Source organism: Physella acuta, unplaced genomic scaffold (assembly GCF_028476545.2).
Source record: "Physella acuta isolate Inbredline_101_S28 unplaced genomic scaffold, ASM2847654v3 ptg000117l, whole genome shotgun sequence".
NCBI classification, from domain to species: Eukaryota; Metazoa; Mollusca; class Gastropoda; family Physidae; genus Physella; species Physella acuta.
This window is the reverse complement of record NW_026731637.1, coordinates 80,452-152,540: the sequence shown is the minus strand read 5'-3', so window position 1 is coordinate 152,540 and position 72,089 is coordinate 80,452. Positions and strand designations below refer to the sequence as shown.

The 72,089-nt window shown below is 38.9% G+C and overlaps 2 protein-coding genes and 1 non-coding gene across 3 annotated transcripts; all 3 read left to right on the top strand.

Moving 5' to 3' along the window:
* The first annotated feature begins 19 nt into the window (after positions 1-19).
* Positions 20-91, top strand: Trnap-ugg (transfer RNA proline (anticodon UGG)). The gene has a single exon. It is a non-coding gene; the product is annotated as a tRNA-Pro (tRNA).
* A 16,730-nt stretch (positions 92-16,821) lies between these two features.
* LOC131934753 (uncharacterized) lies at positions 16,822-21,421 on the top strand. Its single transcript, XM_059290868.1, has 5 exons — positions 16,822-16,949; positions 17,001-17,870; positions 18,250-18,515; positions 19,780-19,877; positions 20,624-21,421. Exons 2-5 carry the CDS (start codon positions 17,440-17,442, stop codon positions 21,419-21,421), a joined length of 1,593 nt encoding a protein of 530 aa, XP_059146851.1. The 5' UTR covers positions 16,822-16,949; positions 17,001-17,439.
* A 19,934-nt stretch (positions 21,422-41,355) lies between these two features.
* LOC131934752 (uncharacterized) lies at positions 41,356-47,106 on the top strand. The gene is made up of 4 exons (XM_059290867.1): positions 41,356-41,531; positions 42,674-42,945; positions 44,867-44,964; positions 46,399-47,106. Exons 1-4 carry the CDS (start codon positions 41,356-41,358, stop codon positions 47,104-47,106), a joined length of 1,254 nt encoding a protein of 417 aa, XP_059146850.1.
* The last annotated feature ends 24,983 nt before the right edge of the window (positions 47,107-72,089 follow it).

Genomic DNA, 72,089 nt, shown 5'->3' with positions numbered 1-72,089 from the left:
GAATTTGAGATATCCTAACGGCTCGTTGGTCTAGGGGTATGATTCTCGCTTTGGGTGCGAGAGGTCCCGGGTTCAAATCCCGGACGGGCCCGTTATTTTTATATTACATACAACTTTTAACTACATAATTCAGATGTCTATATAATCGCACCCCCTCCCGCCTCACAACGCCTCTGTGTGTATGTATGTTGCGTATGTCATGTATGTGTGTGATGTATAACGTGTATGCAGTATGCGTGTGTGGTGTGTGTTGTATGTTGCGTGTTATGTGCCGTGTGTACGGTGCGTCACCTCTGCTTGTGTTGCTTATGTCGTTAGTCTGGTGTCGTTTTGTCAAATTTTGTGGAAACATGTTTTATTATGCTACATTTCATTATGTTACATTTTTAAAATGTAAATTTAAAAAAAATGACACTCACAAGTATATATTAAAGGGGAGTTAAGTCATTGACACAGTGAATTTAAACGTGGTCGCCTCCCTTTCCATTGCCTTAGTTCATTGAATGCATGCGTTTTATTATTTTCATAGAGAGAGGGTGAGTAGACACAATAGAGCTGGTAAGTAGGTCAATAAACAGCTTTAAGGCTCATGCAGGTTTTATTGAGCCGTAGAACTGTTAATTGACCTACTTACCAGCCCTATTGGGAGATCGCAAGAGCTGTGCGAGAGGGGGACGGGTGAGGAGGGGGTGGGGGTGGAATCAGTGGCTAGGGTATAAGAGGTAAATGATTTCAAGGTCACAGCGGTAGGTAGCCATTGCAGATGACAATAGACGTATAAATGTCAGGTGACGCAGATGACATTAGACGTATAACTGTCAAATGACACAGATGACATTAGACGTACAACTGTCAAATGACACAGATGACATTAGACGTACAGCAGTCAGATGACACAGATGACATTAGACGTACAACTGTCAAATGACACAGATGACAATAGACATAAAACTGTCAAATGACACAGATGACATTAGACGTAAAACTGTCAAATGACACAGATGACAATAGACATAAAACTGTCAAATGACACAGATGACATTAGACGTAAAACTGTCAAATGACACAGATGACAATAGACGTATAACTGTCAAATGACACAGATGACATTAGACGTAAAACTGTCAAATGACACAGATGACATTAGACGTAAAACTGTCAAATGACACAGATGACAATAGATGTACAACTGTCAGATGACACAGATGACATTAGACGTACAACTGTCAGTTGACGCAGATGACATTAGACGTAAAACTGTCAAATGACACAGATGACAATAGACGTAAAACTGTCAGATGACACAGATGACATTAGACGTACAACTGTCAGGTGACGCAGATGACATTAGACGTAAAACTGTCAAATGACACAGATGACAATAGACGTAAAACTGTCAAATGACACAGATGACATTAGACGTACAACTGTCAGGTGACGCAGATGACATTAGACGTAAAACTGTCAAATGACACAGATGACAATAGACGTAAAACTGTCAGATGACACAGATGACAACAGACGTAAAACTGTCAGATGACACAGATGACAACATACTACAACTATCAGATGACATAACATCCACCAAATGTCCATGCTATTAGCGGAGTTCTCCACGTTAGTTGGCGAAATCTGTATCACATTTTTGTTGTGGCAACAAACAAAACAAGGCGTACATTGATCAGGCAAATGTTTTTTCTACATGGTGAATGTAGCCGTAAGTCTGACGAACGTTATTTTCTGAATTGTATTTGAACTCTGACCGCCATCTCATGGTTTCATTGAGAAATCAGTTCAACCAGCCGCGCCAGGCAAGATGAGGTTTAAATTTGTGGCCACTATCAGAACACTATCTGATGTACTTTATCATTTGAAGAATGTATACTATTTTAGGCGTGAAGTTGGAGTTAAAATTGGGCATTAGAAATACGTGTGTTAAATAAAGCTTCATGGCTTTTAGATTTGGGGGTGGTCTATGTTTTCATCTTTTAAGAATTCAAAACTCATAATCAAATATTAAATTTAAAAAAGAGTTAAAAAACCCAATATAAGTTGTATACATTGTGTCCAATATTTAATTCTTCTTTTGGCTCTTAATGACTTCATCCTGCTTTTCTTGCTTTATTTGCTGCCATAGTCTGTATCTACATATGACACTGTGCAAGGTTTAGGAGTTTACTATCAATGATGGGTGGCTGTCTCAGGCAAACGAGCCTCTGACAGACTCACGCAGTCCAAGTATATTTAAGGGGGAAGGCTCCGGTAAAAAAAACTTTTTTAATACTCGTTAGAAAACAGTTATTTCTTTACAGCTTTATTAAGATACATCCGCATATGCTTTTCCACTAAAAAAAAATGTTGAAAAAATCTTGGTAACTATGACAACGGCGGCCATCTTGAAAAATTAACCCCTTCGTAGGTTTTCCACCATTCACAAAATATTACATTTTAAGCCCAATAAACAATCAATTCATAATCTTCTTCCATATTTTGGGGTAATCAGCTAAAAATTTTAAGTGTATATCTTCAAACTAATTTTTTATGAATTTTTAAAATTTGTGTCCGTTCAAAACACTAGTTTTAATGCCCCAAAATTCCCCAAAGTTAAGTGTTTTGAACGGACACAAATTTTGAAAATTCATAAAAAATTAGTTTGAAGATATGCACTTAAAATTTTTAGCTGATTACCCCAAAATATGGAAGAATATTATGAATTGATTGTTTATTGGGCTTAAAGTGTAATATTTTATGAATGGTGGAAAACCTACGAAGGGGTTAATTTTTCAAGATGGCCGCCATTGTCATAGTTACCAAGATTTTTCCACCAATTTTTTTTAGTGGAAATGCATAAGCGGATGTATCTTAATAAAGCTGTAAAGAAATAACTGTTTTCTAATGAGTATTAAAAAAGTTTTTTTTTACCGGAGCCTTCCCCCTTAACAAGTCATGAATTTTAATGTAACCATAAATACTAGGTACGCAGTTGTTTTTTTTTTTTTTATAAATGTTAGGCCTATTTTAGAAAAATGATTACCTTTAAATCATCGAAAATTTCAAGGGAGTTAGCAGTGATAAATTTATGTGCATGTAATAAATGTGTGATTGCTTCCCTTGTTATTCACTGCAAGCATTTTACTTGGACAAGCCCTAGCCGTCGCTTCTCTGTTGAGTAGACCTACATGTCTGTTTTTTTTTTTTAAATTCTTCAGTAATTGAATTCGTATGATTTAATTTTTAAGTTTAGACCAGCGATATCATTCAGTTTCGATTTTGAGTTAAAATTAATTCAAATTGACTGTTGCTAATTGTTTCGTTGTATGTTTTCTTGTTATGTTGCCAATTAATTCCAGTTAATTAAACGATAAGCTAAAAGAGATTAGTTTTTTGGATAATCCTATTGTTTATGTGTTGTGTTTCTGTAACGCTTGGCATACATTTGTTTTGTTCTTTGTTTTACTAAATTAAGCATTTGTTCTATATATCTTAGTGGATACCAAGAACAAACAAAAACCCACCTGGTGAAATACCACCTTTAAAAAACAATCTTTACAACGAAAAACAAAAAGCAGCCGTAATTAAAGTCACCTGCCTACGTCACTGCACGCCGTCTCAACACTAAAGCAGGTTGAAAGTGCAGCCCCTCCCTGTAGCCCCTCCCTGAAGCCCCTCCCCGGGCAGGTGTGTATGAGCCGGTGATGATTTAAGAACCAGTGGACACACTCACCTGTACACACTCACCTGTACACACTCACCTGGACACACACCTGACGTCGCGTGTACATCGACTTGTTCTCTAGGACGTCCGGTCCAAACTTTTGTCCCCGTCACGTCTCTACACACTGTCCAACACAGCTTGGCGCAGTACACACAGCTAAATGATTGAGTCTAACACACCTCTAGTACACACAGCTAAATGTTTGAGTCTAACACACAGCTAAATGTTTGAGTCTAACACACAGCTAAATGCTTGTGTCTAACACACAGCTAAATGTTTGAGTCTAACACACAGCTAAATGCTTGTGTCTAACACACAGCTAAATGCTTGTGTCTAACACACAGCTAAATGTTTGAGTCTAACACACAGCTAAATTGTTGTGTCTAACACAGCTAAATAGTTTTGTCAATTACACAGCGAAATGCTTGTGTCTATCAAGGCTGTTTGTGTCCAACACAGCTAAATGCCTGTGTCTACAACATCTTCCCCTAAGCACATCCTCCACTATTTGTTGGCATTTGTATCTTGTTTTGTGTAAACATTTCAAACCTCGCGACTAAAGCAAGCAGGCGGGACGAGTGGGATACTGACGGAATTATCTTGACAACAAAGTAAAGCAATGTAAGTAAAGAAACAATTTTTATTTTTATTGATAAATAGTTGTCAAAAATACTGATCCTAAGCTGACCAGGGGTAACACACACCGCTCATTTTACTTGTCAAATACGAGAGAGAACGAAGACTTAGGTTAGACGCAAATCTGTTCTAAACAAATTTTATTTGGAGACCGCTACATGAGCTAAACACGATCCTTTCATGTAGGAAAAATTCAAAAGAAAAAACCAATAACTGTTGCTGTAATATCTCGCAGTCACGGGTAACTGGTGATATTTTTAGCTTCCTTCTAATTTTGTTTTATTCCTTTACTGACTATTGCACTATTTCCACCAAAGCTATTTTATATGCTCAAGCAACTTGAATTTTCTTCTGTGGCTATTTCGTCCCGTTAGCCACTGGTCAAACCCAGCTACTCAATTCTAGCCCAGCTTTAGCCACTGGTCAAACCCAGCTACTCAATTCTAGCCCAGCTTTAGCCACTGGTCCAGCTACTCAATTCTAGCCCAGCTTTAGCCACTGGTCAAACCCAGCTACTCAATTCTAGCTCAGCTTTAGCCACTGGTCCAGCTACTCAATTCTAGCCCAGCTTTAGCCACTGGTCAAACCCAGCTACTCAAATCTAGCCCAGCTTTAGCCACTGGTCCAGCAACTCAATTCTAGCCCAGCTTTAGCCACTGGTCAAACCCAGCTACTCAATTCTAGCCCAACTTTAGCCACTGGTCAAACCCAGCTACTCAATTCTAGCTCAGCTTTAGCCACTGGTCCAGCTACTCAATTCTAGCCCAGCTTTAGCCACTGGTCAAACCCAGCTACTCAATTCTAGCTCAGCTTTAGCCACTGGTCCAGCTACTCAATTCTAGCCCAGCTTTAGCCACTGGTCAAACCCAGCTACTCAAATCTAGCCCAGCTTTAGACACTGGTCCAGCTACTCAATTCTAGCCCAGCTTTAGCCACTGGTCCAGCTACTCAATTCTAGCACAGCTTTAGCCACTGGTCAAACCCAGCTACTCAATTCTAGCTCAGCTTTAGCCACTGGTCCAGCTACTCAATTCTAGCCCAGCTTTAGCCACTGGTCAAACCCAGCTACTCAAATCTAGCCCAGCTTTAGCCACTGGTCCAGCTACTCAATTCTAGCCCAGCTTTAGCCACTGGTCAAACCCAGCTACTCAATTCTAGCCCAACTTTAGCCACTGGTCAAACCCAGCTACTCAATTCTAGCCCAGCTTTAGCCACTGGTCCAGCTACTCAATTCTAGCTCAGCTTTAGCCACTGGTCCAGCTACTCAATTCTAGCCCAGCTTTAGCCACTGGTCCAGCTACTCAATTCTAGCCCAGCTTTAGCCACTGGTGAAACCCAGCTACTCAATTCTAGCCCAGCTTTAGCCACTGGTCCAGCTACTCAATTCTAGCCCAGCTTTAGCCACTGGTCAAACCCAGCTACTCAATTCTAGCCCAGCTTTAGCCACTGTTCCAGCTACTCAATTCTAGCCCAGCTTTAGCCACTGGTCCAGCTACTTAATTCTAGCCCAGCTTTAGCCACTGGTCAAACCCAGCTACTCAATTCTAGCCCAGTTTTAGCCAATGGTCCAGCTACTCAATTCTAGCCCAGCTTTAGCCACTGGTAAAGCTTTAGCCACTGGTTAAGCTTTAGCCACTGTTCAAACACAGCTAACCAATTCTAGCCCAGCTTTAGCCACTGGTCCAGCTACTCAATTCTAGCCCAGCTTTAGCCACTGGTCAAACCCAGCTACTCAATTCTAGCCCAGCTTTAGCCACTGTTCCAGCTACTCAATTCTAGCCCAGCTTTAGCCACTGGTCAAACCCAGCTACTCAATTCTAGCCCAGCTTTAGCCACTGGTCAAACCCAGCTACTCAATTCTAGCCCAGTTTTAGCCACTGGTCCAGCTACTCAATTCTAGCCCAGCTTTAGCCACTGGTCAAGCTTTAGCCACTGGTTAAGCTTTAGCCACTGTTCAAACACAGCTAACCAATTCGAGCCCAGCTTTAGCCACTGGTCCAGCTACTCAATTCTAGCCCAGCTTTAGCCACTGGTCAAACCCAGCTACTCAATTCTAGCCCAGCTTTAGCCACTGGTCCAGCTACTCAATTCTAGCCCAGCTTTAGCCACTGGTCCAGCTACTCAATTCTAGCCCAGCTTTAGCCACTGGTCAAACCCAGCTACTCAATTCTAGCCCAGCTTTAGCCACTGGTCCAGCTACTCAATTCTAGCCCAGCTTTAGCCACTGGTCCAGCTACTCAATTCTAGCCCAGCTTTAGCCACTGGTCCAGCTAACCAATTCTAGCCCAGCTTTAGCCACTGGTCCAGCTAACCAATTCTAGCCCAGCTTTAGCCACTGGTCAAACACAGCTACTCAATTCTAGCCCAGCTTTAGCCACTGGTCCAGCTAACCAATTCTAGCCCAGCTTTAGCCACTGGTCCAGCTAACCAATTCTAGCCCAGCTTTAGCCACTGGTCAAACACAGCTACTCAATTCTAGCCCAGCTTTAGCCACTGGTCAAGACGAGACACGGCTACATAGAACACTTACCCAGCCATCATTCACCCTACCGTGTTCACCCAACCATGAGCAAGCAAATGACAGCCGAACGTGATTGATTGAAGAGCCTAAAGCGGTGCTTACAAAATCCTCCCTCCCCAAGTTTGTCATCTATCGATCCAGGTATAATAAATGTATAAAAAATATCCAGGAAAAAATCTTTCATTTATTTAAACTCACACAAAACGCTTCGTCAAATCAGTTGAGGGAATCTGTGTTTGTGTTGCACCTGTCTTTGTAAGACTTGCCTTTGTACAATTTGCCTTTGTACAACTTGCCTTTGTATAACTTGCCTTTGTACAACTCGTCTTTCTACAAAACTGGACATTAAAGAAACCTCACGCCTTTTTTGAGCGCTATTCTTATTGCTCCACCGTGTTGCAATTTGACAACATTGGACAAACAACGCGTCGGTTTTACGTAGGATTCTGTGGTTATGACAGGGATCGACCAAGATGATTTATTAGACAGGCTTGTGTACGTGTAAGTCTGTAACTTGTTTACTTTTTTTACGGCTTGCCAAGAGAAAGTCTGAAATTATCAACGGGAAGTGACGTGTGCAGGTGAGGACGCGTAATATGACAGGTGTGGTGATATTGATTCAGGTAAGAAAAAATTTTCATTAGACTTTTGTAGTGGGTGATGTCAGTGGCGTAGAGAGGATCTTCTTATTGTGCGAGAGGGTGAGGGGAAACGATTGTACACAGATTGTTAGAAGTTTGGGATGTCTAAATGTGTAGTATATCTGTGTAATTTATACACAGGTTGGAGGTGAGACGATGTCACATGTTTCTGCGTACGTCCAAATGTGTGGTTGTATATCTCTAGATTTGTATAGAGCTTAGTGTCAAATACAACAGGCTGTATTAGATTGTATCAGATTGTAGATGGTATGTTCAGATGAGATGAGTGACAGATATAGCTAACATTTCTCATAGCCCTAGGGAATTCATTGAAGTCGTTAATGCTTGTAATGCTCGGTCCGTCTGAAGAATACGTAAACTTTAACATTAGCTTTAACATTAACTTTAACATTAGCTTTAACATTAGCCTTAACATTAGCTTTAACATTAGCTTTAACATCAACATCGACATCAACTTCAACTTCAACTTTAAATTTAACATTAAAATTAACAGAAAATAAAACATGTATTCTTTCAAGCATACCATTTATAAACCTACACATACAGACACTCACACACACACACACATGCACATAAACAATGTACACATACACACAGACACACATACACACACTCATGCTATCTTGTTTATAATTCATTTTGACCATGTCTAATGTGTATGTATTGATAGTGTCTAATTTGTATGTATTGACAGTGTCTAATTTGTATGTAATGATACTGTCTAATTTGTATGTATTGACAGTGTCTAATTTGTATGTATTGACAGAGTCTAATCTGAACGTGTAGTGTAAAGAGCCTCTAGATTATATTGACACATCCAACTAGTATGTGCTGATCGTGTCTAGTTTGTATGTGTTAGTTCTGTCTAGTTTGTATGTGTTTAAATATTGACCATGTCTAGAATTTTAATCGACCGACTTATGAATCGACACAATCCCACAATCATGTACAATCATCGATTGCTTTAGACCCTGTTAGTACTTCTGTATCAAGATGAGTTACATGGACATTTTAAAAAATATTTTACTTCTTATAAAAATCTTGAAATCGTATACCGCAAGAAAAAGAGACAAAAGATTTGTTTCCCCATCGACATCAGTTGTATAATTTCTCCGATCACCTATTTTCGATCTGATTTATCGATTTTTTTAAAAAAAGCAGTTGATTCAACTATTTGATAAGCTGAGTTTTTAAAAAAGAAGTGATTCGTCGATCACGTTTCAAATATTAACCAAGTAAAAAAGCGGCGATTGCGTAAGGAAGTGGGGTGGGTCTTTTTTAACCCAGGCAAAAGAAGGTTATTGTAATAAAGATTCGGCAGGTACTTGTGATTGATAATTTTAGTCGCCGATTTATGTTCTACCTCATGATTAACGTACACTCAAGCAATTTATACAACACCCTCCTCCCCCCCCCGCCCCAGGGTTGTGGGCGTTAGTATGAACAAACCCGCGCCATGACAACCAGTATGACCCCCCCCCCCCTAACCCCCCCCCCCCCCCCCCCTGCCTACGCCACTGATGACAACTAAGATCCCAGAAATATTACACCGCTATTGTTTACATTTGAATATCGCAGTGTGAGGAAATCAGATCACACGTCTTGAAACACACAATTGGTAAGGATTGGATAATACATGATACATGTTTCGTTAGCCTGGTGTGTAGGGCTATATCGAAGTCACGTGTGACGGTTCGGCTAGGGGCCCCCCATTGCTAGGGGCCCCCATTGCCAAGGTCGTTAATGTCACAAGTCCTCGGCAGTCTATAATTTAATGAAGTAGGCATGTCGTATGTCATGAGCTGTCAATTGTTTCATTTTGGTTAGTTTTATTAGGCATGTGATTTAGACAGGTAGGTTTGTTATCATATTAGACAGGTAGGTTTGTTATCGTATTAGACAGGTAGGTTTGTTATCATATTAGACAGGTAGGTTTGTTATCATATTAGACAGGTAGATTTGTTATCATATTAGACAGGTAGGTTTGTTATCGTATTAGACAGGTAGGTTTGTTATCATATTAGACAGGTAGGTTTGTTATCATATTAGACAGGTAGGTTTGTTACCATATTAGACAGGTAGGTTTGTTATCATATTAGACAGTTAGGTTTGTTAACATATTAGGCAGGTAGGTTTGTTAACATATTAGGCAGGTAGGTTTGTTATCATATTAGACAGGTAGGTTTGTTATCATATTAGACAGGTAGGTTTGTTATCATATTAGACAGGTAGGTTTGTTATTGTATTAGACAGGTAGATTTGTTATCAGACAGGTAGGTTTGTTATCATATTAGACAGTTAGGTTTGTTATCATATTAGACAGGTAGGTTTGTTATCGTATTAGACAGGTAGGTTTGTTATCATATTAGACAGGTAGGTTTGTTATCATATTAGACAGGTAGGTTTGTTACCATATTAGACAGGTAGGTTTGTTAACATATTAGACAGTTAGGTTTGTTAACATATTAGGCAGGTAGGTTTGTTATCATATTAGACAGGTAGGTTTGTTAACATATTAGGCAGGTAGGTTTGTTAACATATTAGACAGTTAGGTTTGTTATCATATTAGACAGGTAGGTTTGTTATCATATTAGACAGGTAGGTTTGTTATCATATTAGACAGGTAGGTTTGTTAACATATTAGGCAGGTAGGTTTGTTATCATATTAGACAGGTAGGTTTGTTATCATATTAGACAGGTAGGTTTGTTATCATATTAGACAGGTAGGTTTGTTATTGTATTAGACAGGTAGATTTGTTATCAGACAGGTAGGTTTGTTATCATATTAGACAGGTAGGTTTGTTATCATATTAGACAGGTAGGTTTGTTATCATATTAGACAGGTAGGTTTGTTATCGTATTAGACAGGTAGGTTTGTTATCATATTAGACAGTTAGGTTTGTTATTGTATTAGACAGATTTGTTATCGTATTAGACAGGTAGGTTTGTTATCATATTAGACAGTTAGGTTTGTTATTGTATTAGACAGATAGGTTTGTTATCATAATAGACAGGTAGGTTTGTTATCGTATTAGACAGGTAGGTTTGTTATCATATTAGACAGTTAGGTTTGTTATTGTATAAGACAGATAGGTTTGTTATCATATTAGACAGGTAGGTTTGTTATCATATTAGACAGGTAGGTATGTTATCATAAGAACAATAAAATGTAATATATATCATCATATAACAATTATAACATAACTTTATAAGTTCCCATGCATATTATTGTGCACCTTCTAACATACCACATTTTACGATTGCGTCTATTTTTAGCTCCCCATTCCCAGGACGGGGAACTTTTCTTGACTGACATAACTGACCTGTCATCTTTGTCATAAATGACACGAGGCTCGTGTGTCAGCCTCACACAGCTAAAATGCTGACATCGTGTTTTCTTCTCACAAATGTTGACATCGTGTTTTCTTGTCAAATGGTGACATGTTATTTTCTTGTCAAATGTTGAAATGGTGTTTTCTTCTCACAAATGTTGACATGATGTTTTTTTCTCACAAATGTTGACATGGTATTTTCTTGTCAAATGTTGACATGGTGTTTTCTTCTCACAGATGTTGACATGGTATTTTCTTGCCAAATGTTGACGTGTAAATTTTCTTGTCGATTGTTGGCATGGTGTTGTCTTACCAAATGTTGACATCGTGTTTTCTTGTCACAAATATTGACATGGTATTTTCTTGTCACATGTTGACAGCGTGTTTTCTTGTCACAAATGTTGACATGGTATTTTCTTCTCCCATATGTCGACATGGTGTTTTCTTCTCCCAAATGTCGACATGATATTTTCTAACCAAATAGTGACATCGTGTTGTGTTCTCCCAAATGTTGACATGATATTTTCTTGCTAAATGTTGACATTGTGTTATCTTCTCCCATCTGGTCCAATATTTTCTCATCCAATTAAATACATTTCCGGACTCGTTACGGTTCATTAACTTCATCAAACTGTGCTAATTAAATCGTCAATAGGTTGTCTTTAAACCCTATTTTTTGTTCATCACTTTACAAAGTCCCAGCCTCTACCCCTGATGCTCTAACCCCTATCCGTACTCACCATCTATTGTATCTACTGCATTAAACACCCCCCCCCCGTAATTAGCCTCATTTTAAGAATTTTTATTAAACGATAGCTACCTTTTCCCCATCCCCATCTCTAACCCTTTCCCCCACCCCTCCGTATAGCCAATCAGCTGTGACCAATAATTCGCCGCCGTCGGCTAGAGTACTACATAATCGTGTGATCTCTCATTTGCTGTTAAATTTAGCCATCTTTAATTACATTTTAATGAATAGCTTAATACGTGATTTGATTTAAAGTTAGACATTCTTGCGTTGTCTTTCGGAGACATTGGAAAAGACTAAACGGAATCGCTGAATTAGAAGTGGTTCAAAGCAGCGTTACAAGGTGTGCCACAAATCACAAACTAACAAACAAACAGATATTGAACTAAATAAAAACGTTAAAAAAAAACCCAGGTCCACCAACTTTAATTTAAATTTTCATTGAACATTTTTTTTATCAAAGCCTGAGGACGGCCGAGACTACCAAAATCACGAGTCACTTTACACATTTTATAAAATAAGTTACAAAAAAAAATACGTACAATTCACTAATTCATGTTATAAACCAAAATATTATAGCCTACTGTACTAACTAGCCTACTTGGTAAGTTGGGCTTAATACGGACACATGGTCTACGATTATGTCAATATTTAGTTCACCTAAAACACAAGTTGACATACACATAAAAACGTCAATCTGTGTCAATAATGAACTCTTCACAATCGATTCTAGGTGTATCTTGACTTAGAGAATGATCTTTCTCAAGTTACTTGTGTAGACAATAGTTAAAACAAGTTTATGTATAGTAATCAGCTGTGTGGGACTTCAAAGAAGTTGTAATCTTGCTAGACAGAGGAGATCTAAACAGGACATTTTTTTTTTGCAAAATGTATATGTTTCTCACTCGCATCCACTACTGAGACTTCGAAGACCTCATGTGGTTGATTGCCACTAATTCTCAATACAGCTTTGCATGGCTGTTGGGAACTGGTCGGCCGAAGTAGCATGTACACTAAAAATTTCGGGCATTGGCCACACGTCTCGGCCAATGTGCGAAATGACCGGCCAATTTGAATTCTGGCTGAACATCGGGTTTCGGCCATAATATTGTTTCTAAATTGTATGCTGCATAGGTCAATTCAGATAAGGCTGTAGATATTTACACCTAGATTTGAGACAGGAGTATTCAGTTTTTCACTATCCAAATTGTTATCAAACTTTCCTAAATCTATTCAAACTAACGATTTTTTAAATTAATTGTGTTGGATGGTAAGGGTGAGGGCAATGACGGTGTTTTGACAGCTCCCCTATTGATTTCTTTATATTCATAATACTTCAATTTAGAACATTTACAGCCCACCACCCCAACAACCCTCCATCCTCCGTACCCCTCCTTAAACCTACCCATTTACATCTTAACCCAATGGGTACCCAATCGCTCTGACGCCCTCCACTTGCCCCCCCCCCCCTCCATCACACACACCAAATGCCCCCTCCCCCACCATTATATCTACATTTTCCGCCCATTCACACTACTTTCCTGATAACCTCCCCCTCCCCGTTATCCACAACATGTCTTAGCTAAATCAGTCCCCTTCCCTCACCATACCAACTCCAGTCCCTACCCTTCCCGACCCCATTCCCTCCCCACCCATACTACAATCCCTCCCCACCCATACTACCATCCCTCCCTATCCATACTACAATCCTTCCCCATCCTTTCCCCACCCCTCCCTATCATTCCCCATACACACTACCATCTCTTCCCATCTCTCCCCATCCACACCCATCCCCACCCACACTAAAATCCCTCCCAATCCGATCCCATCCGCACTACCATCCGTCCCCATTCCTCCCCATTCACACTACCATCCTTCCCCATCTACACTACCATCCCTCCCCACCCCTCCCCATCTACACTACCATCCCTCCCCACCCCTCCCCATCTACACTACCATCCCTCCCCACCCCTCCCCATCTACACTACCATCCCTCCCCACCCCTCCCCATCTACACTACCATCCCTCACCATCCCTCCCCATCCACACCACCATCCATTCACTCACCGTCCAAATCTCTGCTTTAACGTCCCTCAACATGACGTCACATGACATACCTGCGACCTATAAATAGCCAACACCTGGGACAGTCAACGTGAAGTCAGGTAAACCACAGCTAAAAGACACTGCAACCAGACGGGATAGTTGGGGTGGAGTGATCGTTCCTTGAACCAAGGGGAATCCCCTATCCCGTGTTAAGAAAGCCTATCCTGGTCTAACAATCTAAACAAAGTACTGTAGCATAACAGGGAGATAATCGGTGCTTTATTGGTAAGTTTGACATTTTTTATATTTCTTTCGCTATTTAAACATCAGGATCAGGTGTAGTATAAATTAAATAAAAACAATAAAATACATTTTTATGTTATAAAGATGCCTTAATACCATCCACAAACTTAATATATGTAAATTTGTTAAAATTTGTTCTGGAAAAACTTTGCAAAAAATTTATTTTTGTTTTTGTAAATTTTAAATTTGACTCTTATTCATTACTAAAAATGTAAGCTAATTAACTTATTTGCTTGATTTTCATGACCAATTACATCTACCATTTCCAGCTAACTATTAAGGGGGCCCTCTACGGTCTCAATTAAAACATTGGACCCCTCGTAAAGCCGCGGGGGACTTGTGGTTTTGACCAGAGGTCGGCAATCTGCGGCTCGCGAGCCGCATGCGGATCTTTGGATGTCAAAATGCGGCTCTCCAGCTCCTTGCATAAACATAGTTATATTATTTCATATTCAAAACAAATGTTACACTATAAAGAAACACAACTTTAAACAGGATAAAAACACTAATTAGAGAACATTGAGAATAGGTGCAGTAGAAAGTATACGGACAGCCGCTTGGGCACCAGACCCAGCCCCACAGCCGTGCTGTAGCCAGCCCCGTGGCAATAATTCCATGCTTGCCACTGCCCAAGTGCTGACTTTTTTGAATATCGTTGAATGGGGGAATGTTATTTAATTCAAATTGCATTTCCCTATCTGTCAGTAATCAATAAGTTGACCTGAGTGACGTAGTTTTTTAGTAATTAGCTTCCTACGGTCGAGCTGGGTACAGGACGGTGGGGTACGAGTTTACCCTGGGCTCTGTGGGGTGGAAGATAAACCTGGTGAAAACCAAAGAACAGAAGCTACCGATACACGGTAATCAAACCGATACCCAAGGACAGTTAGTAGGCGTTTGCCGTGTTGAGGCCTATCTGGCTAATGGGAGACACCTCCAGAGCCGGTAGTGTCAGTAAAGACAGAAGAAAGTTAACAGCTTGGGATCAGAGGCGTAGCGAGGGGGAGGGGGGGGACGGACATATGTCCCCGGGCGCCGACCTTAGGGGGGGGGGGCGCCAAATTGAAAGTTTGAGGGGCGGGGATGCAAATGAAAAGTTCGAGGGGGGGGGTGCAAATCGAAAGTTTGTCCCCGGGCGCCGGGAAGGGTCGCTACGCCTCTGCTTGAGATAGTCCTATAGTTATATTATTACTAATTATTACTATAATGTAATTACTAATTTTATTACTCTGTCGAAACATGTGTATGTTTTTATATGAATAAACATTATTTCATATTTAAAGCTATTTATTTTAAATAACAAATCAAATTTATTTACATAATCCTAATCAAATACCACATATTGAAATAAAAATGTGGCTCTTTAAAAACTGGGAAATTTTGTAAATTGTAACTTTTGGTTCTTCCGTCTCAAAAGGTTGCCGACCCCTGGACTAATCTAGAGGGGTCCCTTTTATACTCATCTTAATTCGTGGGTCATTTTCGGCATTTCATCTTGTTTTGCGCAACTGATAATTTAAGAAAAAAATTGTGATACAAGGATTAAAAAAAAAACAACATAAGGATTATCGAATCGAATAATTCAATACAAGATAACACTAATGACGTCAGCATCGGGAACCCACTGAGGCAATATCCGAGGGTTGTAAATTTTTAAGTGTCGTCAAACAAAGGCGTGTTTATTCCCTGCGGGTAGGTACACATAGTCACGTGATAGGGCCAGTTCTTTTTAATATAAATACGATTTTGTTGAGATTATCTTTTTCCGCGCAGTGCGCATCGAGCGGAAGTTGAGCGACTAAAATAGAATTCAGTGTTTGCACACCTTTGTCTGGCCATTGGTGGGTCGCTTGTTGTGGATGTAAAAAATCGAAGAACTATTCGAAACGGTACCCTTCTGGTCACAGGGCAGCTGAAGTAGGGAAGAGTTCTCCTGGTGGTTTAATGTGTACGGTGTGTGAAGGATTGCAGGCTTCTGCTGTACACAGTTGTACCGTGTGTGAAGGATTGCTGTACACAGTTGTACGGTGTCTGAAGGATTGCTGTACACAGTTGTACGGTGTGTGAAGGATTGTTGTACACAGTTGTACGGTGTGTGAAGGATTGCAGGCTTCTGCTGTACACAGATGCCTCCCCCCCCCCCATCCCAGCCTAATATACTAACCCATGCTGATAAGACTTCGTTTTGTCCTTACGACCTATTTAAGAAAACTATGCAAGTAGATTTAAGGTATTCCAATCGATATGACACTCCCATCTAGGTAGACGTAAAGACCTCACATACCAATCTAGACATCATTCCATCCTAAAGATCTCACGTACCAATCTATGAAGACCACGACGTATGCAGACTTAACAACGTGTGACTGTAACTACTCTATCAAGACAGTAACAATTTGCAAACATTAATTTTTAATAGGTAGAACAACTTGGATGCATAAGAAAATCACGTTATCAGCTTAATATATATCTTCCTGTTTTAAATTTCAGAAATGTTTGACACATGTCAAGTCGTCTTTGAAAGTCTGGACACATGCGAGTGCCGTGGACAACTAGGAGTGCCGTGGACTAGATGTTTTCTGGGACTGTTCAAGCTATAAAAAACCCATGACTTGTGTACACAGAAACGCTGGAAGCCAGGATCTCTAGCAACAGTCAGATAAACGTGTAGGGCTAGGTAGACTAGGCCTAACGACTACCTAGGCCTAACGACAACCTAGGCATAACGACAACCTAGGCCTTCGGACAACCTAGGCCTTACGACAACCTAGGCATAACGACAACCTAGGCCTTCGGACAACCTAGGCCTTACGACAACCTAGGCATAACGACAACCTAGGCCTTACGACAACCTAGGCATAACGACAACCTAGGCCTTACGACAACCTAGGTCTAACAACTACCTAGGTCTAACAACTACCTAGGCCTTACGACTACCTAGGCCTTACGACTACCTAGGCCTAACGAAAACCTAAGGACAAACTAGGTCTAGCAACAAACTAGGCCTGACGATAAACTAGGCCTAACCACAATCTAGGCCTAACGACAAACTCTGCCTAAAGACAAACTATGCCTAAGGGCAAACTAGGCCTAGTAGAAAGTACTAGTCCTTTCATCGGCCGCCGCTGTTAACCTATCAATAGAAACCTCTCCTGGTTAAACATCCGACCTTTGTATTGGAGAAACACGTATAAAAAATCAATTCAACGGGGCTGATCTTTCAGTACACACGGGTCCCACTGACTATAAACGTTTTGGTTCAAAAAGTTGACTACATAAAGCAAAAACTGTCACTCAGATATTCGATCAATGCAGTCAAGAAGGTGAAATCTTCAACTAGTTAGTTTAACCCGCACGTATACGGAGATACTTAAAAAAGTAAACTTCGGAACAAAAGGTTGCAGAAGGAATGTGAAGCAGACGGCAAATATTGGATACCATCTGTGACGCTGTTGGTTGAGTAAATCTGCCAGAGAATGATGAAACGGAAGTGGTATCTGTTGGTCGTGTTCGGGGTAGTCAACGTGATTCTCATGTTCAGTTTCTTTTCCACGGATGTCTTCAAGTTTCAGATCATAGAAAAACTCGTGTTCGTACCTCATCACGTGACTAACTCCACGCATGCGCAGACACCCAACAAAACAAGAGACATGCCTGGTTGTCCAAACCAGTTGGCCGGGATGGCCACGGGTCAATGGGTGACCCGACCTCTGACCCCTGAGGAGAGGTCAACGATTGATACCTACCTGAGAGTCTCTAGGGGCGAGTTCCATATCCCCGCCAGCTACCAGAGGGGGGACGGGCGGTGTGGGGACCTGCCCTACGAGCAGTCGCCGCTCTACAGACACATGTGGTTCAAGGCCATTTGTGATCCTTTCGGCGCCACGCCGTGCTGTAAAACAAACAGGTAGGTTTTGTATTGATACACAGGTAGATTTTGTGGTGATACACAGGTAGGTTTTGTATTGACACGCAGGTAGGTTTTGTATTGACACACAGATAGGTTTATAATGTTACACAGGTAGGTTTTGTATTGACAAACAGGTAGGATTAACTGATACACAGGTAGGTTTTATACAGACAGGTCGACTTTAAATTAACCGGTAGATTTTATATTGACAAACAGATAGGTTTTATACTGACAACTAGGTAATATTGACAAGGTTTTATACTGAGAGGTAGGTTTTATGCTGACAAACGGGTAGGTTTTATACTGATACAAGGTAGTTTTAATATTGACAGGTAGGTTTTATACTGACAGGTGAAATATTTTGCTATTTGTCCAGTTGTCTGCCCCTGTCCCAAGAAGAATGCACGTGCCCCACGTGTTACGACGAACGCCAGGCCATTCACTCCGAGTTCGCCACGTGGTCGCCACATGACGTCACGTGCAGCGTTGAGAACTTTACGTCAGAGCAGGCGTGTCGGACGCTGAACGGCACCAACCTGTACTTCATCGGAGACTCCTTCATCCGGCACGTCTTTGTGGCCATGGTCATCGTTCTGTCCGACAATACCGTAAACGGCGCCCTGAAGAAAAATCTGGCACCCGGTACGGCGTAAGTAGGTCATGGCGGCTTTGTATTCTGGGGCTGCGGGTTGGGAGCATTCGCGACCTCTTTCTGTCGCAGATGGGAGCCCATTTTTATCGGGAGGGTGCAGCAGTTGGGGGGGGGGGCATATTTTAGTATCTTTACCGCGATATGTACCCATCTCTTGTTGCATAGCAGACTGCTAAGGGGGGGGGGGGAATCAACGATAGAGGAAATAAACAAAGTGCTTATATCCTCTCACATCCCGTTGAGGATATATATCCTCTCACGGTTGAGCGTAAATTCGATATTTCTTCAACAGAATGTGAGTGGATATAAGCACCTTGGACATTTCGCACCTTGGCGAAAATAAGCATTTACCTATTGAGACACCTACGGTTCTATAATTAGTCATATAATTAGTCATAGTTCTATAACAGAGGCTGTCAGAGACCTAGAGAATAGGAAATCTTAATTCGATTTTGTTTGCAAAAGTATTTCTCATCATTTTCTATGAGCAGAGGTTTAACGCCCATAAAGTTTTGTTTAGAAACGTTCCCCTAGTTTCATTTAATCCATGGGAGTATAGCATGTACAAGCCTACTTACACTTGTAAAACTCACGTTTTGTATTTCTTATTGAGCGATCTTCCCATTTATCGGGTATTCGAGTTTGTATTATCTCACGTTGGTATCATTGAGTGCTCTGCTGTTTAGAATTTCCTTACTGTTTATTTATGCACGTGCATGTTTTATCTTTCTATTTTGACAATGACGTAGTGAGAGGCATTTAGTTTGTCTTCAGACTCTTCATAATTATATTCGATCACTAGTAGTAAAATATTGAACTTAAGGATCTTCTCCAGTTAAGCCCCATACACAACAGAAAAATATTATTATGATATATGAATCTTCTACTTATTAGATTTTATTGAAAAGGGTGAAAATAGGACGTCATTATTAATTAGCATGAAAAGGTCTGTATTTTGGTACCTTCAAAAATAACCCCAACCCTAACCCTAACCTAAATCCTAATCACTAAAATGTATGTAATATAAAATCAAATTGTTTTATTTTTTTCAATTTACTTTCACTAGTTTAAACATTATTAAATATTAGAAGGATAATTTTACTCATGCAAATTGTGGTTGAAATTTTTAAAAAATACCTTTTCAAAATTTATTACAAGTCTAAAGGGCAGTTACTATAATAAAATTGTCTTAACAATAATTGCGGTTACTTCCCTTGTATGTAAAAGATTGTAAAATGCACACCATTTTCCCAGGTATTAAAGAGAAATGTTCTGGAATGTACCAAATTACGGGACTCACGTGTCGCGATCACCTAGAGGAGGACCATCTTCTGTGTAACAACTCGGTCAGAGTGAGTACATATACAGTCATCTTATTATAACCATCAGTCACATAATCACGACTTGACTTAATCGGTTGAAGCCCTTCAGGAGCAAAGGTTCGCAGATACACCTGTTTGGGCAGCTCTCCTTAGCTAAGCCCACTGAAGCCCCCCACCCCTCTCAGCCCTTGATTCCTCCAGGAATGTTTAGATAGACCCACATTTACTTATCCCCGTGGTTTCATTCCAACGATGGTCTTGTGATGTTGACATATTTTATTCTCAGTGTATGCTCGATCCCTGAGCCCACCCAGCTTTTATGGGTACCTGACTCACGTTAGCAAAAGTAAGAGCGGCTGGGCATAGTGCTGACCACATTATCCCTTCATATACCGAGGTCACTGAAACAAGTAGCTCTATTTCACATGCCTCGTGGAATGGAGTGGCCTAGCGGTAGAGAGCTGGTTTGCTAACCCGTAAGTCTCGAGTTCGAATCTGGGTTCAAGTCAGTAGACCGTCCATGACTCCACCCAACTCTGATAGATACCTAACTCACGTTAGGGAAAGTAAAGGCGACTGTGCATAGACCTGACCACACTATCCCTTCATATACCAAGGTCACAGAAACACGTGAACTCTACTTCACTTGCAAAGTAGACCGTATGGTTTGAAAGGGAACTTTACCTTATGCCCGATTAATACCCATTTGCTTCTTTAAGGGTAGGCATTCTGTATGGTCTAAATTGATTCCCCCCCCCCTTTCTTATTTGTTCCAGGTCCGTTACAGGGAAGTGTTCCCGGCTTCCCAGATTTATGACGCACTTCCGGTTCTGGAGACGCTCCGCGACCAGAGCAACTCCACCATCATCTTCAGCATCGGCATCCATGACGACTTCAACGCCGACGTGGTGATCAGGCGGTTTCTGCTTCCGTTCCTCAACGCCAGACAGTATTACGTCACCAACAACGCCAGCCTTGACCTTAATCACGTGATGACCAATTTCCACAACTGGAAAGTTGACCTCATTAATAAAAATAATTCCGGGAATTTCCATTCATTATACCCGAAACCAAGCGAACTTTTTTATACTCAGTTTACGCAGCCAACCAGCGTAAATCCATTAACCGCCATTTTGAATAAATTAGTAGCTAACGGATCATTAATTTACAACGGAAAACTGTATACCCTCCCACAAAACATCACGGCAAGTCGTGTAAAGGGAGACAAAAATATTTCCGCTAGTGTTGTTCAGGAAAATAGAAAAAATAGAACCGTTTATTTTAAGAATATTCCAGACTCCGCCCACAAGAACACCAGGCCACGCCTCCTATGGCTAGGCGTCCACGCCCCTGGTCTGCTCAAGTCTCCCAAGTTCCAGAGGCAGACGGCAGAGGGGGTGCAGCTGTACAATCAGGAGATCCAGAAGATATTGAATCAGTGGAGCGTGCCGGACTTGCAGACGTTCAACTTTACACGTGGCGTGGTCAGCCATGATGGAACTCATTACGGCTGGGGCATCAATATGTTAAAAGTTAACATGATATTAACGTATTTTAATAAAACCAGTACCTAGAAATTTCAATAATTATTAAATGTATAGTTTGTTGTTTTTAATAAGTATGCAGAGTCCTATGGCTGAAGATTGAATTAAATGGTATAGACTTTGAATGCGTTTTTAACTAAAAAGGATCGTCTTTATATTTTATTCGCACTTCAAATAACAATTATACCAGTTTGCTCATCCTCTACACACGTGCACACGGAGTCAGACCCCAACCCAACCTTTGTCTCCCTATAACCGTGACATTATTATTTACGACATCCTTTGATATAGAAACTATGTGGAGTACGTCACGTTTGTCGGACATATTGTGTTGGATGCTGTTTCGTTGAAAATATAAATTTTAACTAATATCCGACCCCCTCCCCCCACTCCCCGCTCCCGAAACAACGGATGTACATTAATTAGTTATTTATAGAAACGTGTAGTGATGCCGTTTGTAGGTTAGTCAGTAGGGATGAGATAAAATCAAATAAGTTGTAATACCATGATGTCATCCTCACATAGTTTCATCAATTCTGACGTCATCATATCCTGTTTCCTTACAGAGATTACTCATTTAAGGCTACATGACATTATATCCCCCCTCCCCCGTCATGTACCCTCGGATATATATATATATATATATATATATATATATATATATATATATATATATATATATATATATATATATATATATATATATATATATACACATATATATATACATATATATATATATATATATATATATATATATATATATATATATATATATACCAGCCGTCCCGGCCAGGCCCTGCACTGGCATATCTGAAAAACGTATCTGTAAAGGACCATAACTTGTGTGTTTAGTAATCAGCATTTACCCGGCATTTCCCACCCTAACCACAACCAACCAAAAACACACAAAAAACGCAAACATTACACGAACACAAATCAAACATAAACGAAAACACAAAAACAAACGATAAGACAAACCCAACCACAAACACAAAGAAAACACAAACACTAACGCAAACAAAATAGCAAACGAAAACAAATCCAAACGCAAACACAAACCCAAACACAACCAAACAAAACCAAAACACACCAAAAAAAAACACCGCAAACATAACACTAATACAAATACAAACACAAACGAAAAAAAAACGCAAACAAACACAAAGAAAACACAAAGAAAACACAAACGCAAAGAAAAACGCAAACGAAAACAAACCCAAACCCAATTCCAAACGCAAACACAACCACAAACGCAAACCCAAACTCAAACACAAAGAAAACACAAACGCAAAGATAAACTTAAAGTGTCCACAGTATAGCCGACGTGCGGCGTAACCGCCTGATTCAACTTAGTAAACGACTATAGTACCCCACTTATTCATAGTCTTTTGAACTCACTTACGCGAAAGTAGGTACCATAGCGAACACGGGAAGGCCCGTGGCGCCAAATAGCACACTGTCGCGGTGCCGGAGGACGCCCGGATTTGATTCACTTAAAGTCTATAGTAACCTTTATTATCCATAGTCTATCTCACTGTTTTAAACAAAATTATGCACCATAGCGCTCACATGATAGTCAAGGGCGCCAAATCAAACCGTGCAGGGGCGCTGGCGGACGCGCATGTTTCAATTTAGTGAACAAAATTATAATACTCCAAGCTTATCCGTAAACGGAAAGAAAGAAACATATAGGATTTGTAATACCTGACTTATTAACTGTTATTGATTAAAAATGATCAGAAGAAAACGGTACGTTCAGTGTATGGAATAAATAAAAGGCAGTATTAAAAATACCAATAACAATGCACTTAATCAATCCCCGCTAATTATGTAATTATTTTTTTCCTAACACCAAAACAAAGTAATAAAAAGTAAATTCTTTCTCCCTCACCCCCCCCCCCGATTTAATGTTTTTTTAAAGGGAAGTAACTGTGTTTTCCAAATCAAGGGACGTTATGAGAACTAAAAGACAAAATGCAAATACATTCCAGACACAATTTTAGAAATTTTATAAACGTTGATACACTTTTTATTTTATTTAATGTAATATTCACAATTAAAAATAATTATTCTAAGTATATAAAGTGAAAATTTCTTTTAAAGACTTTTAATAGTAATTTTTTAACTCATAAATTTAGACCATGAGCACTTTAATAATCTAACACTTAAATCCATCAAGTATCGTTTTTTTTTTCGTTTTTTCTTATATTCCTTTTGTAATCCTCGATTACAAACATATATGAACTTTGAATGGTAGAAAGAGATACCCACCTCAACCCCCCCCCCCCCAACACACACACACACACTTTCCCACCCCCCCCCCCCCCCCACTCAACCGGACTGGCGGACATTTCAAGGTAGCGTGCCCTCATTGCCAAGGGTCAATTTTATGTCATGGAAAGTTTTGGAATGATAGACCAGTATGAGTATTACAGAGACACGGTCGTTTCTATTTCTGTCCATGGGTGGCTACAGTGTGAACTTTTGACTCCGCAGCACACTAAACTAGGCAGTCAAGAGAAACCTAGTTTGCACACCTTATTTTAATCTAGTTCTTATGCCATTTTATTTTTTCCCTTTGATTATTATATATGCAATTGATGTTCATTGTTCATGTCTTTGATGCTGTGTAAAATCTATCAAATATATTATTATTACTGATTTAAATGTTTAAAACAATTGAATTAATAAAAATAAAAAATCAAAAAAATCTACCCCCTCCTCTCTCCCCCTCTATCCACTTTACCCTGAGACATGATAACCCCACAATCCCTTTAACTGTTCCAACGACCCCACCACCCACCGCAACATCAATATCCAGAACTTATTTAAAGTTCTAAATCTTGTCTCTTTCCCCTCATCTTTCACACTGCAACCTTATGAAAACTCAATGCGACCACTACAACACCCTTTCAACTAGTCAACTTGTTTCCCTACATAGAAAATGCTTCACTGTCCCATTGACCCTCTCTGAAAAATTTCCTTTCCTCTCCCCACCCAGACTTCTGACACTTTCATTTGACCTTCACCCCTTTTACTGTCATCCTTTGCAATTTTTTATAATTAAATACATGACATCATGTAAATATTCATTATGTACATTTGCAAAACCTTTCGTTTTCATTTGGTGTTCAAAATTATGTTTAAAAATTTGATGTTGATGTACTTGTTTTAATTGCAAATAAAAAAAACAAACAAACAGAATTGAACTTTATATTATACGAGCCGGCCCGCGGCATAACATTCGCCGCTATTTAGTTGTTTATAATTTTCAATAATTCATAATTTGTGAATTCGACAGTACCAACGCTGACACTGAAAATATTTCTTTAAAACACTATAAGTGGCTCGTTAAGGACCATAACCCCCCCCCCTTCCTTCCCCCCCCCCCCTCCCCCCCTACGTTTAAAATCGTTGGCTCTGCTTGTAAACATTTAGAGTGAACACAGCTCACTAAAACCATGTAGGGGTGGGGAGGTAGGGAGAGCGTTTGCAGCTTGTTTTCTAACGGCTCGAAGAGGAGAATTATATATATACGAGCCGGCCCGCGGCATAACATACGCCGCTATTTAGTTGTTTCTAATTTTCATTAATTCATAATTTGTGAATTCGACAGTACCAACGCTGACACTGAAAATATTTCTTTAAAACACTATAAGTAGCTCGTTAAGGACCATAACCTCCCCCCTTCCTTCCCTTCCCCCCTCCTCCCCCCCCCCCCCTACGTTTAAAATCGTTGGCTCTGCTTGTAAACATTTAGAGTGAACACAGCTCACTAAAACCATGTAGGGGTGGGGAGGTAGGGAGAGCGTTTGCAGCTTGTTTTCTAACGGCTCGAAGAAGAGAATTATATATATATATATATATATATATATATATATATATATATATATATATATATATATATATATATATATATATATATATATATATATATATATATATATATATATATATATATAAAATAAAAATTAAAAAACTGAACCTCCCCCCCACCATGAGAAGATCTTGGCTACGCCACCGGCGATATTGTTAGATCTCTATCTGATTGATGTTCCTCTTAAAAACAGACATTTAAATTGGTAAAGTTTCAAGTGTGTGACGCTAAGTGAGGATTTTGTTTTTAAATTCCAAAGGTAAGAATAATATAAAATTTATGAAACGGGGACTCGCAAATTTTTGTGTGAATCTTGAAATAGCAGAAATTTTAGATCTCATGGGTATATTTGATACCGCTTGATGTAATGTAAGACAAGTTATTTTCTGACTAGATGCATAGTTTGTAAACAATACTGTTAAACCAAGTAAACGTTTAAAAAACACAGTTAAACCAAGGCAGACGTTTAAAATAAACACCACAGTTAAAGCACGACGATGAAACAAAAGCTAGTCTACCTGGTCCTAATAGGGGCGGCAAGTGTTCTCATACTGTACAACATTTTATCAAAGGACATAACCAACAGTTTCATTACTGGCCGACTTCTCACCTTATTTGGTCAAATGGCTAATTTAACGCATGCGCAGTCGCCCAATAAAACATTGAGCTGTCCCGACCTCCTTGCCGGCATGGCCACGGGTCGGTGGGTGACCCGTCCACTGACCCCCGGGGAGAAGTCGATGATTGACAGTTACCTGAAGGTGGCCAGGAGTGCCTACCACATCCCCAGCAGCTACCAGAGGGACGACGGGAAGTGTGGTGACGTCGGCTACAAGGGATGGACGCAAAGCAAACACATGTGGATCAAGGCCATTTGTGACCCCGATGGCCCCACCCCTTGTTGTAAGACAAACAGGTAGGATTTATTTGGTGTGTTATACTAGTTATAGTGGCATGCTACTTTTTATATATGTATGTCTTATAGTGAAGAGTTTTTTTGTATTTTGATTGATCCGTTTAATGGCCCAAGTTTTGGCCCACAACTGGCTGTATCTTGGCCCACAGCTGGCTGTATCGTGGCCCACAACTGGCTAATGGCTATAAGAGAATGACTTGGCAAATAAATATCATAACAATATTGGACCAACATAATATGTTCAATTAGATCAGCTTAATACACCAATGCTAAGGAATATTTCTGTATAGTGGGTAGGTTACTAGGTGTTTTTTTATTAGACTGTTTCATTAATAGAACCTGCATTTCACATTTTAAAATTTTGTTTTACTATGCTCCAGTTGTCTGCCCCTGTCCCAAGAAGAATGCAGGTGCCCCACGTGTTACGACGAGCGCCAGGCCATTCACTCCGAGTTCGCCACGTGGTCACAAAATGACGTCATGTGCAGCGTTGAGAACTTCACGTCAGAGCAGGCGTGCCGGACGCTGAACGGCACCAGCCTGTACTTCATCGGAGACTCCTTCATCCGGGACGTCTTTGTGGCCATGGTCATCGTTCTGTCCAACAACGCCGTGGACGGTGCCCTAAAGAAGTCCTGGAACCCTGGACACAGTAAGTCGATCGTGGGGGCTTTTTTTTTGGGGGGGGGGGGGGGGGTACGGCATGGGAACCCAGGACCAGGTCAGTAGATCGTTGGGGGGGGGGGGTGTACGGTATGGGATCCTGGACACAGTAAATAGATCGTGGAAACTTTGGTTAAGGATACAAGATACACATGTTTTCGATAAAAGTGACATTTTGCTAACATTTTTTTTCTTAAATCGGTACTAACATCTTTTAGCTATCTAACCCGAACCTTTCGGATTTCTACCGCCTACGGCTAGCCTTTTATTGCGATCTTTTATTACTCGCGAAGTTTTCGGCTAACTACTCGTGTACACGTTGGTGTAGTGCCTTTTTTCTTCGTTAAAAAAATGGGATTAGGGTTTTTTTCTCTAAAAAGTAAAATTTGAAGTCAACTTCCATATAAAGTTCATGCACATAAAAATAATCAATGAGAGGAGATGCAATGACACGCAAGACCTATCATATTACGGTATGGTAAATCAATACAATGGAGGTTGGGGTTTTTTTGCGTGGCTGCCTGTCACGTGATCGGGATGTTTACTAGCTTCCCTGTACTGCCGACATAGGCTACACGGTTTTGTGTTGCTTTTTGGGTGCATAAAAAATTCACCAAACGTATCTTTTCATTAGTCCCTCATTTAAAACTCATAGTTATTTCTGCCAAGCCTAAAAGTTATAAGAAAAAAAATTATGCCTCAAATATAGTATGTAGATCTAGATTCTAGTCTAATAAACGTCTTTAAATAAATTTGTGATTAACAGTCTGACTGAAAACAAAAATTGTTCTCTATCTACATACTATTTTACAGCTCCACACATATTTCAGATTCTCTCCCCAGTATTCAATCAGACAAACAAAAAACAGACAAACAAATAAATATTTAAACATGTAAACAAACTTGAGTATTTGTAGTATATAGATTTTACCCCTTTTTTTACTTTCTTGTATATAGAGAAATTATTGTAATTGTAAAAAAAAAATCGAGATTTTTGCAAATCTCGATGTTTTACACCTCCCTGAGTCGGAAAAACATAGTTTTGCAATCTTGTCCGTATGTCTCCGTGTGTGTGTGTATGTGTGTCTGTAAACACGATAACTTGAGTATCGTTACAGCTAGATTGATGACATTTCACATGCAAGTATTGTATCAACTTTTCAGCAATTTCCGGTAACAGGAAGTGGAACTTATTCTACTTTCAATTTTTCAAAAGCCTATAACTTGAGTACTATTTCAGATAGATAAATGAATTTCACATGTAAGTAAAAAATCTAATTCTCCGCCTTCTATTAAATTCTGAGTAATTTCTGATGACCGGAAGTAGTAATTTACGCTATTTCCGATTTCTCAAAAAAAAAATTGCAGGTGAATTTATAAAGTACTAATAATATTCCTCACTATTATACACGTTTTATTTGGCGTCACTTGGTTCGCAATTCTTTTTTTCTACGAGATTTTATTCTATTTTCAAAAGTTTAAGTAATTAAAACTTGATTAATAAAATCTTGTAAAAATCACGTTTATATCCCGAGTTGCCATTCCCCGTAGTGTTATATAAAAATATTCGAGAAAGTTTAGGGGAGATCACTCCCAGTTTATCAACATGTAAAAAATAACTAGATCTACATCACTTTAGGCTTTCACACAAAATAAATATTGTAGTGCTACTATGATTTAGTTACAATTGTTTGAAATGTTTTAAAATGAACTTGAAATACCATGAATTTTTTTATAAGAAAATTGCCGCGGTCAATGACCCACCCCCTCCTGCTCGTAAAAAATCGCTTTTTTTCTTAGGCTGGCGGTATACAGCTACATTTAAAAAAAATATTTAACACAAGAACTGCCGACTTAATGTATAATCTACATTTTATGTACAGTTGTTTTTTTTTATATTTAAAAACATATTTTTAGATGTAAGTATTCTGTTGTATAATTTAACATGTGGATGTCACATAGACCCACGCCCACCAGTCCCTCCCCACAAAAGTCGATTTATTTTCGACCCCCCCCCTCCCTGTGTGTGTGTGTGTACGTCATAAATGGATGACCCTTTACCCGTGCTCTGCCAAGGTGAATCTTTTGAAATGTACCAACTATTGAATACAACAAAACTAAACACAAACACAACGCAAACACAAACTCAAACACAACGCACACAAACACAAACACAAAAGAAAACATAAACACAACGAAAACACAAACACAATGCAAGCACAAACACAAATGCAAAAACAGACACAAATGCAAAAGCAAATGCAAAGGCAAACGCAAAAAAAAAAACGAAAAAGGAAACACAATCACAAACGCAACAAGCAAACACAAATACAAACATAAAAGAAAACACAAGCGCAGACACACACAATATGAAAACACAAACGCAAACACGTAAACCAATGCAAAACCGTGAGTGATCTCTCCTAAACTTTCTCGAATATTGTTATATAACTCTACGGGGGATGACAACTCGTGTTATAGACATGATTTTTAATTATTTAAACTTTTAAAAATAGAATAGAATCTCGTAGAAAAAGAATTGCGCACTTAGTGAACGCCAAACAATATATATAGTAGTGCAGAATATTATAAGCATTTATAAATTCACATGAGTTTTTTGAGAAATCGGAAATAGCGTAATGAAAATTACTCAAAATCAGAAAAGAAGGCAGAGAAGTAGACAATTTACTTACATTTGAAATTTTGTTTATTTATCTGAAACAGTTGTCAAGTTATAGGTTTTTGAAAAATTGAAAGTAGAATAAGTTACAGTTCTGGTTACCGTAAAACGCTGAAAAGCTTAAACAAAACTATAATCGCTGAAACGTTGATACGGATCCACGATTTTGATATAATACTTATATATGAAATTGCATTCAACCAAGCAGTAACGGTACTCAAGTTATCGTGTTTACAGACGAACACACACATACACACGGAAAAAATTGCAAAACTATATTTTTCCGACTCAGGGAGGTGTAACGATTACAATAGTTCCTCGATACTTCATATACGAGAATGTAAAAAAAACGGAAATGCAGACACAGATGCTAAAGAAAATGTAAACGAAAAAAAAAAATAATACACAAACGAAAACGCAAACGTAAACACAAACACAAACGCAACACGCAAACACAAATACAAACACAAAAACAGAAACGCAGACACAAACACAATGCAATTACAAACGCAAACACAAATGCAAACGCAAATAAAAACAGAAATGCAAACACAAATGCAAATGCAAATGCAAATGCAAATGCAAATGCAAATGCAAATGCAAATGCAAATGCAAATGCAAATGCAAATGCAAACGCAAACGCAAATAAAAACAGAAATGCAAACTTAAATGCAAACACAAATGCAAACACAGATGCAAATGCAAATGCAAATGCAAATGCAAATGCAAATGCAAATGCAAATGCAAATGCAAATGCAAATGCAAATGCAAATGCAAATGCAAATACAAATGCAAATGCAAATGCAAATGCAAATGCAAATGCAAATGTAAATGCAAACTCTAATGCAAACGCAATAGAAAAACAGAAATGCACCGCCAGATTCAACTTGGTAAACGACTATAATACGTCAACTTATCCATAGTCTTTTAGGCGCCACAGCACTCACGGGGAGGACCAAAGCGCCAAATACCACTCTGTCGGGTTGCCGGATGACGCCCTGGTTAAATGGTTTCGATTTAGAGAACGGTTGTAGTAACCATTTTTACCCACCGCTTATTGCACTCTTTAAAACGAAAGCCTTAACATAGCGCTCACAGGAAAGCCCAGGGCGCTAAATCGAACCCTGCCCAGTTCCGGCGACACGCCTAATTCAATTTAGTTAAAGACTGTGAAACCTTCAGCTTGCCCGCAAACCAAAAGATAGAAGTAAACATAGAAGACATTTACTAGCAGCTCCTAAACTGTTATTGATTAAAAATAAACCGGGAGTGATCTCCCCTAAACTTTCTCGAATATTCTTATATAAAATAACAGGGGATGGGAACTCGGGCTATAGACATGATTTTTAATCCATTTTTACAAGCTTTTATTTAACTCACTTCCTCGTCATTCTGTCTGTCGTCAGTCTAGATAGAAACGCAGGAGTGAAAATTCGGACAGTTCTACTTGACCGATACGATTCACAGTTGGCACGTGGGTCAAGACATGAAGACAATGCAATCTGAAACTAAATTTGACTTAATTGGATGCCTAATTGATTTTTTATGAATTAATTAAAATTTGGACCGAATTAGTAGGCATGTCTAGCCAACCACACCACACGCGTCATCAATAGCTGCGCCATCACGACCACGTAATGGCTGCGTTCAAAAACCATTGCGCGCCTACTGAACGTGATATTCAGTAGGCGCGCAATGGTTTTTAGTCATGTAACTCTATTGTAGATAAAACATGTAAAGTACTGAAAAAAAAATTCATAAAAAACGTTTTAATAACAAGCTTTTATGTAATGATGCACTAAAAAGTAGAAAATAAATTATAGACTACTATTTAAATAACTATAAAGAAAAGCGTGGGTGTCTTCCTTAACATTAGTAAAGGTATCCAATAGATACTAAAGTGACCCACGCTTTTCTTTATAGTTATTTAAATAGTAGTCTATAATTTATTTTCTACTTTTTAGTGCATCATTACATAAAAGCTTGTTATTAAAACGTTTTTTATGAATTTTTTACAAGCTTTTATTACAAGCTTTTATTTAACTCACTTCCTCTGTCGACAGTCTGTCTGTCTAGATAGAAACGCAGGAGTGAAAATTCGGAAACTTCTACTTGACCGATACGATTCACACTTGGCACGTGGGTCAAGACATGAAGACAATGCAATCTGAAACTAAATTTGACTTAATTGGATGCCTAATTAATTTTTTATGAATTAATTAAAATTTGGACCGAATTAGTAGGCATGTCTAGCCAACCACACCACACGCGTCATCACCTTCAATAGCTGCGCCATCACGTAATGGCTGCGTTCAAAAACCATTGCGCGCCTACTGAACGTGATGTTCAGTAGGCGCGCAATGGTTTTTAGTCATGTAACTCTATTGTAAATAAAACATGTAAAGTACTGAAAAAAAAATTCATAAAAAACGTTTTAATAACAAGCTTTTATGTAATGATGCACTAAAAAGTAGAAAATAAATTATAGACTACTATTTAAATAACTATAAAGAAAAGCGTGGGTGTCTTCCTTAACATTAGTAAAGGTATCCAATAGATACTAAAGTGACCCACGCTTTTCTTTATAGTTATTTAAATAGTAGTCTATAATTTATTTTCTACTTTTTAGTGCATCATTACATAAAAGCTTGTTATTAAAACGTTTTTTATGAATTTCTTTTTAAATACTTAAAGTTTTAAAAATAGAATAAAATCTCGTAGACAAATTAATTGCACACCAAGTGAACGCCAAATAAAAAAGCGCATAATAGTGCGCAATATTATTATTACTTTTAAAATTTATATTAGTTTTTTGAGAAATCGGAAGTAGCGTAAAGTACTACTTCCAGTCAACGGAAATGACTCAAAATTTAATAGAAGGTAGAGAATTAGATCTTTTACTTACGTATGAAATTTCATTTATCTATCTGAAATAGTACTCAAGTTATAGGCTTTTGAAAAATTCAAAGTAGGAAAAGTACCACTTCCGGTTATCGGAAATCGCTCAAAAGTTGATACTGATCAACGATTTTGATTAAATACTTATATATGAAATTTCATCAACCTAGCTGTAACGGTACTCAAGTTATCGTGTTTACACACGGACAGACAGACACACAGACAGACACACAGACAGACACACAGACATACGGACAAGATTGCAAAATTATGTTTTTCCGTATCAGTGAGGTGTGAAACGTCGAGATTTGTAAAAATCTCGATTTTCTTTTTTTGCACGATTACAAGACTTTCTCTATACTTCGTATATACGAGAAAGTAATAATAATTAGTAGACAGTCTTTGTTCAAATTAGCAAAGAAAATTATTATAATTAGACAGGGGTTGTAAATTTAAGTTTTAATAAACGGATGTTTCTGTTTCCTATTAGGTTAATTAAACGATTCCAACTTTGCAGATATAAAGAAAACATGTCATGGAATGTTCCAGATTACGGGTGGTTTGTGTCGTAATCACCTGGATGAAGATCAGCTTCTGTGCAACAACACAGTTAGAGTGAGTATATCAAATAATAAACAACAAGATCAGAATGAGTACATCCACAGGTCAAATAATAAACAACACGACTAAAGTGAGTGTAATCCACACAGGTCAAATAATCGCTAAAGATACCAGCTCAAAACGAATGAAAGTGTATTTTAACTTATAGAATTGGAATAACGAGTTTTCGGAGCGTATTTTTTTTTAAAGAAAGCGACGTTCGTAAGTCGACTCAGCCCTGAAGCAGAAATACTACACTATTGTACGCTAGCCTTTCGGTGGCGGCACTCGAAAAAAAGGGCCCTCCTATAAATATAATATAAATAAATAAATAAATAAATAAATATATATATATATATATATATATATATATATATATATATATATATATATATATATATATATATATATATATATATATATATATATATATATATAAGGCCGCAGCGGCGGAACTACTGTGCGGCACAGTAGTTCCGCCTCTGCGGCCTTTCAGTCTTCGCAAATGGTTGGCCAATGAAAGACTTCCGATCTACACATCCACACTAGATTTTGTTGATAGTTGAAAGTTACTTTAAAAGTTAAACTTTGCAACTCATTTCACTTTTTGTTCCAGGTCAGGTATTTGGAAGTGTTCCCGGCCTCCCAGATTTCTGATGCACTTCCGGTTCTGGAGACGCTCCGCGACCAGAGCAACTCCACCATCATCTTTAGCATCGGTATCCATGACGACATGGACGCCGACGTGGTGGCCAAACAGTTTCTACTTCCGTTCCTCAACGCCAGGAAGTATTACGTCACCAGCAACGCCAGCCTTGACCTTAATCACGTGATGACCAACTTCCATAACTGGAGAGTTGACCTCAATAACAAAAATAACTCCGGGGATTTTTATCCCTTTCACTCTAAAATAGACGATCAATCTTCTAGCAATACAACGAAGCCTTTGATTGGCAATATACCAAATAAATTAGTAGCCAACGGATCATTAATTTACAACGGAAAACTGTATACCCTCCCACAAAACATCACGGCAAGTCGTGTAAAGGGAGACAAAAATATTTCCGCTAGTGTTGTTCAGGAAAATAGAAAAAATAGAACCGTTTATTTTAAGAATATTCCAGACTCCGCCCACAACAACGCCAGGCCACGCCTCCTGTGGCTAGGCGTCCACGCCCCTGGTCTGCTCAAGTCTCCCAAGTTCCAGGGGCAGACGGCAGAGGGGGTGCAGCTGTACAACCAGGAGATCCAGAAGATATTGAATCAGTGGAGCGTGCCGGACTTGCAGACGTTCAACTTTACACGTGGCGTGGTCAGCCATGATGGAACTCATTACGGCTGGGGTATCAATATGTTGAAAGTTAACATGATATTAACGTATTTTAATAAAACCAGTACCTAGAAGTTTTAACTATTATTATATTTATAGATTGTTGTTTTAAATAAATATGCCTATTTGTATGCTTGAGGATTGAATTAATTAATTGCTCCAGAGTTTGAATGCGTTTTTAAAAAAAAAAAGAATCGTCTTTATATTTTATTGGTAACTCTAATTTGCCAATAGTTCCGACCTCTCCCCCCCCACACCCCCAATTAAAATTATGCCAGTTAGCGCAGCCTCTACACACGTGCACACGAAGTCATACCCCCCCCCCCTCAACCCAACTTTTCTCTCCCCATAATCGTGATATTATTTTTTTACGCGTGACGCCATTTGATACAGGAACTATGTAGAGCACGTGAGTTTTGTCGGACATTTTGTGTGGAATGCTGTTTCGTTGAAAATATAAACTTTATCTAGTGCCCAACTGCCCCCTCCCCGCTCCCGAAAATGTAGGTGCCACCCCCCCCCCCCCCTCACATTTAAATATCTGAAAGAAACAATGTTTGGATGTTGACAAGGAAAATACCACCCTTGCGAAAGCTAATTAATAAAACTTTCCCCACTTCAGAGTAAGTGAGTAATTGATGAAATCAACAGCGGAATATACATTAATTAGCTATTTATAGAAAAGTGCAATGATGTTGTTTTCAGACCACTCAGTCCAGTCAATCAATCGTCATACAATGACGTCATCCGTTTTGACGTCATCATATCCTGTTTCCCTACAGCGGTTACTCATTTAAACATGGCATTTTTAAGGGTTCAACAGAGTCTTATAAAACGATGTCATTGTATTCTCCCCATCCCAACCCTCCCCTCCCCCATCCCAATCCTCGCCTATCCCAACCCTCCTCCATCCCAACCCTCCCCTATCCATACCCTCCCATATCCCAACCCTCCCATATCACAACCCTCCCTTATCCCAACCCTCCCATATCACAACACTCCCTTATCCCAACCTCCCCTATCCCAACCCTCCCCTATCCCAACCATCCCATATCCCAACCCTTCCCTATCCCAACCCTCCCCTATCCCAACCCACCCATATCCCAACCCTCCCATATCCCAACCCTCCCATATCCCAACCCTCCCCTATCCCAACCATCCCCTATCCCAACCCAACTCTCCCCTATCCCAACCCTCCCTTATCCCAACCCTCCCATATCCCAACCCTCCCCTATCCCAACCCTCCCCTATCCCAACCCTCCCCTATCCCAACCCAACCCTCCCCTATCCCAACCCTCCCCTATCCCAACCCTCCCCTATCCCAACCCAACCCTCCCCTATCCCAACCCTCCCCTATCCCAACCCTCCCCTATCCCAACCCTCCCCTATCCCAACCATCCCATATCCCAACCCTTCCCTATCCCAACCCTCCCCTATCCCAACCCAACCCTCCCCTATCCCAACCCTCCCTTATCCCAACCCTCCCATATCCCAACCCTCCCCTATCCCAACCCTCCCCTATCCCAACCCTCCCCTATCCCAACCCTCCTCTATACCAACCCTCCCATATCCCAACCCTCCCCTATCCCAACCCTCCCTTATCCCAACCCTCCCCTATCCCAACCCTCCCCTATCCCAACCCTCCTCTATCCTAACCCCTCCTCTATCCCAACCCCTCCTCTATCCCAACCCTCACATATCCCAACCATACTCTATCCCAACCCTCCCTCATCCCAAACCTCCCATAACCCAACCCTCACATATCCCAACCTCCTCTATCCCAACCCTCCCCTATCCCAACCCTCCCATATCCCAACCCTCCCATATCCCAACCCTCCCCTATCCCAACCATCCCCTATCCCAACCCAACTCTCCCCTATCCCAACCCTCCCTTATCCCAACCCTCCCATATCCCAACCCTCCCCTATCCCAACCCTCCCCTATCCCAACCCTCCCCTATCCCAACCCAACCCTCCCCTATCCCAACCCTCCCCTATCCCAACCCTCCCCTATCCCAACCCAACCCTCCCCTATCCCAACCCTCCCCTATCCCAACCCTCCCCTATCCCAACCCTCCCCTATCCCAACCCTCCCCTATCCCAACCATCCCATATCCCAACCCTTCCCTATCCCAACCCTCCCCTATCCCAACCCAACCCTCCCCTATCCCAACCCTCCCTTATCCCAACCCTCCCCTATCCCAACCCTCCCCTATCCCAACCCTCCCCTATCCCAACCCTCCCCTATCCCAACCCTCCTCTATACCAACCCTCCCTTATCCCAACCCTCCCATAACCCAACCCTCCCATATCCCAAACCTCCCCTATCCCAACCCTCCACTATCCCAACCCTCCCTTATCCCAACCCTCCCCTATCCCAACCCTCCCCTATCCCAACCCTCCCTTATCCCAACCCTCCCATAAACCCAACCCTCTCCTTTATCTTCACTCATACGTTGTCTTGTGATTCGATCGCAGATATTTTGTTTTTCTATCTGTTCTCCACGCTCTAAAAGTCGTTCTAACAGCCCCAATTTCTGGATCAGCCACGGTCCATTGAGTTCAATAATTCGCACTAAATACATCATCATAACTGGTCATTCTATTGTCTCCATATTTTTTAATCCAGGAATTTTAATCCATTTTTAATTACTTAAATTTTTAAAATTAGAATAAAATCTCGTAGAAAAAAAAGAACTGCTTACTAAGTGAACGCCAAACAATATGTGTATAATAGTGCGGAATATCATTAGTATTATAAATTCTAGTATTATAAATTCACATGCGGTTTTTTTTCTGAGAAATCGGTAATAGCGTAAATTACAACTTCCGATCAATAAAAATTACTCAAAATTTGATAGAAGGCAGAGAGTTAAATCTTTTACTTACATGTGAAATTTCATTTATCTGAAACAGTACTCAAGTTATTGGCTTTTAAAAAAATTGAAAGTTAAATAAGTTCCACTTCCGGTTACCGGAAATCGCTGAAAAGTTGATACAGAACTACAAATTTGACATAATACTTTAGATGAAATATCATCAACCTAGCTGTAACGGTACTCAAGTTATCGTGTTTATAGACACACATACACACACACACACACAGACATACGGATAAAATTGTAAAACTATGTTTTTCCGACTCAGGGAGGTGTATAATGTCGAGATTTGCACGATTACAATACTTCCTCTATACTTCGCATACGAGAAAGTAAAAAAGTAATCTTAAAATCGATTTTTTACTAGTTTAGACATTACTTTCAACTCACGTAGTTGTCGCTACAAATCAATAATAAAACAGTAGATTCCAAAACTTTACGGAATTGGCCGCTTTCCAGTTATGACGTCATCTTAGTCCAGTTGTGACGTCACCAAGTTGACCATTCAATGAACATCCCTAGTACAGTTGTGACGTCACAAGGTTGACCATTCAATGAACATCCCTCGTACAGTTGTGACGTCACAAGGTTGACCATTCAATTAACATCCTTAGTCCAGTTGACCATTCACTGAACCCTCCGTAGTACAGTTGTGACGTCACCAAGTTGACCATTCAATGAAAATTCCTAGTAAAGTTGTGACGTCACCGAGTTGACCATTAAATGAACATACCTTGTCCAGCTGACCATTCACTGAACTGTCCGTAGTCCAGCTATGACGTCACACATTTGACCGTTCCCTGATCTGCCCGTAGTCCATTTGTCGCGTTGGTCTGACCGATTTATTTTCGTCGCTTGACTTCTTCTTCTTCTTCGTTCTTAATTATTAGTGTTGAAGGGGATCAAGATTTATCTGCCAGTGGGTTTTGAACTCGAGACTTTGTTCGAATTTATCAAATATGAGCTTTTTGCCGACTCGACCACGCCTCCAACACAATTAAGCGTTACGTGTCAACTGGTTATGCGCCGTCGCTTGACAAAAGCGCAGTTGTCCGTATTCAGATTTATTTAGTCCGAAAAACAACGTTTGCCTAACGTGCACTCTCCGTAACTACTCCCCTCCTCACCCCCCCCCCCCCTCATATCCCCTCATTGATTGATACGATAATCCCCTATCAACTTGAGTCAGATGACGCCCACCACACAGCCCATGATGATGTGAACTAACTCACCTGTAGCAGATACTGGGGGTCGGGTGTTGAGCGTCATCAGGCTGTGTAAACACAGTGATTGTAAGTGATAGAGTGATCGTTCTTTGATACAAGGGGACGTAACTAACTGCATACTACTAAGAGGTAATAGAACATTTAAAGTTAGTCTCGCTCTTCCAAAGAAAATTTGTTTCAGACGAACAAGTTTTTTTGTGGTGAGTCTCGTATCCTATTTAAATATCAGGATCAGTTTAATTTTTTTTAATCGCTGACTATTTTAATAACATGAATGTAATAACAGTTTCATCGTTTGGGATGATGACCTATAGAAAGTTGTCAAAATACTAAATGAAGGAGATCTCTTGATATTTTCTAAACTTACTTTAGATTAACAAAAAAAAAACTATTTTCACATTACTTTAGTTTGTACATTCATTTTTGTTTCAATGGTATTTGAATTTCTCAAGTTCAATCTTCTGAAAAAAGAGGAAAATGTAGGGCAAAATATGAATAGAAAATAAGGAACATTCTTAAAGTTTAAGACGACAGTAAAATATAAAAAGTGTTTTTAAAGGGTAGGGCGCCAAAACAATTGGTAGGGCGCCCATACAACTAGTAGGGCGCCAAACAATTGGTAGGGCGGGCCCCATGTAAATGATACCGTGATCAGTAGAACATTAATAATAATTAACAATTTATATTAATTAAAAATTATCGTATTGAGGTAATTAATATTATTTTACAATTTTATTAAGAGATGGTATAACATTACATGGGCAGAAATGTTTAATGTATAAGCTGTAATGTAGATCACTTAGAGGATAAAGGACGAATCTTCTGACTTCAGGTTAAAATAAAGTGATGTAATCAATAGGCATCTAGTGACGTCAGCCATTGTAGGGGCGGGGCATTAATATTATTGACAATGTATTGAGAATGTTGTAAAACAAGGGCGCTGTTTGCTCCGTGTGGTCTAGCAAACATTAAAAAAGTCACGTCTCATGGATATGTTCTACATACTAGCGTTGGGGTAGCTACGATTTTATGTGAGATTGTAGATAGTTCAGCTACGTTTGTGTCAACACAATACATGTTATAGTGTGAGTTCGTTTTAACGGTGATCGTGTTTATAAATCTGAACAATACATCAGATGTTGATTGTTTAATGTAATGTAGAACTTGTAGCTTAATGTAATCAGTCTTAAGACAGGGGAAGTGTTTCGTATTAAATACGAATTAACAAAATCTGAACACACATATTGTATTAGTAAAAAAAATAAAGTTCACTTTTCGAACCTGAAGGTCCATCGGGTAAGTTATGTAGAGTCCGACAGATTCTGTGACCTCTGCATTTGAAGCCCAGACTTTCAGGTAAGCAGTTTAGCGCTCTATCGCTAGGCCACGCCGTTCCTAGATTGCATCAAATAGTTTGTTATTTTAACTGATTTTATGTTTTTATTTATTTTGTACTCTCAAATCCCTTACATTACCTTATGTAGTTCTGACTAATCATGTTAATTTTAAGTTTTGTTTATTCTTTCCTTTTCGATGTATTTTTTTATTACATCATTAACATTTAATTTTAAATGTCCGTAAAGTTAACAATCAAATCCTCAATAATATCAGCAATATTTATTGACAAAATTTTTCAATTTTAACCAAATTTCAGCTACATAATACAAGCAAATTTTCCCCCATTAAACAAAAACATTTTGTTTAAATAAAACAAGCAAAAATTACACGGTGAACGTGAATCTGCTTGTATCTACCCAAACAGTGTTTCTTCCAGACTTATTTTTCTCCGGGGGGGGGGGGGCACTTGAAATTTTCCGGGGGGGGGGGGGGGGGGCGGTAAACTTTCTTCGGGGAAGGGGGCGGACACTGTTAAAAGTATGTATTTTCTATATAAATTATATAAATTTCATTTCGTTAGGGAGGGCGGTAGAAGCCCCCTCCCCCCCCCCCCCCCCCGAAAAGATGCCTAGAAGAAACTTTGTATGCAAATGTATGGCTTCCGACAAAATGTGTCACAAGTCAGTTCACGCGTCAGGTAGATTCTAAACGCGACACACCTCTACACACCTGTACACACCTGTCGTGATGGACCCAGGTTCCGCCTACACGAAGTTTTTTTTTATAACGGAAGTTTTTAGCACGCTTGTGGGTATTATGAAAGGAAAGATCAATATTATTATATCTATATCTGATTGATTTTTATACAGTAAATCTTCGAAACAGCTATTTTAAATTGTTACACAGGTGTCGTTGCAAAAACGTGACGCCAAGTGAAGATTTTGTTTTTCCAACAACAAAGGTAAGAATAATTTAAAATTAATGAAACAGGGACTCAAATATTTTTTTGTGAAAGTTGAAATAGAAAAAGCTGAAGATCTCATTGGTGTATCAGATACCACGTGATCTAATCTAACACCAGCTATTCGAAGACTGTAAGCAGAGGTTGTATACAACACCGTTTAGCCAAGGCAGACGTTTTAAACACAGTTAAACCAAGGCAGACGTTTTAAACACAGTTAAACCAAGGCAGACGTTTTAAACACAGTTAAACCAAGGCAGCGTTTTAAACACAGTTAAACCAAGTCCGGAGCTATAAACAACACAGTTAAACCAAGGCCGGAGCTTTAAACAACACAGTTAAACCATGACGATGAAGCTAAATTTAGTCTACCTGGTCGTGTTTGGGTTGTCAAGCGCCCTCGTACTGTACACCGTTTTATCAAGGGACTTAACCAACAGTTTCATTACTGACCGACTCCTCACTTTATTTAGTCAAATGGCTAACTTAACGCATGCGCAGTCGCCCAATGAAACATTGAGCTGTCCCGACCTTCTTGCCGGCATGTCCACGGGTCGGTGGGTGACCCGTCCACTGACCCCCGGGGAGAAGTCGATGATTGACAGTTACCTGAAGGTGATGCGGAGCGAGTACCACATCCCCAGCAGCTACCAGAGGGACGACGGGAAGTGTGGTGACGTCGGCTACCAGGACACGAAACAATACAACCACATGTGGATCAAGGCCATTTGTGACCCCGATGGCCCCACCCCTTGTTGTAGGACTAATAGGTAAGATTTATGTGGCAAGTGTGTTATAGTGACAAGTTTGTTTGATGGTTGTTGCGGAATTGTGACAAGTAAAGTACTACTATCGGTCACCGGAAATTACTCAAAATTTGACAGAAAACAGAGAATTAGATCTTTTACTTAAATTTGAAATTTCGTCTATCTATCAGAAACAGTACTCACATTATACGCGTAAGTAGAAAAAAAAACCGTTAGTAGAATAAGTTCGACTTTCGGTTACCAGAAATCGCTAAACCGTTGACAAAGAACTACAAATTGTATAAGAAATTTTATCAACTTAGCTGTAAAAGTACTCAAGTTATATTGTTCACAGACACAAACACACACACACACGGACGGGTCTAGGATATACCGCCCCTCTTCAATTACCCCCGGACATTTCACCCATTACTTATATTACACCCCTGAGCCAAATCCCCCCCCCCCCCCCCCCCCCCTCGGTAATTACTCCCGTCCCATAGCTCAAGAATCCTGACCCTATACCTAACCCCAAACTCCATACCTATAATTAAAGCTAACTCTGAACCAAACCCCAAACCTAACTCTAGAACTATGTCTTAACTTAATTCTTACCTTAAAAAAAAAGCCTAAACCTAAGCATTCACCTCAGACTAAATCTAAACCCAAACCCAACTCCTAGACATTAGTTTTAGCCTAACCCTAATCCTAGCCCTAACCATAATCCTAAATTTACCTTAAGCTATGACCGGGGGGAGGGGTAATGTCCTACTGGACGAGGGGTAATTGAAGGGGGGGGGGTAATTGACAAAGGTTGATTACTCTGGGGGAGGATTATGTCGGGAGGGGGAAGGGGTGGTGTTCTCTTCCCCCCCACACACAGACATACGGACAAAATTGCAAACTAAGTTTTTCGGACTTCGGGAGGTAACAAACGTCGAGATTTGAGAAAATCTTTTTATTTCGATTCTTGCACGATTACGATACTTCCTCTATACGAGAAAGTAAAAAGTAAATATCAATTTAATAATTAGTAACAGTGGCTCCAAATAATTTTCGTCAGAAGGCACAGCGTAAGCTTATACGTATCTGCTGAGAGGTATGTTATGTAGTAGGTGTTTTTTTTCGAATTGTACACTTTAATAATTTATTTTGCAATGCTCCAGTTGTCTGCCCCTGTCCCAAGAAGAATGCAGGTGCCCCACGTGTTACGACGAGCGCCAGGCCATTCACTCCGAGTTCGCCACGTGGTCGCCACATGACGTCACGTGCAGCGTTGAGAACTTCACGTCAGAACAGGCGTGCCGGACGCTGAACGGCACCAGCCTGTACTTCATCGGAGACTCCTTCATCCGGCACGTCTTTGTGGCCATGGTCATCGTCCTGTCCGACAACGTCGTGGACGGCGCCCTGAAGAAGTCCTGGAACCCCGGACCAGGTCAGTCGATCGTGTGTGTGGGGGAGGGGGGGGGGGCTTTAATGGGGGGGGGGGGAGGGTTACGGCATGAAACACAGTATGTAGATCTCGGGGCTTTATTTAAAGGGTGGGGGTACGGAAAGGAACTGTAGGTGGATTTTGGTGGCTTTGTTTAAGGGTCGGGGTGCGGTTAACACCTTACAGACATGTAAGTTACTGATGCTCATACTGGAGACTTCACGGCCAGGAGTGAGAGCGAACGTTTACTAATTCCAAAAATCCAGAGTTCGAATCCTGGGCAGATGAGGTTCGATAGGTTCTGAACAGCAACCCACCGAGGAGAGAAAACTCCAAAATAAAACAACTTCCTTGTAGTTTGTTCTTGGATGGGTCTAGGCTATGAAAGCTAGAGTCAAGAGAAATAGCGCTGATTATTTAATCAAAAATTCCTGTACAAGTGCACCTCATGTCATATTTTTTCTGTTCATGTACGAGACACATGGGGCAGAGGAAGTAGAGTTTCAACTGTTTTGATGACGTATGCATACATAGAGAAAGTGGGATCAGAACACACATATCCGCCTTTGTTGCCCTAACGTGAGTCAGGTACCCATCAGAGCTGAGTGGACTCAGGGACATCTTACATAATCGAGCACTGAATCCAAACACGAGACTTTTATGTTAGCAGTGGTAAACTCTACTATCCGACATCGTGTCTCTATCAATGTACTTATTAACAACAAAATATTTCAGCAAAATGAATAACGGAATCATGTAATAAATAAACATTAGTAGTAAAAATAAACCATACGTGATCTCACCAAAACTTTCTCAAATATTCTAATATAACACTTCGTGGGATGGTAACTCGGGACATAGACAATATTTTTAATCCATTTTTAATTACTTAAACTTTTTATAAAAGAATAAAATCTCGTAGAAAAAAAGAATTGCACACCAAGTGAACGCCAAATAAAATGTGCATAAAAGTGCGGGATATTATTAGTACTTTAGAAATTCACATGCGTTTTTTTTTAGAAATCGGAAATAGCGTAAATTACTACTTCCGGTCAACGGAAATTACTCAAAATTTGATACAAGGTAGAGAATTAGTTTTTTTTTTACTTACATGTAAAATTTCATTTATCTATATGAAATAGTACTCAAGTTATAGGCTTATGAAAAATTGAAAGTAGAAAAAGTTCCGATTCCGGTTATCGGAATTCGCTAAAATGTTGATACGGATCTACGGTTTTGATATAATACTTAAATATGAAATTTTATCAACCTAGCTATAACGGTACTCAAGTTATCGTGTTTACAGACACACATACACACATACACACACAGAGACATACAGACACGATGTTTTTTCCGACTCAGGGAGCCCTAAATCGTCGAGATTTGGAAAAATCTCGGTGTTTTCTTTGCACGATTACAAAACTTTTTGTACACTTTGGATATACGAGAAAGTAAAAAGGGCACTCTTTCTGTTAAGAATTAATTTGTATTGCGACTTCATTGAAGAGTGTGTCCTAAGCGAGATTTTTTACTTTTTCTGGAACTAAAGACAATGGTTGTCAGTGTAACGTCTGACACTGCGTCACAGGACTACGGCATTTCTGGAACTGTTGTGACGCGGGAACGCGGGTGAATTTACTAGGATGACGCGCGTTTAACGTCAACAACAGCTTTAGCAGCGATGCACTAGTGGCATTACACCAACTCGATATTCACGGTTTTACGACATGACTTCAAAACTATCAACACAACTGCCCCATTACTAATCTAGCCTGTCCTTTTATACTGGGTTTTTGTTCAAATCAGCAAAGAAAATTATTATAATTAGACACGGTTTGTTTAGGTTCTGTTAAATTATTATTTTTAATAAACTGATGTTTAGGTTTCCTGTTAGGCTAATTAAACGATTCCAACTTTGCAGACATAAAGAAGACATGTTATGGAATGTTCCAGATTACGGGTGGTATGTGTCGTTATCAGCTGGAGGAAGATCAGCTTCTGTGTAACAACACGGTCAGGGTGAGTATATATACACAGGTCAAATAATAAACAACACGGTCAAAGTGAGTACATCCACATAGGTCAAATAATAAACAACAAGGTTTGTGTGAGTACATCTACATAGGTCAAATTATAAACAACAAGGTCAGTGTGAGTACATCTACACAGGTCAAATAATAAACAACACGGCTAAAGTGAGTGTAATCCACACAGGTCATATAATCGCTAAGGATACCAGCTCAAAACTACTTAAATGGTATTTTATCTTGTATGATTAGAAAAACGAGTTTTTGGAACGTATTAAAAAATAAACCGAGAGTGATCTCCCCTAAACTTTCTCGAATATTTTTATATAAAACTACAGGGGATGGTAACTCGGGCTATAGACATGATTTTTAATCCATTTTAAATACTTAAAGTTTTAAAAATAGAATAAAATCTCGTAGACAAATTAATTGCACACCAAGTGAACGCGAAATAAAAAAGCGCATAATAGTGCGCAATATTATTATTACTTTTAAAATTTACATTAGTTTTTTGAGAAATCGGAAGTAGCGTAAATTACTACTTCCTGTCAACGGAAATTACTCAAAATTTAACAGAAGGTAGAGAATTAGATCTTTTACTTACATGTGAAATTTCATTTATCTATCTGAAATAGTACTCAAGTTATAGGCTTTTGAAAAATTCAAAGTAGAAAAAGTACCACTTCCGGTTGTCGGAAATCGCTCAAAAGTTGATACGGATCTACGATTTTGATAAAATACTTATATATGAAATTTCATCAACCTAGCTGTAACGGTACTCAAGTTATCGTGTTTACACACGGACAGACAGACAGACAGACAGACACACACACACACAGACATACGGACAAGATTGCAAAATTATGTTTTTCCGTATCAGTGAGGTGTAAAACGTCGAGATTTGTAAAAATCTCGATTTTTTTTTTTTTGCACGATTACAATACTTTCTCTATACTACGTATATACGAGAAAGTAAAAAAGAGACGTTTATAAGCAGTGTTTCTACCAGTCTTTTTTCTCCGGGGGGGGGGGGGGGGGGGGGGGGTGGGGCACTTGAAATTTTCGGGGGGGGGGGGCGGTAGACACTTTCTTCGGGGGGGGGGGCGGACACTGTAAAAAGTATATATTTTCTATATAAATTATATAAATTTCATTTTGTTCGAGGGGGGGGGGGGGTAGAATTATTCGGGGTAGTGGGGGCTTCACCCGCCCCCACCCACCCCCACCCCCCAAGAGATGCCTGGAAGAAACTCTGTTCATAAGTCGACTCAACCCTGAAGCAGAAATACTACAGGATTTTATATTGGTCTTTCAAATGGTTGACCAATGAAAGACTTGCGATCTACACATCCACACTAGATTTTCTTGATAGTTGAAAGTTACTTCAAAACATAAACTTTGCTCCTCATTTTACTTTTTGTTCTAGGTCAGGTATGTGGAGGTGTTCCCAGCCTCCCAACTTTCTCGCGCACTTCCGGTTCTGGAGACGCTCCGCGACCAGAGCAACTCCACCATCATCTTCAGCATTGGTATCCACGACGACATGGACGCCGACGTGGTGGCCAAACAGTTTCTACTTCCGTTCCTCAACGCCAGGCAGTATTACGTCACCAACAACGCCAGCCTTGACCTTAATCACGTGATGACCAACTTCCATAACTGGAGAGTTGACCTCAATAATAAAAATAACTCCGGGGATTTTTATCCCTTTCACTCTAAAATAGACGATGAATCTTCTAGCAAAACCACAAAGTCTTTCAGCGGCAATATAACAAACGCCATTTTAAACCAATTAGTTACTAACGGCTCATTAATTAATAAAGAAAATAAAACCGTTTATTTCAAGAATATTCCAGACCCCGCCCACAAAAACGCCAGGCCACGCCTCCTATGGCTAGGCGTCCACGCCCCTGGTCTGCTCAAGTCTCCCAAGTTCCAGAGGCAGACGGCAGAGGGGGTGCAGCTGTACAACCAGGAGATCCAGAAGATATTGAATCAGTGGAGCGTACCAGACTTGCAGACGTTCAACTTTACACGTGGCGTGGTCAGCCATGATGGAACTCATTACGGCTGGGGCATCAATATGTTGAAAGTTAACATGATATTAACGTATTTTAATAAAACTACTACCTAGAAATTTAAATTACTATATTTATAGATTGTCTTTTTTAAATATGCACATGTTTTATGATTAAATTAAATGCTGCAGAGTTTGAAAGCTTTGCAATTAAAACGGTTCTTCTTGATATTTTATTCGTTGCTCTGAGTTGCCAATAGTCCCGACCCCCCCCCCCCAATAAAAAGTATGCCAGTAAGCAAGACACTACACATATGCACACGAAATCAGACCCCCACACCCAACTCACCTGTAGCAGATACTGGGGGTCGGGTGTTGAGCGTCATCAGGCTGTGTAAACACAGTGATTGTAAGTGATAGAGTGATCGTTCTTTGATCCAAGGGGAGATAACTTACAGCATACAAGGGAGGCAAACTACTCAGAGGTAATAGAACATTTAAAGTTAGTCTCTCACTTTGAAGACAATTTGTATCATACCAACAAGATGTGGTGGCGAGGCTCGTATTATTTTTTGTTTCGCCATTCAAACTTATAAAAAAAGTAAAGAATCTTTAGACCTAGCGATCAAATTGGGTAGAAGAAGTAGAGTTAACATGTTTCTTAATGGTATTACATTATATGTGTAGAAAATTAAATAAAAGAAATGTAATTTTGTTCTGTATATCTGTTAGTGTAAAAATGATATGTAGATTACCTCTAATCTTCTGACTTGAAGATAAAACAAACTACTGTGCGCAATAGGCACGTGGCATCTAGTGACGTCAGTCATTGGAGGGGCTGGGCATTAATCTCAGTGACACAGTGACGTCGCTAGGTCGGGAGTCACCCGGTGCGGCACTTCTTGGTGTCACCCCCCCAATATATATATATATATATATATATATATATATATATATATATATATATATATATATATATATATATATATATATATATATATATATATAAAGCAATGTATGTGTGTGTGTTTGTCCTTTATGCATTACTACACCTCTTATCACATCGCCGTGAAACTTTGGGAAGTTGTTGAGAATATTCCTGGGGAGGTTTCTGCGAAATTTTTTTTTCAAATTTGCAGGGGTGGTGCCCCGGCAGGGCGCGATTTGTTTTTCTCGCTATACGGTATATAAAAATAAAAAGTCGATTTTGGTTTGCCATCGTTCATCTGCTAGCCATGAGACTTTGGGGAGTTCATAATAACACTCTAAGGAAGGGTTCTGTAAAAAAATAATTTTTAATTTCGCAAGGGCGGCGCCACGGGAGGGTCCGATTTTTCTCTATTTACGGTATATAAAAATAATAAAAGGGAATTGCAGTGACACCATTTATCCGATAGCCATGAGACTTTGGGGAGTTCATAATAACACTCTAAGGAAGGGTTCTGTAAAAAAATAATTTTTAATTTCGCAAGGGCGGCGCCACGGGAGGGTGCGATTTTTCTCTATATACGGTTTATAAAAATAAGTCGATTTTGGTGTGACACCGTTATCCGATAGCCATGAGACTTTGGGGGAGTTGATAAGAACAATTCAGGGAAGGGTTCTGTAAAAAAAACATTTATTAATTTCGCAAGGGCGGCGCCACGGGCGGCTGCGATTTTTCTCTATATACTGTTTATAAAATTTCGTTTTCACACCGTTCATCCGTGTACTATGAAACTTTCGGGAGATGATTAGATCACTCAATGGTAGGGTTCTGCAAAAAAATATTGTTTAATATTGCAAGGGCGGCGCACCACCGGGGGGGGGGGCGATTTTTTTCTCTATACACGGTATATAAAAAATAAAACTCGGATGCGGTTCATCCGAGTGCCATGAAACTTTAGGGAGTAGATGAGAATACTCCCGAAAATATTTCTGCGAAAAAGAAAACTAAAGTTACTTACGGGCGGCGCCATACAGGGTACAACTTTCGTCAATACACTGTTTGGCGCCCAGAGTTTTAGAGCGACCAAGTTGGCACTTGGCATCCGTTAATCGATCGTCCTGCATAGCGAGTAAGAGGTACTACTATATTCAGCGGTAAAACTACAACAGGCTTCTAAAAATAACTTTGTAACGCGAGGAAATCCTGTACAGTTTCGTCACCTTGCGAAAGATTAAAAAATAACTGTTTGAATATGAGGAACCTACTGTAGTTTTCGTCACTTTGCGAATGATGCAATAAGCATAGGCCGAAATTGAGATCGACCATCTAATAATAGACCATTAGTAACGCTAGCATATTGCATCAGTCAAACTGATGTTTAAAACACGTCAAATAATTTGTGTATGTATTAAAGAAAAAAATCCTGTTCATTTGTGTCACTTTGGCGAATGACGAAATCTGCATCATTGTTTACAGTATGCTATTTGGCACGCTGGGTTATGCTATGAGTACGATGGCGCCTGTTAGTTTTAATGAGCCAGGGATTTACGCTGCGCCTCTGCGGTAGTGTAATCGGGGGGTGGGGGGGGGGGGGCTCCTGAGAGCGCCCCTCTACGTCCCTGACATATGGGTGGTCACCGAAGTGTGTTCTACCTAATTATTTCGGTGAGTGATTAATATACACTCAAGGTTTTCATGTGGTAGTGTAGGAAAACCCGTGTCCCGATAATTATTATCCAAGCGCAGGCATTGTTAACATTTAAATAACACAGTTTTAGAAAACAAGGTGACGCGTCTAAGAACATATGAATGGAAATGCATTGGTGATATCCTTCTAATATATTTCGTCAGACTTTATTCTATCCCCGCGGCAACGCGCGGAACGGGTACACTAGTATATATATATATATATATATATATATATATATATATATATATATATATATATATATATACATACTTATGCGTGTGTGTGTATATATGTATAAGCTTTAATCACTGCAGATGTAACAGTAACAGTTGGATGTGTCATTGTTTTCTCTATAGTTTGCACTTTTACGTCATGGTGTTACCCCACCCTCTTGTAATAATTTGTACTCAAAAGAATATTTAACTTCAATTAACCATTAATGGGTCTGGCAGAATGGATTTTTCTTCTGAACATTTTCCAAATTTTTGCCTTGGTGTCACCCGGGGTGCGGTCCGAACCACCCCCCCCCCCCCCGCCCCGCTCTTGCTACGCCTCTGCATTGATAATATATCGAGAATGTTGTAAAACAAGGGCGCTGTTTGCTCCGTGTGGTCTAACATACATTCAAATAGTCACGTCTCAGGGGTAGCTACAGTTTTATGAGAGACTGTAGATAGTTCAGCTACGTTTGTGTAAACACAATACATGTTATAGTGTGAGTTCGTTTCAACGGTGATCGTGTTTATACATGTAAACAATACATCAGATGTTGATTGTTCAATGTAATGTAGAACTTGTGGCTTAATGTAATGAGTCGTTAGATAGAGGAAGTATTTCGCCCTTTAATTACTGAATTATTCCCAAGTGGAAAATTATTTTTCTGTTGTTTCTTACTGTAAACAAAATTAGGAGAAAATTATTTCGTGTGTGTAAAAACGCTCGAAATTAGAAGCGTTCTTTTTCTTCTTCCTTCTTAATTTTAGTGTTGGAAGGGATCCCCTTAAGGATATGTGTCAAATGGTTATGCGCCATATTGACTCCAGTTTCAGCCAGCTTTTCTTTTTGGAATTGCTTCCATAGACTTTGTCCAACCAAGAACAAACTACAAGGCAGCAGTTGTTTGATTTGGGAGTTGTCTCTCCTAGAAGAGTGGCTGTCCCCAGCTAACTAGCCTCATCTGCCTGAGGATTCGATCTCGAGACTTTTCGGTTTTGCAACCATGAGGTTTAACGACTCGACCACGCCGACCCCTAGAAGCGTTAATTCTATCCCATCTAATATCAATGACTGCGTGTGTGTGTTGAAATAAGAAATATAAAATCTGGACATTCGGTTACTACTTACTAAACGATGTGAAATTATTTACTAAAGCAAATAAGTATTAACCCATATCCAGCTAGCGTCCCATGTATGGGAAGATTGGAAAAAATTTTTTTTGCTAAAATGTATTAAGTTAAAAACTATTTAAAACACATATTATGTTTCATTGTATTTGGAAATGGTTAGACTACTGTACTTGTGTGTTCTGTGAAAAAATTTAATTTAGAAAAAAGTTATAGCGCCGGCTTTGATGGACTTTTCAAAATGTCGGAAAAAAGAAAACATGCGCGCAGGAGAGTGCAAATCTTTTTCAATATTTACTATTTAAGTGCGAAATGTATTTGAAACTTGTAGCAGTACCATATTTCTATCTGCTAAAAATTTAAGAATAACAATTTTTTTTACTACTTCGTTATATCAAGTGTACAACAAGCGTCCCATAAGTGGGACGCTTGCAACGAACGGCCCCGTGTAGATTGTTACACAAACGTCATATCTATTGGACACTAACGAGAAACACAAATGTAAATGTTTATGTTTAAATGGTTATTTATGTTAGTTTTTTATAGTTATTTTTTTAACTGTTGACTTTGGGGTTGAATTAGTATCTATTTATATTTAATTATGACCTTGACCTATATATTAGTTACATAATATTATTGTAAAAAAATTATAAATATTTTTTTAAATATGCTCGGCCTTCACAAATAATTATAGCAATAGACCAAAGTCATAAGAGATCCCCCTCCAACACAATTAAGGATACGTGTCAAATGGTTATGCGCCATTGAGGCCATTGACTCCGATGTCAGCCTGCTTTTCGTTTTGGATTTGCTTCCATTGCCTTTGTCCAACCAAGAACAAACTACAAGACAGCAGTTGTTTAATTTTGGAGTTGTCTCTCCTAGAAGAGTGGCTGTCCTCAGCTTACGAGCCTCATCTGCCCGTGGGTTCGAACTCAAGACTTTCGATTTAGCAAACATGAACTTTATTTTATTGACAATATCTTTCAACTTTCACCATATTTTAACTACATAATACAAGCAATTTTTCCCCGTTAAACACATTTCTACTAAAATAAAACAAGCAACAATTTTTTAACAAAGATTACAGTCTTGATTCTACTTGTTTTTATCCACAAGTGTGGCTTTAGGTAACATGTGTAACTGTTTAGGTCTAAAAGCGATACACCGATACACACCTGTTATAATGGACCCAAGGTTGCTTTGATGATGTTATTTTTTAAAGATTTTGGCACAGCTTGTGGGTATTATGACGCTAAAAATCAATATTATTAGATCTATGTCTGTTTGGTTTTTATATTGTACATCTTTATACTGTAGTTCTTCAAAACAGTTATTTCAAGTGTTAAACAGGTATTGTTTCAAAAGTTTGACGCTAAGGGAAGAGTTTTTATTTTTTATTTTTCCAACAACAAAGGTAAGAATGATTTAAGATTAATGAAACGGGGACTCAAATATTTTTTTGTGAAAGTTGAAATTGAAAAAGCTGAAGATCTTATGGGTATAGATACCACGTGATCTAATCTAACACCCGCTATTCCCTGACTGAAAGCAGAGGTTGTATACAACACCGTTTAGCCAAGGCAGACGTTTTAAACACAGTTAAACCAAGACAGGAGTTTTAAACACAGTGAAACCAAGCCAAACTTTTAAAGAATACCGTTAAACACAGGGGCGGAACTACCATACAGGCAGACCCCGCAATGCGAGTTGGTTCAGGACATTTAGGGGGCCCATAGCCGACCATAATTATTTTTTTAATTAAAAAAGGTAATTTTCGTGCATTTTTGACTTTATGTTTGTTCAGTAATAAGAGTACTCTAGCTGCGGTTGGATTTTCTTTATTCTATATAGACACCATTTCATTCTCTTGTATATTCTTTTTTCCCTTTGTTTTTAATTCACTGTGAAAGCCGAATCCTCTTTCTCCTACAATCTAACACCCGCTATTCCCTGACTGAAAGCAGAGGTTGTATACAACACCGTTTAGCCAAGGCAGACGTTTTAAACACAGTTAAACCAAGACAGGAGTTTTAAACACAGTTAAACCAAGCCAAACTTTTAAAGAATACCGTTAAACACAGGGGCGGAACTACCATACAGGCAGACCCCGCAATGCGAGTTGGTTCAGGACATTTAGGGGGCCCATAGCCGACCATAATTATTTTTTTAATTAAAAAAGGTAATTTTCGTGCATTTTTGACTTTATGTTTGTTCAGTAATAAGAGTACTCTAGCTGCGGTTGGATTTTCTTTATTCTATATAGACACCATTTCATTCTCTTGTATATTCTTTTTTCCCTTTGTTTTTAATTCACTGTGAAAGCCGAATCCTCTTTCTCCTACAATCAAACACACGCTGTTGCCGTCAAATTGAAAAAAAAGTATCTGACTTTTACTGCTTTTTATGGCGTTGGTTAGGGCCCACAATCCCACGAAGAAGTAAAAAAAAGAATATGTTAACATTAATTTCGGTTTTTATGTACGTATACACCTTTTTGGTTTAACAAGAAAAGTGTTAGTAAACTTTAATAATTCTAATTCTTCCCCTTGATTAGGTTTATAACAGGCTTGGCTCCCTAGAGCCCCGCGACGCCCTAACACCCTAGCCATCGCCGAGTGGTGATTCTTTCACTATTGCCGAGGGCGATCAGCTTAAGCTGAGGCGTATCGGTGGTAATGTTGACAAACTAGCACCCCAACAACTAGGATACAAGAAATAAAGTGCCGACATTGTTTACATTTGAGAAACACTAGGAAACATGTTCACATATCTATAATAAATACACGCTTGTTAACGTGTTAGTGAAAAAACCATTTAAAAACTGCGTCGGTTTGGTGTGTAGGACTAGATTTCTAGAGCCTTGCTCCTCAATTGGATAAATGTGTGGCCAGCTCACAGAAAAAAAAAATCTATTCACAAATCACTCGAATAAAAGAAAATTAGAGCAACACTTTAAAAATGTTTTCCGTATTAAAATGAAAAACAAGTTTCAATAACAATGATACACTTATCATGATAAGTGTAATTGAATTTCACACACACACACACACACATACACACACGCGCGCGCACGATTTGGCGCCACTGGCTAGACTGTAAACACTATACGTTTATGTTTGCATTTAAGTTTGTGTTTATGTTAGCGTTTAATTTTGCATTATTTTCTGTGTTATGGTTTGCGTTTAGGTTTGCGTTTCTATTGGTATTTGTGTTTGTATTGGTGTTCGTCCAGCGTATCCTAACAATAATTGATAATAAACTTGGAACCTAAAAAAATAGCAAACAGACGTATCATTAAAGCCATAGCCGACAGAAAATTTAGCTTTATAACGCGTTAAACTTTTGAATGGGTAAGATGATCTTCCATGGAAGCCGCCATACTTGTTAAAAAAATTAAATGATTCATGCGACGTCAATATAAATAAAGTAATTGTTCTGAACTTTTATAATTAAAATGGTGTTTCTACCAATGAATATATCAATAAATTAATTAACTTCATTAAATGAATTTGTGATTAACACTTTTGTAAAACAAGGTAATTAAAAAGTCTAGCGACAATTTTAGCGCAATTTCCTTATGTTATCTAAAAATAGCTCTGTCGTAGCGTAAATCAAGAGCAGGGTTAGTAAAACCATTGGTTAGTTATTAAAACGTTTTTTATCAATTTTTTTCAGTATTTTACATGTTTTATTTACAATAGAGTTACATGACTAAAAACCATTGCGCGCCTACTGAACGTGATGGCGCAGCCTTGGAACGCGATGGCGCAGCTATTGAACGTGATGACGCGTGTGGTGTGGTTGGAAAAAATGCCTACTAATTCGGTCCAAATTTTAATTAATTCAAATTTTTTTTTTGTGACCGAACGAAAGGATATTTTTGAAAACTTTCTTCGGCAATATTGTTCTAAATTATGGCAGGAATCGATTGGTACATGTTTCAAGTCGCTTAGTGGTCTGGTTGCCGAGATATGGGCCAAAAACTGATTTTTTTTCGAGGTTTTTTGGCTTTTCCGGGAAATCCATGAAAGAAACCCGTAATTTTTATGGCCTATGTTCATCCTCGTAACTTGCTTAACATAATTGCTTTTGGAACTAGTCATCGATATTGCTTCGTTGAGGAGGAGATACGACTTAAACCCGGACACACATTCATCCATACATTCATTCATCCATCCATTCCCAGAAATGACGAGTTAATAAACGCAATTCCTCAGAATGGAAATTGCGCTAAAAAATAATTATTATCTACATAAATACGTATTTTACAGTTCAGCACATAGTGCAGATGCTCTGCTCTCATGTAACCAAACAGACAAAAACAAACACACAAAAAAAGCAATAAATATGCAAACTTGTAAACAAACTTGAGTTTTAGTAGTATACTAGAATACCCGTCATCCGTTGGATAACTGTGGGCTTCGGGGGTCATCCAACAAAAAACATCACGTCTGTCACTCAGAGGCATAGCGACCCTTCCCGGCGCCCGGGACAAACTTTTCGATTTGAACCCCTCCCCCCACCAAGATTTCGATTTTCAACCCCCCCCCCCTCAAACTTTTGATGTGCACCCCCCCCCCCCCCCCCACTCAAACTTTCCATTTGAACCCCCCTCAACCTTTCAATTTATTTTTCCAAACCATTTTGGCGCCCCAACATATGTCCCCCCCCTTTCCCCCTCCCCCCTTTCCCCCTCCACCTCCCCCCGCCTCCCCTTACCCCCCCCCCCCCCCCGCCTCCCCTTCCCCCCCACCCCCGCCTCCCCTTCACCCCCCCCCCCGCCTCCCCTCCCGCCCCCCCCCCCTCCTCGCTACGCTACTGCAGTGTCACTTATCGTCACAAAAAACAGACCCCACATTCAAAAATATGTTTTTTATCTTTTAAAAACACCGAAAACAACGATTTCGGACTGTCCCTTCATATACTGACGTCACAGGTGACCTACTCAACTCTACTTCACCTGCCCAGTGTCCCGCCAAGTCTCAGACAACAAAAACGATTCCAGCCGAGCATGTCTCTGACCACACTATCCCTTCATTTGCTTAGGACAAAGAAACAGATGAACCCTACTTCACCTGCCCTGTGCCCCGCGAGGTCCTGATAGTCAACCTTATCATTCACATATAGGGCTTAAGAAAAAAAAAAAAGTTCTATTAATGTTTATGACACTGACTTTAAAATTTAGCCTTCATTCTCCAAAGCAAATTTTAAAATGCTTTTCTGGCATATCTAGCCCTGGCCACCTATACTATGTTTAAATAATGTGAACACCCGCCATTTTGCTCGTGGTAAACATGGCCTAAAATTGGTCGGAAGTCTTGCGTCCGGTCCGTACGCCATATTGTTGTTAGCAGCCGACCACGCCTCCAAGTTAGTTAGTAATCCTACTATATCTAGATATAGTACCTAGATAACAAAAAATTCCCATGTATTCTCGAATTAGATGATAATTGAAGCTAAACAAAGATTTATATAAAATAATTAAGGCCCGAAATAGATTCTAGATGTAGAATTTATATTAAGTCTAGATCTAGAATTTACATTGAGTCTAGTGACCTAGATCTAGGCTAGATCTAGATCTAGGCTAGATTCATAACTTTCCTTCGACAGCTGATCTTTAGATCTAGAGAACTTTATTGTAAAACTAAATGAAAAAAGACAGTTTAAAATTGATATAAGTGTTGGAACGTAATAAATACAGCAAACGGACGTATTGTTAAAGTTATGACCCACAGAAAATTAGATTTAGAACGCGTTAAACTTGTGAATGGGAACACAATTTTCTTCGATAGACGCCGCCATTTTATTGTACTAAAGAGTAAACAAAAACCTGTGACGTCACGGTCCCGCCGAGTCTAGTGGCTTTTCAAATCTTTTTTTAAAAAATGGGTTACTCTGCGTATGAATAAATCAATAAATTAATTAACGTCTTTAAATAAATTTGTGATTAACAGTCTGTCTTAAAACAAAAAATTTTCTCTACCTACATACTATTTTACAGCTTTCCACGATGAGTGCAACCATGCGAGATAAACAAACAAACAAAAAAACAAACAAAAAAACAAAAAAATAAATATTCAAACATGTAAACAAACTTGACTTTTAGTAGTATATAGATATATAGATATACATTCATATGTAGGGTCTTTTTTTTTTTCCTAGTTCCGCCAGTGGTTAAACCATGACGATGAAGCTAAATTTAGTCTACCTGGTCCTGTTAGGGATGACAAGTGTCCTCATACTGTACAACATTTATTCAAGAGACTTAACCAACTTTCACATTGCTGATCGACTCCTCACCTTATTTGGTCAAATGGCTAACTCGACGCATGCGCCGTCGCCCAACAAATTCTCGAGTTGTCCCGACCTCCTAGCCGGCATGGCCACGGGTCGGTGGGTGACCCGTCCACTGACCACTGAGGAGAGGTCAACGATTGATAACTACCTGAGGGTTTCCAGAGGCGTGTTCCATATCCCCGCCAGCTACCAGAGGGGGGACGGGCGGTGTGGGGACCTGCCCTACGAGCAGTCGCCGCTAATCAAGCACATGTGGTTCAAGGCCATTTGTGATCCTTACGGCGCCACGCCGTGCTGTAAGACAAATAGGTAGGTTTTGTATTGATACACAGGTAGGTTTTATACTAACAGGTTGGTTTTATACTGACAAGTTGTATTTAAAATGACAGGTAGATTTTATGTTGACACGCCACACTAGTAGGTTTTATATTGAGAAACACGTAGGTTTTATTGACGTGCTCTTAGCTTGGCCGAAACGTATACTGCTAATTTGTCTCTTTATATGACAAAATAATAACTCATACATATAAAAGATTACATATTCGCCACCTTTATTCTTTTTTACTTGGGAACAGAACAAAACCAAACACAAACCCAAGCGCAAACACAAACACAACGCAAACGCAAACACAAACGCCAAAGCTAACATAAATACACAAAAAGAAATCAGAAACGCAAAGTAACGCAATCGCATGTTTTTTAAAAATCGCAAGCACAGCGCAAACACAAAAGAAAACACAAACGCAAACACAAACGCTGTATCTCTATCTGTATCTGTATATATTTATATACATTTATTTATCATATTTTTCTATTTATTTAGTTGTCTTCCCCTGTCCCAAGAAGAATGCGCGTGCCCCACCTGTTACGACGAGCGCCAGGCCATTCACTCTGAGTTCGCCACGTGGTCGCCACATGACGTCACGTGCAGCGTTGAGAACTTTACGTCAGAGCAGGCGTGCAGGACGCTGAACGGCACCAGTCTGTACTTCATCGGAGACTCCTTCATCCGGCACGTCTTTGTGGCCATGGTCATCGTCCTGTCCGACAACGTCGTGGACGGCGCCCTGAAGAAGTCCTGGAACCCTGGACCAGGTGGGTAGGTCGTGGGGGGGGGGGGGGGGGGGTACGGCATGGAAACCCTGAACCAGGTGGGTAAATCGTGGGTTTTTTTCTTTGGGGTGGAATTACTTAGTTACATTATTTTTTTAATAAGCGAATTTTTCTTTTTCCTGTTAGGTTAATTAAACGATTCCACCTTTGCAGATATAATGAAGCAATGTTCTGGAATGTTCCAAGTTACGCTTGATTTGTGTCGTGATCACCTGGAGGAAGATCAGCTTCTGTGTAACAACACAGTTAGGGTGAGTATATCTACACACGTCAAATAATAAACAACACAGTCAAAGTGAGTAGATCTCAAGGGGTCAAAACATAAACAACACAAAGTGAGTACATCTACATAGTTCAAATAATAAACACAGTCAAAGTTAAAATAATTGCTAAAATTACCAGCTAATAACTATTTCAATCGTGTTTTAATTAGATTAACGCATTTTTGGAACGTATTTGTGAGAAGGTAATCGAAGTTCGATAGGCGATCAGCCCTGAAGCAGAAATACTATTAGGATTTTTTACCGCCATTTTAATCTTCTCAAATGGGTCGCCAATGAAAGACTTGTGATCTACACTTCCACATTAGACTTTGTAGATCCTGGACTGACTTTCAAACATAAACTTTGCAACTCATTTCACTTTTTCCAGGTCAGGTATTTGGAAGTGTTTCCGGCCTCCCAACTTTCTCAAGCACTTCCGGTTCTGGAGACGCTGCGCGACCAGAGCAACTCCACCATCATCTTCAGCATCGGTATCCATGACGACATGGACGCCGACGTGGTAGCCAAACAGTTTCTACTTCCGTTCCTCAACGCCAGGCAGTATTACGTCACCAACAACGCCAGCCTTGACCTCAATCACGTGATGACCAACTTCCATAACTGGAGAGTTGACCTCAATAATAAAAATAACTCCGGGGATTTTTATCCCTTTAACCCTAAAAAAGACGATGAATCTTCTAGCAAAATCACCGAGCCTTTGATCAGCAATATACCAAACGCCATTTTGAATGAATCAGTAGCTAACGGATCATTAATTTACAACGGAACACTGTATACCCTCGCACAAAACATCACGGCAAGTCGTGACAATATTTTCGCAGGTGCTGTTCAGGAAAATAAAATCGTTTATTTTAAGAATATACCAGACTCCGCCCACAAAAACGCCAGGCCACGCCTCCTATGGCTAGGCGTCCACGCCCCTGGTCTGCTCAAGTCTCCCAAGTTCCAGAGGCAGACGGCAGAGGGGGTGCAGCTGTACAACCAGGAGATCCAGAAGATATTGAATCAGTGGAGCGTACCGGACTTGCAGACGTTCAACTTTACACGTGGTGTGGTCAGCCATGATGGAACTCATTACGGCTGGGGCATCAATATGTTAAAAGTTAACATGATATTAACGTATTTTAATAAAACCGTGTGATAATATTTTAAAATTGTTTTCTGTAATTCGTCTTTTCGTTTTTCATTTTTCGACATGTTTCCTTAACTCCTTTTGAAGTACATCCATGTTATTCCAACAACCACCAGCATTTACCAGCATCCACCAACATTCACCAACATTCACCACCGTCCACCGTCCACTATAATCCACCAGCATTAACCAACAACCACCAGCCTCAACCAAATCATCGACTAACCCAAAACTTATTATTCAATTGTTCTCTCTGTCTTTGCCGGCGACATCTAAATTCTTTTTTCATACGAATCAATTTTTTTTTTATTTAGCAAGTATTAAGTTTTATTTGTTGATGAAAGTTTTATGCGTCTGGTAACAAAATTGATTTTATAATTCTGGTAAAATTCTAAGATTGAGTTTTTTTTTAAACGGCGCAGTTCTGTTCCACGCTGACTGTAAACTTGCTATATAAAGATGAGTACCACCTTTTTGTGACACCATCAGTCCAGGATAGATTGTGGTAACATCTAGCTGGTTGTGTGGCTTAAAGTTGATGCTGTAATCAATGTTAAATTATTCACACCAGTTTTGGTGCTTCCACTTTTATCAACTTGCTAATGCGCAAATTTAATGCTGCTAAGTTTGATGACCAAAGTCAGTACAAGTTTTCGTTGGTGTTGGTGTTAAAGCTGATGCTGTTGTTATCGATTTCAAGTTTTGTTGCGTCCCTTACTATCCACTTACTGATGCTCACATTAAACGCTGCTTGAAGGCCAAGGTGAGTACTACTTTTCTTGACACTATATGTCAGGGGTAGATAGAATGTGTGGCAGCTTCTAGATGGTGTTGTAGTTAAAGCTGATGCTGTTGATATCGGTGTTAAAATATACCAACTTTGTTGCTTCCCTTTTGGTTAACTCTGCTTCACCTGTATGACGCGAGTCGTAGTCCATTGGCATACAAAAGATACCTTGTAGCTAACGACTCGATCAACTTGCCAATAAATATATACATCTTCAACTTGACCTATCTCTCGAAGGTAGTCACTGCCATCTTACACGAGTGGATATAGAAGGGGGAGGGGGGGGGGGTATCTTGGTTTGACAAATCTATAAATAGAAAAGTATTGACGTTTGAAGACGCTAATGCTCCGTATATACATAACTCTATAGTGTTGCTATAAAAATGTGTACAAATAAATAGAGAGAAAATGAAAGTTTATGTAGAAAAAATTCTATTTTCTATCTGTGGAGCGAAAGGTCATTGATAGGAAACATTTTATTTTTTTACGGGGATTTCGGCGTTCAATTTTAGGCATGACAATCCCTCCTGCTTAAAATACAACGACTCACAAAGTTCAAGGTTTGATGATCCCCAAAGTTTATTTACTATATACACTAATGACTAACTCTACTGTCATCTATCATCCTACACACTAGAGCTATCTAACTGGCCTACCAGTACTTTCTACTTAACTCTAACCTAACTCATTCACGATCCAAACTCAAGTCTACTGGTTACTAGCTTGTCCAACTTGGTCCTACACTTAACTTTGTACTGACCGGCTGACTTCACACATGACCGGTCAGTTCGTTTCTAATTGGTCCGGCTATTCGATTGGTTCTTTCTTCTACCTGCTTTCAACTGTCTGATCATTAAAAAAAATCGATCTAATTTAGCGTCATCACATTAACCTTAACAAAACCTGACATTATTTCCCCCCAAGGCCACCTTAAGATAGACCTAAATTGAAACATTCTATAAATAGCGTGGCCTTGGCCATGTAACAATGTCGGTATTTTTCTCTCTACGCAATAGGCGTTAACAAGTGCTCGTTCACTTGAACCGGAAGTAAACTAGATGAAGGTCATTGTGGTCGTGATGTCACAGTATGACGACACTGTGTGGGTTTAATCTCCAATCTACTGATTGATCTGTAGCGATGAGTCATAACATCACGCACCTTTCTAAAAAAGCATTATGTAATGTTAACAGATTACTTGCAAATATATAGCTAGGCCGATATACTGTTGGGTGGTCATGTTTGTAGGATTACATTTTAAAGCGGACAAAAAAAGCTAAAAACGTATGGCCTAATTTACTGTTTGATAAACATTAATTTTCCAACATACTGCCTGGCTAGTATACAGCTAAGCTGATACATTTCTAAACTAACATATTACTACGCTAACACATAGCCTATCTATAATTTAGCTAGCATTTAGCCTAGTCGCTAGGCTAATTTACAATTTAAATAACTAAATGCAAGTCTAAAATGTTGTTAGGCTAATGTTTTTTTTAGATTAATATGTCACTAAGCTAACCTATTTCTTGGTTAACCTATCGCTAGCCAATTTCTTGAGGCTAATATATTGATAGGCTAATATATTCTAGGCTAGTATATTGCTAGGCTAGTGCTTATCTAGGCTAACATATTCCTAGGCTAATGTTTTTCTAGGCAAACACCACACTTTCTCGCTTTCTCGGGAGATAAAGTTGACTTCCTTCATGTAGAGAGCTGTGTGTTCTAACCTCTGAGCTTAGTGTTCAAGAGCTTAAGTAGTTAGATCTCTAACCTAAAGAGGCGCTTTAATTAAACTCATCAACACAAACTGGGGTAATTAAAGCCAAGTTTCTGTGAAAATGATTTCAAGCACAAAGTAGGATGTCAAGTATTTGGACTACTTGACATCCAACACTGAACTTGTTAGGTAGAGAATGGGGACATGGATTTCATGTTGTCAAGTTTATCCATGAGACAATATGTATAAGCTCAGACGTTTGATTTACATATTTCTACATAACATATTACACACACACATCCATATATAAATTAATATAAAAAATGCACACACACACACAAACGCACACATAAATGTATATATATATATATATATATATATATATATATATATATATATATATATATATATATATATATATATATATATATATATATATATATATATATATATACATGAATGTATATATTTGAGAGTAGCCCTCGTCCTAATCGCTAGCAACTAACCGCTGACCCCCCACAGTCGTTCACTCGCCCTTTTATACCCGCATTCTAACTTGGGCCGGGGTTACTACACAGTAGGGTGAACTGAACTCACACACGCACTCTCCCCTAGTTCTAGACTATTCTATCCTATTATATCCTATTCTAATCTGATCTCACAATGACCCGTAACATATATATATATATATATATATATATATATATATATATATATATATATATATATATATATATATATATATATATATATATATATATATATATATATATATATATATATATATATATATATATATATATATATATATATATATATATATATATATATATATATATATATACTAGCCGTCCCGGCCAGGCCCTGCTCTGGACTCTGTGAAAAAGCTATTTGTTAAGGACCATTACCTGTGTGTTTAGTAGTCATCATATACCCGGCATTACCCATCCTAACCACAACCAACCAAAACAAAAAAAAACCGCAAACATAACGCAAACACGATTACAAATATAAACACAAACGAAAGCAAAAACCTAACAACAAACCCAACCACAATCACAAACGTAAATACCTAGAAAAAACAAACAAAAAAAGCAAACGAAAACAAGCCAATTCGGAACGTAAACCCAACCCAACCACAACACAACACAAAGACAACACAAAGACAACACAAACACATCATAAACATAACACAAACACAACACAACACAAACACAACATCAACACAAAACCAACACAACATAAACACAACACAAACACAACACAAACACAAAACAAAAACAACTTAAACCCAACACAAACACAACATAAACACAACACAACACAAACCGGGACGGCTTATCTATATATATAATTCTCTTCTGGGAGACGCTAGAAAACAAGCTGTAAGCGCTCCTTAACACCCCCACCCCTATATGGTCTGGTGAGCTGTGGTTCACTCTAAATGTTTACAAACAGAGCCGGGTTTAGTGACGACTGTTAGGGGCAGATAATTTAGTTTGAAACGATTTTAAACGTAGGGGGAGGGGGTAGGGGTAATTAAGTGGAGTTTACTTTAACGGAGGGGGAGAGGAGGGGGGGGGAGGAGGGGGGGTGGGTTATCATCCTTAACGAGCTACTTATAGCGTTTTAAAAAAATATTTTTAGTGGCAGCTTTGGTACTGTCGAATTCACAAATTATGAATTACTGAAAAGTAGAAAATAAAACAACTAAATAGCGGCGTATGATATGCCGCGGGTCGGCTCGTATTATATAAAAAATTCATAAAAAAACGTTTTAATAACAAGCTTTTATGTACTAATGCACTAATAAGTAGAAAATAAATTATACACTACTATTTAAATTACTATAAAGAAAAGCGTGGGTCACTTTAGTACCTATTGGATACCTTTACTAATATTTGAGAAGAGACCCACGCTTTTCTTTATAGTAATTTAAATAGTAGTGTATAATTTATTTTCTACTTTTTAGTGCATAAGTACATAAAAGCTTGTTATTCAAAAAATGTTTTTTTTATGAATTTTTTTTCAGTACTTTACATGCTTTATTTACAATAGTGTTACATGACTAAAAACCATTGCGCGTCTATTGAACGTGATGGCGCAGCTATTGAACCTGATGGCGTAGTAATTGAACGTGATGACGCGTGTGGTGTGGCTGGATAGTCATGCCTAGTAATTCGGTCCAAATTTTACTTAATTCATAAAAAATTATCTAGGCATCCACTTAAGTCAAATTTAGTTTCAGATTGCATTGTCTTCATGTCTTGACCCACGTGCCAACTGTGAATCGTATCGGTCAAGTAGAACTGTCCGAATTTTCACTCCTGCGTTTCGATCTAGACTGACGACTGACGACAGACTGACGAGGAAGTGAGTTAAATAAAAGCTTGTAAAAATTGTATATCTTCTTGTAGTTTGTTGCAGGTCTCTATAAAAGAGTTGTCTGGTTAAGCGACAAAAATGAATTCCCCTACGTGCGCAAAAAAAAGGACAGACAGAAACGAAAACGCCAAAAAAATAGAGAACTGCGGGAATTCCTGTTCTTGAGTAAAGATGTCTTTTGTTACTTCGCCCGTCTTTGATTAAAAATAATATTCTAATATATAAAATTGTATATCTTCTTGTTGTTTGGTGCAGTTGTCTATAAAAGAGCTTTCTGGTGCGACCGACCAAAACGAATTCCTCTTCGTGCGCAAAAAAGACAGACACAAACGAATGCGCAAAAAAAAAAACAACACAAATAATAACCTGCGTTCCAGAATAAAGATGTCTTTTTTTACGTCAAATGTCTTTGATTAAATAAATATTTAGTAAACAGTGCATTCAGTGTAGGAAATAAATAAAAGGCAGAATTAAAAATACCTAACAAATGCACTTGATTAATCCGTGCTAATTATGTAATTCTTTTTTTTTCCCAACACCAAAACAAAGTAATAAAAAGTAACTTTTTTCCCACTAATGCAATGTTTTGTAAAGGGAAGTAATTGTGTTTTCCTAATTTATCAAAGGGAAGTAAGTGCTAAAAGACTAAATATAAATAATTTTCAGACATAATTAGAATTTTTGTAAAAGATGATATTTTTTTTTTTTAAATTTGATTAATGAACATGCCCACAATTATTACTATCAGTTTGAAAAATGAAAATTATTTCCCAACACTTTCAGTATTAATTTTTTAAACGATGCATTTAGACCATGAGTGCTTTAATTATCTAGCTTTGGAATCCATGGAAGTATCGTATTTTCTTATATTCCTTTGTAATCCACGACAAACATAATTACATACATACAGAATTTTCAATATTATGTTATATATATATATATATATATATATATATATATATATATATATATATATATATATATATATATATATATATATATATATATATATATATATATATATATATATATATATATATGTTTATATCCTAATTTATAATAGCCCATGTGCGCACTTCTCTCTCTCTCTCTCTGTCCGCAAAATATTTTCGCCGGATATCACATCAGAATCGGCAGCGATAAATCGAGAACTTGATACAGATTTTTGTTGAAAATAATATGTTAGATGTTTAAAATGTATTACCACAATTTTATTTAAAGATGAAAAATAAAATATAAAGGCGTATTCGAATATAGAAAAACAGTTTTAATTATGCAACAGGAAAAGCGTTTATTGTTGTGAAAAAGAATGCATAAAACAGTGACGTCACTAATGTTTATACATTAACTAATGACGTCATCTGCCGTGTTTAGAATAAAAAGAAATAAACTATATCATTCAAATATTATTTAGATCTACGTACGCTATAAAATGTACACAATACAATTTTGCTCGCGCTAAACTTAAAAAAAAAATTCTATTAGGATTCTAAATCTAGATATTCAAGATCTAGATATTCTAAATCATCTAGATATAGAGATTCTAGATCATCTAGATCTAGAGATTCTAGATCATCTAGATCTAGAAATTCTAGAAATTCTAGATCTAGATCTAGATGATCTAGAGATCTACGGAAAAACTAGATGTAATATAGTGAGACTTGTGAAGTCAAGGGAACTCACTCTTCTTGTATTAGTATTATATTTATACTGTTATCTTGAGTGATGTCCCTTACATGTATATAAATAATGGTCTCTCGTCACTTCCGCTCTCTCTTTCATCTTGGTGTGAATAAAATACTGTTAACAATCAATGCGGCTTCTCGTCAGTGATTCCAATCTATTATATCTGGCGACGAGGATAAATAATCCACTAGAAAGAGCACCTACTTACCCAAAAAGAGGTTTGCTAGAGCATATTGGCTAAGTATTTCTAGAATAATGGCGCTGTATGGCCAAATAAAAGAATTTGATTCGAATGATGAAATCATTCATGAATATCTAGATAGGTTAAGCTTTTACCTTGAAGCAAACAACGTGACGATAGAAGCCAAAAAGAGAGCTGTTTTGTTAACAGTCATAGGGCCTCAACAATTTAGGCTACTAAAGGACTTATGCGCACCAGCTAGTCTAACTACCAAGAGCTTTAACGAGCTGAGCAAATTGCTAACAGACCACCATGCGCCTACCCCATCAAAGTTTCTATGTAGAGCTAAATTTGACGGTAGGACTCGTCAACCAAACGAATCAATATCAGAATATGTTGCTGCTTTACGTCATTTAAGTGAATTTTGTGAATTCGGAGACACGCTGTCTGACAGACTATGTGAAATGTTTGTGACAGGTGTAAACAGTCCTGATGTTCAAAGAAAGTTGCTTCTCGAGTCAGATCTAACATTAGAAAAAGCAATACAACTTGCAACTTCATTCCAGCAGTCATCCGAGGCGGCAAAATCTCTAACGCCTTCAGAGATCCATGCAGTAAACAGCAGGTTAGTCAACAAACACCAACCCCATCAGAGCATTCCAACTTATGCTAAACAGCCTGCACGTTTAAAGCCTAGATCTAAATCTAGTAATAATTATCAAAAATGTCATCGATGCAAAGGTCCCTATGCATCTCATCGATGCGAGTTCAAGTTAGCAACTTGTTATAAGTGCAGTAAGCAAGGTCACATTGCCAAGGCCTGCTTCGCAAAGTCTTCGTCTGTTGCTAAATCTAGCCAGTCAAGACAGTACCGCAACCAAAGGCAGCACTATGTTAACTCTCACCAAGACTACCTAACCCAACCAATGAACCACTCTACCTGTGAAAATGCTCAAACTGATTCGCAGCCGGATTTCAACCTGTTCTCTGTGAAATCAATAAGTCATGCTCCCATCAATGTACCAGTTTATATCAACGGTAAGAGCATCAGCTTCCAACTTGACACTGGAGCATCTCTAACAGTCATCACAAAGAAGGACTTTGACGCTGTCACAGGAGGATCAGTGCCTCTACAACCATGTCACAAGTGCCTAACAACATACACTGGTGACAATGTTCCGGTAATAGGAGAGTGTATGGTTCATGTAAGTTATAATGGTCAAAGTGTTAAACTTCCTCTTCTTGTGGTTGAAGGAAATGGACCACCATTACTAGGTAGGAACTGGTTAGTTGATCTTAAGTTAAATTGGGAGAGTATATGTTCATTGAACAATGCAAGAGAATCTAGTCTTACTTCAATAGATAAAGTTATATCTGAAAATAAATGTGTTTTTGGCAATTCTGGATTACTAAATGATAGAACAGTGAAGATAAGCATTAAAGACACAAATCCAAGATACTGCAAAGCTAGAGTTCCACCTTATGCAATGAGGAATAAAATTGAAAATGAGCTAAGTAGATTGGAATCTAATGGCATCATAAAGAAGGTAGACTATTCCGATTGGGCAACGCCCATTGTGCCAGTGTTAAAGAAGGATGGTTCTGTAAGAATTTGTGGAGACTATAAAGCTACACTGAATAAGCAAATAGTGCTAAATAGGTACCCTATTCCTAATATTGAGGAAATTTCTTTGAATTTGGCAGGAGGAGACAAATTCACTGAATTAGACTTTAGTCATGCTTACACTCAACTAGAACTGCATCCAGATTCAAAAGTCTATACGACAATAAACACACATAAAAGACTCTACCAATATGAAAGACTATGTTTTGGCATATCATCTAGCCCTGGAATTTTCCAAGCTGTCATGGACAGTATTTTTAAGGATATTCCAAATGTTTGTGTGTACTTTGACAATGTGTACATAACTGGTAAGAATGACACTGAACATCTTAAAACACTAGATAAAGTCTTGAAAATAGTTGGTGAAAAAGGTTTAAAGATAAACAAAGATAAATGTCAATTCATGTCAACAGAAATTAGTTTTCTTGGTTATATATTAAGCAAGCAAGGTATCAGACCTCAACCTGAGAAAACAAAAGCCATTAAAGAAGCACCCAAACCTGAAAATACCCAACAACTAAGAGCTTTTTTGGGCTTGATAAATTACTATGCAAAGTTCATAGGGAATCTGTCTGGTAAACTATCACCACTGTACAAGCTGCTGCAGAAAAATGCAACTTGGCACTGGGGTAAACAACAAGATGCTGCTTTTAATACAGCAAAAGAAGCTTTGTCTTCTGACACCTTACTAACTCACTATGACCCAGGGAAAAGACTTATATTAACATGTGATGCTTCACCAGATGGTGTAGGAGCAGTCTTGTCCCACATGGATGAAAAGGGTGACAGACCCATTGCTTTTGCCAGTAGATCTTTGAACCAGGCTGAGAAAAATTATTCTCAGTTAGATAGGGAAGGCTTAGGCATCATTTTTGGTGTTAAGAAATTTCATAAGTTTCTGTTTGGTAGGAAGTTCACCATCTTTACAGATCATAAACCATTGCTAGGTTTATTTGGAGAAAACAAAACCCTACCTGAGCATGCCTCACCAAGAATTCAAAGATGGGCTATCACACTAACTGCATACAATTATGAATGAGTACTGTAAGAATGGTTGGCCTGAAGAGTCTGTGAATGATGACTTAAGGCCATATACAATAAGAAAAATGGAATTAAGTCTAAAAGATGGAGAAGATGTAGTCCATTATCAGTCAGAGTTACCTAAACAAAGTATTTGTAACTTAATAAATGATTATGGTGATATGGCAATTTCAAATGCTTTAAATAAGAAGGAATGTGATCATCAAACAACTTTGCTAACATCATTAGCACTTACAGAAACTAAAAGGGTAACATCAAAAGAAAAGAAAAAAGATTTTTGCCATTTAATACACCCACTTCAAATACTGGATCACAGTTACAAATTGATATGGTCCAGAATATTACTTTTAAACAGTATTTTTGGTTACTAAAAAGCACTATCAGATTACCTGAGAAAATTGATCAATCAAAGAAATCTATGTCAGTCAAGGATCTGAATAATAGCATAATACTTCCAGATGCCAATTCAAAAATAGTTCCATTAAATCATGACAAAACATGCATTGAAAGAGAATTTGGTGTTAATGAGAATGTGTATCTAAGAAATTATGGGAGAAAGGAAAAATGGATACCAGGTCAAATTGTTCAATGTACAGGACCTGTGTCTTATAAAGTAAAAACAAATGATGGACTTATTGTCCGTAGACATGCAGACCAGTTAAAAATAACTTGTGCAGATAATAAGTGTGAATCTGTCAATCCCACCAAATCTGAACAGTTCACACCAACTCAGTTTGTTCCACAACCAAGTTCTGTTGATATGAGTGAACCAAGTTGTCTGGAGTCAGAAAATGTAAATTCTGGAGTTAATCATTTAAATCCTAGACCTCCTGAGATAGAGAATCCATATGGTCAGAATCTTGAGTCACCAAATCAAAAGCCACTGAGAAGGTCAAACAGGACAATCAAAGTCCCAAATAAGTTAGACCTATGATTTTAAAGGTCAAAAGGACTTTGACATCATTGTTTTGTATTTTAATTATGTTGTAACATATTGTGCATTGTTTGTAAGGATGTAATCTACCATAGTGTTCATGTTACAATATAATTGGTGATTTTAGGATACTGTAAATTGTTCTATTGAGAGATAAGTTGTGTTTACTAAGGGTAAAGGGATGTAATATAGTGAGACTTGTGAAGTCAAGGGAACTCACTCTTCTTGTATTAGTATTATATTTATACTGTTATCTTGAGTGATGTCCCTTACATGTATATAAATAATGGTCTCTCGTCACTTCCGCTCTCTCTCCATCATGGCTAAATAAATGCTTGTTAACAATCAACGCGGCTTCTCGTCAGTGATTCCAATCTATTATACTAGACTTTCACAGATGCAGTGGCGTAGCGAGGTCGGGTGTCACCCGGTGCGGAACTTAATGGTGTCACCCCCCCCCCCCCCCCAGAGGCGTAGCGACTCTTCCCAGGGACAAACTTTCAATTTACGATTTGCACCCCCCCCCCTCGAACTTTCGATTTGCACCCCTGTTATGGCCGCTCTCCGACAGCCGCGTAGGGAGCGGACATCCCAGGTTCGTTTGGTATGGTACCGATAGAAGTCACTCTAATGGAATCCCAACAACTTGCCGTGAGCTCGTTAATGCTGTCTAGGGGTAAAACACGACAAATCGAAGAGACTCAACACGACTTAAACTATCAATACCTTTTTAATAAATTTACAAGATCATGACACTAGGTAAGTTCAAAATTTACAGACTCTAAGAGTACAATAAATAAACTCAAAAACTCAAACTTACAGTTTGAGAAAATCACAATATATCACAGCTGTGGCTTAGTATATTATACACCAATAAAGATCAATACTTCACACAACTGAATGGCATCATAATTACCACACAAAAAAACCAAGAAGAGACGTATTGCCTCTACAACAATAGAAATCCAAATAAAGGTCAAACTATCACCGAAGTAATCAAAAAGGTGCAATAATACACCAGAACACAATAGTTGAAATACTACAACTTGTCACATAATACCTTATACAAAGGTGATAAAACATTACACAAAATTACAATACTGAACAGTGGCACACATAACCTCTGGCACAACTCTCCTGGTCCAAAGGTCAATCTGGCTGCCTTTTGACATGAAAAAACCCGAGATTAAATACAACTCAGATTAAGGGGAAATCACTCAAAAGTCTTACGACTATTGGTTGAGGATCTGTCAAGGATCCTCACGGTCGCAAGACCATTGGTTGAGGATCTGCCAGGGATTAAAAATACAATCACCTGATGTGACAGAGTTCAGTTGACCGATTCGTACCAGTGAACTGACAATTCTCCCAAGGACAAATACATAACTTAGGAGATTAAATATACATAAAGCAAAAAGACCTAAGTAGGTCACACAACCCCCCCCCCTCAAACTTTCGATTTGCACCCCCCCCCCCCTCACATTTTTCTCTATATATTTTGCTATTTTTTGCCTTGGTGTCACCCCCCTAAATGGTGTCACCCGGTGCGGTCCGCACCCCCCGCCCCCCCCCCCCTCGCTACGCCTCTGCACAGATGTAGACCCTACCTAGATTTAGAATTAATTCAAATAATACATTTCTATACTAAAGTATTTCAGGCCTTAATTACTTTATTGAAATCTTTGTTTATCTATGCAATTTGCTAATCTCTATGATATATAAAGCACTTCCCGGCGCCGCAGGCACTTCAAATTTGGCAGGATCTTGCCTTGGGGGGACAGAACACGGGGGCCGGTTGGCCGAAAAGTCTACGATGAGGGGGTAAAAACTGACCTAGACTGACCGGCGCCTTATATGAGCTATAAATCGAACAAAAATGTCCACGTAGGAACATCTCGTAGACCGACCCTCGGGGGAATTAATTAAGCATTCAAATTCTCCATGTTTTCGAA

Bases quoted from the DNA above. Each gene is read 5' to 3' on its own strand.
- LOC131934753 (XM_059290868.1), top strand. From the start codon at position 17,440: ATGATGAAACGGAAGTGGTATCTGTTGGTCGTGTTCGGGGTAGTCAAC. The intron at 17,871-18,249 runs GTAGGTTTTGTA...CTATTTGTCCAG, and splicing joins CCGTGCTGTAAAACAAACAG to TTGTCTGCCCCTGTCCCAAG. The intron at 19,878-20,623 runs GTGAGTACATAT...TATTTGTTCCAG, and splicing joins TGTGTAACAACTCGGTCAGA to GTCCGTTACAGGGAAGTGTT.
- LOC131934752 (XM_059290867.1), top strand. From the start codon at position 41,356: ATGATTGACAGTTACCTGAAGGTGATGCGGAGCGAGTACCACATCCCC. The intron at 41,532-42,673 runs GTAAGATTTATG...GCAATGCTCCAG, and splicing joins CCTTGTTGTAGGACTAATAG to TTGTCTGCCCCTGTCCCAAG. The intron at 44,965-46,398 runs GTGAGTATATAT...TTTTTGTTCTAG, and splicing joins TGTGTAACAACACGGTCAGG to GTCAGGTATGTGGAGGTGTT.